Source organism: Glandiceps talaboti, unplaced genomic scaffold, assembly GCF_964340395.1.
Source record: "Glandiceps talaboti unplaced genomic scaffold, keGlaTala1.1 scaffold_46, whole genome shotgun sequence".
NCBI lineage: Eukaryota > Metazoa > Hemichordata > Enteropneusta > Spengelidae > Glandiceps > Glandiceps talaboti.
The window spans coordinates 1-67,000 of NW_027554299.1; the positions used below are offsets into that span (position 1 = coordinate 1).

General features: G+C 40.9%; 2 protein-coding genes across 2 annotated transcripts; both read right to left on the reverse strand.

Annotated features, from left to right (window-relative positions):
* Positions 1–19,447: 19,447 nt before the first annotated feature.
* On the reverse strand, positions 19,448–22,135 carry LOC144453294 (uncharacterized). The gene has a single exon (XM_078144552.1). It carries the CDS (start codon positions 22,133–22,135, stop codon positions 19,448–19,450), a length of 2,688 nt encoding a protein of 895 aa, XP_078000678.1.
* Positions 22,136–40,173: 18,038 nt separating this feature from the next.
* On the reverse strand, positions 40,174–42,861 carry LOC144453296 (uncharacterized). Its single transcript, XM_078144553.1, has one exon. The coding sequence runs from the start codon at positions 42,859–42,861 to the stop codon at positions 40,174–40,176; it is 2,688 nt and encodes an 895-aa protein (XP_078000679.1).
* Positions 42,862–67,000: the final 24,139 nt, after the last annotated feature.

The window sequence follows — 67,000 nt, forward strand, 5'->3', positions numbered from 1 at the left end:
ACCTGTCCAAACCGGTCCACAACCATTGCAAACAAGACAAAATAGGTCAAAACCTGTCCATACCGGTTTTAAACCAGTCAAATCCGATCATAATTAGTTAAAACATAAACAATACTGTCAAAACCCGACCAAACCGCAAACCGGTCGACACCTGTCCAAACCTGTTCTGTACAGGTTTAAATGAGTCAAAACCTGTGCAAACCTGTCCAAACGGTCCAAACCGGTCGAAAACCTATCCAAGGCGGACCAAAACTGGTGAAAATGAGTCAATACCGGTCAAAACCTTCCAAATTGGTTATAAACAGGTGAAAAAAAATCGAAACTGGTCAAAACCTGTCAAAACTGGTTCAAACCTGTCGAAATCTATCGAAACCAGTCCAAAACTGGTGAAAACAAGTCAAAACTGATCAAAACCAGTCAACACCGGTTTAAAACCGATCAAAACTGGTCAAAACCTGTCGCAAACCGGTTTAAAACCAGTGAAAACTGGTCAAAATCTGTGCAAAACCTGTCAAACCGGTCCAAACCGGTCAAAAATAGTTGCAAACAACTCAAAACCCGCCAAAACCGATCAAAACTTGTCAAAACCTGTCCAAACCTTTCAAAACCTGTCCAAACCGGTCGAAAACCCATCCAAACTGGTCCAAAACCAGTGCAAACAAGTCAAAACTGATCAAAACCAGTCAACACCGGTTTAAAACCGATCAAAACTGATCAAAACTGGTCAAAACCTGTCGCAAACCGGTTTAAACCTATCCAAACCTGTCCAAAATAGGTGCAAACAACTCAAAACCCGTCAAAACCTGTCCAAACCTGTCAAAAGCGGTCCAAACCGGTCCAAAACCTATCCAAACCAGTCCAAAACCAGTGCAAACAAGTCAAAACTGATCAAAACCAGTCAACACCGGTTTAAAACCGGTCAAAACTGATCAAAACTGGTCAAAACCTGTCAAAACCAGTTCAAACCTGTCGAAACCTATCGAAACCAGTCCAAAACTGGTGCAAACAAGTCAAAACCGATCAAAACCAGTCAACACAGGTTTAAAACCGGTCAAAACTGATCAAAACTGGTCAAAACCTGTCAAAACCTTTCAAAACCGGTCCAAACCGGTCGACAACCAAGTGAAAACTGGTCAAAACTGGTCCAAACCTGTCCAAAACCTGTCAAAACTGGTCTAAATGGGTCGTAAAACTGGTCTAAATGGGTCGTTAAACTGTCAAAACTGGTCAAAACTGGTCAAAACCAGTCAAAACCTGTCCAAGACCATTCAAAACCAGTCAAAACCTGTCCAAACCTATCCAAAACCATTTTTAAACCAGTTAAAACTGAGTCAAAACTGGTCAAATCCGGTCCAAAACCAATGCAAGCAAGTCAAAATCGATCAAAACCTGTGCAAACCTGTGCAAACCTGTCCAAAACAATTCCAAACCAATCAAAACCTTTCCGAACCAGTCCATACCCGATGTAAATGAGTCAAAACAAGTCAAAACCAGTCAACACTGGTTTTAAACCGGTCAAAACAGATCAAAACTGGTCAAAACCTGTGCAAACATATCAAAACCGGTCCAAAACCTGTCCAAACCGGTCCAAACCTGTCCAAAACCATTCCAAACCGGTCACAACCTGTCCAAACCTATGCAAACAAGACAAAAAAGGTCAAAACCTGTCCATACCGGTTTTAAACCAGTCAAATCCGATCATAATTAGTTAAAACATAAACAATACTGTCAAAACCCGACAAAAACCGCAAACCGGTCGACACCTGTCCAAACCTGTTCTGTACAGGTTTAAATGAGTCAAAACCTGTGCAAACCTGTCCAAACGGCCCAAACCGGTCGAAAACCTATCCAAGGCGGACCAAAACTGGTGAAAATGAGTCAATATCTGTCAAAACCTTCCAAATTGGTTATAAACAGGTGAAAACAGATCAAAACTGGTCAAAACCTGTCAAAACAGGTTCAAACCTGTCGAAACCTATCGAAACCATTCCAAAACTGGTGAAAACAAGTCAAAACCGATCAAAACCAGTCAACACCGGTTTAAAACCGGTCAAACCTGATCAAAACTGGTCAAAACCTGTCGCAAACCAGTTTAAAACCAGTGAAAACTGGTCAAAACCTGTGCAAACCTGTCAAACCGGTCCAAACCGGTCAAAAATAGGTGCAAACAACTCAAAACACGTCAGAACCGATCAAAACTTGTCAAAACCTGTCCAAACCTTTCAAAACCGGTCGAAAACCAATCCAAACTGGTCCAAAACCAGTGCAAACAAGTCAAAACTGATCAAAACCAGTCAACACCGGTTTAAAACCGATCAAAACTGATCAAAACTGGTCAAAACCTGTCGCAAACCGGTTTAAAACCAGTTAAAACTGGTCAAAACCTGTGCAAACAGGTCAAACCTCTCCAAACCGGTCAAAAACCTATCCAAACCTGTCAAAAATAGGTGCTAACAACTCAAAACCCGTCAGAACCGATCAAAACTTGTCAAAACCTGTCCAAACCTTTCAAAACCGGTCGAAAACCCATCCAAACTGGTCCAAAACCAGTGCAAACAAGTCAAAACTGATCAAAACCAGTCAACACCGGTTTAAAACCGATCAAAACTGATCAAAACTGGTCAAAACCTGTCGTAAACCGGTTTAAAACCAGTGAAAACTGGTCAAAACCTGTGCAAACAGGTCAAACCGCTCCAAACCGGTCAAAAACCTATCCAAACCTGTCCAAAATAGGTGCAAACAAATCAAAACCCGTCAAAACGAGTCAAAACTTGTCAAAACCTGTCCAAACCTGTCAAAACCGGTCCAAACCGGTCCAAAACCTATCCAAAACGGTCCAAAACCAGTGCAAAGAAGTCAAAACTGATCAAAACCAGTCAACACCGGTTTAAAACCGGTCAAAACTGATCAAAACTGGTCAAAACCGGTTTAAAACGGTTAAACCCTGTCGAAACCTATCGAAACCAGTCCAAAACTGGTGCAAACAAGTCAAAACCGATCAAAACCAGTCAACACAGGTTTAAAACCGGTCAAAACTGATCAAAACTGGTCAAAACCTGTCGCAAACCGGTTTAAAACCAGTGAAAACTGGTCAAAACCTGTGCAAACCTGTCAAACCGGTCCAAACCGGTCAAAAATAGGTGCAAACAACTCAAAACACGTCAGAACCGATCAAAACTTGTCAAAACCTGTCCAAACCTTTCAAAACCGGTCGAAAACCAATCCAAACTGGTCCAAAACCAGTGCAAACAAGTCAAAACTGATCAAAACCAGTCAACACCGGTTTAAAACCGATCAAAACTGATCAAAACTGGTCAAAACCTGTCGCAAACCGGTTTAAAACCAGTTAAAACTGGTCAAAACCTGTGCAAACAGGTCAAACCTCTCCAAACCGGTCAAAAACCTATCCAAACCTGTCAAAAATAGGTGCTAACAACTCAAAACCCGTCAGAACCGATCAAAACTTGTCAAAACCTGTCCAAACCTTTCAAAACCGGTCGAAAACCCATCCAAACTGGTCCAAAACCAGTGCAAACAAGTCAAAACTGATCAAAACCAGTCAACACCGGTTTAAAACCGATCAAAACTGATCAAAACTGGTCAAAACCTGTCGCAAACCGGTTTAAAACCAGTTAAAACTGGTCAAAACCTGTGCAAACAGGTCAAACCTCTCCAAACCGGTCAAAAACCTATCCAAACCTGTCAAAAATAGGTGCTAACAACTCAAAACCCGTCAGAACCGATCAAAACTTGTCAAAACCTGTCCAAACCTTTCAAAACCGGTCGAAAACCCATCCAAACTGGTCCAAAACCAGTGCAAACAAGTCAAAACTGATCAAAACCAGTCAACACCGGTTTAAAACCGATCAAAACTGATCAAAACTGGTCAAAACCTGTCGCAAACCGGTTTAAAACCAGTGAAAACTGGTCAAAACCTGTGCAAACAGGTCAAACCGCTCCAAACCGGTCAAAAACCTATCCAAACCTGTCCAAAATAGGTGCAAACAAATCAAAACCCGTCAAAACGAGTCAAAACTTGTCAAAACCTGTCCAAACCTGTCAAAACCGGTCCAAACCGGTCCAAAACCTATCCAAAACGGTCCAAAACCAGTGCAAAGAAGTCAAAACTGATCAAAACCATTGAACACCGGTTTAAAACCGGTCAAAACTGATCAAAACTGGTCAAAACCGGTTTAAAACGGTTAAACCCTGTCGAAACCTATCGAAACCAGTCCAAAACTGGTGCAAACAAGTCAAAACCGATCAAAACCAGTCAACACAGGTTTAAAACCGGTCAAAACTGATCAAAACTGGTCAAAACCTGTCGCAAACCGGTTTAAAACCAGTGAAAACTGGTCAAAACCTGTGCAAACCTGTCAAACCGGTCCAAACCGGTCAAAAATAGGTGCAAACAACTCAAAACCCGTCAAAACCCATCAAAACTTGTCAAAACCTGTCAAAACCTGTCAAAACTGGTCTAAATGGGTCGAAAAACTGTCAAAACTGGTCAAAACTGGTCAAAACCAGTCAAAACCTGTCCAAGACCATTCAAAACCAGTCAAAACCTGTCCAAACCTATCCAAAATCATTTTTAAACCAGTTAAAACTGAGTCAAAACTGGTCAAATCCGGTCCAAAACCAATGCAAGCAAGTCAAAACCGATCAAAACCTGTGCAAACCTGTGCAAACCTGTCCAAAACAATTCCAAACCAGTCAAGACCTTTCCGAACCAGTCCATAACCGATGTAAATGAGTCAAAACCAGTCAAAACCAGTCAACACTGGTTTTAAACCGGTCAAAACAGATCAAAACTGGTCAAAACCTGTGCAAACATATCAAAACCGGTCCAAAACCTGTCCAAACCGGTCCAAACCTGTCCAAAACCATTCCAAACCGGTCACAACCTGTCCAAACTGGTCCAAAACCATTGCAAACAAGACAACAAAGGTCAAAAGCTGTCCATACCGGTTTTAAACCAGTCAAATCCGATCATAATTAGTTAAAACATAAACAATACTGTCAAAACCCGACCAAACCGCAAACCGGTCGACACCTGTCCAAACCTGTTCTGTACAGGTTTAAATGAGTCAAAACCTGTGCAAACCTGTCCAAACGGTCCAAACCGGACCAAAACTGATGAAAATGAGTCAATACCGGTCAAAACCTTCCAAATTGGTTATAAACAGGTGAAAACAGATCAAAACTGGTCAAAACCTGTCAAAACTGGTTCAAACCTGTCAAAACCTATCGAAACCATTCCAAAACTGGTGAAAACAAGTCAAAACCGATCAAAACCAGTCAACACAGGTTTAAAACCGGTCAAACCTGAACAAAACTGGTCAAAACCTGTCGCAAACCAGTTTAAAACCAGTGAAAACTGGTCAAAACCTGTGCAAACCTGTCAAACCGGTCCAAACCGGTCAAAAATAGGTGCAAACAACTCAAAACTTGTCAAAACCTGTCCAAACCTTTCAAAACCGGTCGAAAACCCATCCAAACTGGTCCAAAACCAGTGCAAACAAGTCAAAACTGATCAAAACCAGTCAACACCGGTTTAAAACCGATCAAAACTGATCAAAACTGGTCAAAACCTGTCGCAAACCGGTTTAAAACCAGTGAAAACTGGTCAAAACCTGTGCAAACAGGTCAAACCTCTCCAAACCGGTCAAAAACCTATCCAAACCTGTCCAAAATAGGTGCAAACAACTCAAAACCCGTCAAAACCAGTCAAAACTTGTCAAAACCTGTCCAAACCTGTCCAAACCGGTCCAAAACCTATCCAAACCGGTCCAAAACCAGTGCAAACAAGTCAAAACTGATCAAAACCAGTCAACACCGGTTTAAAACTGGTCAAAACCTGTCAAAACCGGTTCAAACCTGTCGAAACCTATCGAAACCAGTCCAAAACTGGTGCAAAACAAGTCAAAACCGATCAGAACCAGTCAACACAGGTTTAAAACCGGTCAAAACTGATCAAAACTGGTCAAAACCTGTCGCAAACCGGTTTAAAACCAGTGAAAACTGGTCAAAACCTGTCCAAACCTGTCAAACCGGTCCAAACCGGTCAAAAATAGGTGCAAACAACTTAAAACCCGTCAAAACCCATCAAAACTTGTCTAAACCTGTCAAAACCTTTCAAAACCGGTCCAAACCGGTCGAAAACCAAGTGAAAACTGGTCAAAACTGGTCCAAACCTGTCCAAACCTGTCCAAACTGGTCTAAATGGGTCGGAAAACTGTCAAAACTGGTCAAAACTGGTCAAAACCAGTCAAAACCTGTCCAAGACCATTCAAAACCAGTCAAAACCTGTCCAAACCTATCCAAAATCATTTTTAAACCAGTTAAAACTGAGTCAAAACTGATCAAATCCGGTCCAAAACCAATGCAAGCAAGTCAAAACCGATCAAAACCTGTACAAACCTGTGCAAACCTGTCCAAAACAATTCCAAACCAGTCAAAACCTTTCCGAACCAGTCCATAACCGATGTAAATGAGTCAAAACCAGTCAAAACCAGTCAACACTGGTTTTAAACCGGTCAAAACAGATCAAAACTGGTCAAAACCTGTGCAAACATATCAAAACCTGTCCAAAACCTGTCCAAACCGGTCCAAACCTGTCCAAAACCATTCCAAACCGGTCACAACCTGTCCAAACCTATGCAAACAAGACAAAAAAGGTCAAAACCTGTCCATACCGGTTTTAAACCAGTCAAATCCGATCATTATTAGTTAAAACATAAACAATACAGTCAAAACCCGACCAAACCGCAAACCGGTCGACACCTGTCCAAACCTGTTCTGTACAGGTTTAAATAAGTCAAAACCTGTGCAAACCTGTTCAAACGGTCCAAACCGGTCGAAAACCTATCCAAGGCGGACCAAAACTGGTGAAAATGAGTCAATACCGGTCAAAACCTTCCAAATTGGTTATATACAGGTGAAAACAGATCAAAACTGGTCAAAACCTGTCAAACCGGTCCAAACCGGTCAAAAATAGGTGCAAACAACTCAAAACCGATCAAAACCGGTCGAAAACTTGTCAAAACCTGTCAAAACCTTTCAAAACCAGTCAACACTGGTTTTAAACCGGTCAAAACTGATCAAAACTGGTCAAAACCTGTGCAAACATATCAAAACCGGTCCAAAACCTGTCAAAACCTGTCCAAACCTGTCAAAACCGGTCCAAAACCCATCCAAACTGGTCCAAAACCAGTGCAAACAAGTCAAAACTTGTCAAAACCTGTCGCAAACCGGTTTAAAACCAGTGAAAACTGGTCAAAACCTGTGCAAACAGGTCAAACCTCTCCAAACCGGTCAAAAACCTATCCAAACCTGTCCAAAATAGGTGCAAACAACTCAAAACCCGTCAAAACCAGTCAAAACTTGTCAATACCTGTCCAAACCTGTCCAAACCGGTCCAAACCGGTCCAAAACCTATCCAAACCGGTCCAAAACCAGTGCAAACAAGTCAAAACTGATCAAAACCAGTCAACACCGGTTTTAAACCGGTCAAAACTGATCAAAACTGGTCAAAACCTGTGCAAACATATCAAAAACGGTCCAAAACCTGTCCAAACCGGTCAAAACCTGTCCAAAACCATTCCAAACCGGTCACAACCTGTCCAAACCGGTCCAAAACCATTGCAAACAAGACAAAAAAGGTCAAAACCTGTCCATACCGGTTTTAAACCAGTCAAATCCGATCATAATTAGTTAAAACATAAACAATACAGTCAAAACCCGACAAAAACCGCAAACCTGTCGACACCTGTCCAAACCTGTTCTGTACAGGTTTAAATGAGTCAAAACCTGTGCAAACCTGTCCAAACGGTCCAAACCGGTCGAAAACCTATCCAAGGCGGTCCAAAACTGGTGAAAATGAGTCAATACCGGTCAAAACCTTCCAAATTGGTTATAAACAGGTGAAAACAGATCAAAACTGGTCAAAACCTGTCAAAACTGGTTCAAACCTGTCGAAACCAATCGAAATCATTCCAAAACTGGTGAAAACAAGTCAAAACCGATCAAAACCAGTCAACACTGGTTTAAAACCGGTCAAACCTGATCAAAACTGGTCAAAACCTGTCGCAAACCAGTTTAAAACCAGTGAAAACTGGTCAAAACCTGTGCAAACCTGTCAAACCGGTCCAAACCGGTGAAAAATAGGTGCAAACAACTCAAAACCCGTCAGAACCGATCAAAACTTGTCAAAACCTGTCCAAACCTTTCAAAACCGGTCGAAAACCCATCCAAACTGGTCCAAAACCAGTGCAAACAAGTCAAAACTGATCAAAACCAGTCAACACCGGTTTAAAACCGGTCAAAACTGATCAAAACTGGTCAAAACCTGTCGCAAACCGGTTTAAAACAAGTGAAAACTGGTCAAAACCTGTGCAAACCTGTCAAACCGGTCCAAACCGGTCAAAAATAGGTGCAAACAACTCAAAACCCGTCAAAACAACTCAAAACCAGTCAAAACCCATCAAAACTTGTCAAAACCTGTCAAAACCTTTCAAAACCGGTCCAAACCGGTCGAAAACCAAGTGAAAACTGGTCAAAACTGGTCCAAACCTGTCCAAACCTGTCAAAACTGGTCTAAATGGGTCGAAAAACTGTCAAAACTGGTCAAAACCAGTCAAAACCTGTCCAAGACCATTCAAAACCAGTCAAAACCTGTCCAAACCTATCCAAAACCATTTTTAAACCAGTTAAAACTGAGTCAAAACTGGTCAAATCCGGTCCAAAACCAATGCAAGCAAGTCAAAACCGATCAAAACCTGTACAAACCTGTGCAAACCTGTCCAAAACAATTCCAAACCAGTCAAAACCTTTCCGAACCAGTCCAAAACCGATGTAAATGAGTCAAACCAGTCAAAACCAGTCAACACTGGTTTTAAACCGGTCAAAACAGATCAAAACTGGTCAAAACCTGTGCAAACATATCAAAACCGGTCCAAAACCTGTCCAAACCGATCCAAACCTGTCCAAAACCATTCCAAACCGGTCACAACCTGTCCAAACCTATGCAAACAAGACAAAAAAGGTCAAAACCTGTCCATACCGGTTTTAAACCAGTCAAAACCGATCATAATTAGTTAAAACATAAACAATACTGTCAAAACCCGACCAAACCGCAAACCGGTCGACACCTGTCCAAACCTGTTCTGTACAGGTTTAAATGAGTCAAAACCTGTGCAAACCTGTCCAAACGGTCCAAACGGGTCGAAAACCTATCCAAGGCGGACCAAAACTGGTGAAAATGAGTCAATACCGGTCAAAACCTTCCAAATTGGTTATATACAGGTGAAAACAGATCAAAACTGGTCAAAACCTGTCAAAACTGGTTCAAACCTGTCCAATTATCCAATACTGTACAAGTTTTGATATATTTTGTCTTCTTGAGACATGGCTTCCATGTAACAAGGACATGGGTGGGTATTTCCCAAATTACCATATTTATTCTTTTGAAAGAGAGAGAAAGGGTGGTTCAAAAGGTAGACCTAGTGGTGGGGTCATTGTTGGAATTTCGAATTGTATTTTGGCAGGTGTTGACTATGTAAATATTTCTATTAGCGATGCTTTATTTTTGCATCTAAAAGCAAACTACTTTGGATGGGATAAGGATATTTTGTTTGGGGCCTTGTACATTCCACCTGAAGGTTCTTCCGTATACAAGAATGAAAAGAACGGCATTAATGTTCTTGAAAACGAGTTAATTGATTTGAACTCTAAATATGAAAATGTTGATATTATACTTGTTGGGGATTTTAATGCTAGATGTGCAGAGTTATCTGATTACATTCTTGAGGATGATACGAGGTTTCTTCCTGTGGATGATTTTAGTTACGAATGTGATGCTTTTTGTGTTCCACGTCGATCTGAAGACAAAGTCATAAACAATTTTGGTAAAAGTTTGATGGCTTTATGCCGCACATTTTCTATACATTTACTTAATGGCAGATCGTGCCAAGATACCAAAGGTTCTTTTACATGTACAGCTAACCGTGGAAAAAGCGTGGTGGATTACATAATTGCATCATCATCACTTTTTGACTCTTTGTTTCACTTTAAAGTGGCAGATAGAGCCGAATCTGACCACTTCCCTTTGCAATGTGATCTGAAATGTAATTCATTTAAGAAGGATAAGAGTAGTTTAAAGGTTTGTGAATGGGGGAGATATTGCTGGAAAGATAACAAAAAAGAAAAATACATCAATAGTTTTGAGGCAGGTGTTGTGCAAGACCTTTTGAACGAATCACATACGTATGTAGGTTTGGATAACACGAAAGCTATAGATACGGTCATTGATGCGTTTCGCCTTGCTGGCGTTGATATGAAATGTAGGCAAGGTAATATGACGTCAAATTCCCATCGACAGCCTCCATGGTTTGATAATGTATGCCAGGAAATGAAAAAGTATATGTACACGAGTCTGAAAGAGTTTAGAAAAAATCGCTCAACGGAATCATTCGACACTTACAGAAAGAATCGCAATAAATTTAGATCTATTTGTAGAGAAAAGAAGAAAAATTACACGGACATACAGTTTAACAGATATCGCGACAACTGGAGATCTGTGGCTGGGACTGTCGGCATGTGGTCAGTAATAAAGCGGTATCGCAAAGGTGGTTTTGAAAGTGCGCCAATTTCAGGACAACAGTGGATAGATTACTTTTCCAGGTTGCATAATCCCCAAACTATGTCGTTTGGAGACACGTTTGAAGATGTAAATGAGTATAGGCATTTGAATTCCGAATCTGTACAAGTAAATGTAGATCTTTTGAATGCTAGAATTACTGATGAGGAAATTTTAACAGCTGTGAGTGAGCTGAAAAAGGGGAAAGCTCCGGGTCCAGATGGTATACCTTCAGAGTTTTATAAATGTACTGTCAACAGGCTATTGCCGTTAATGAGTGATTTATTCAACGACATTTTTGAAACTGGAGTCTTTCCTGAGGGGTGGTGTAGAGGGGTTATCATACCACTGTATAAAAAAGGTGTCAGGTCTGATCCGAATAATTACAGGGGTATAACTTTATTAGATGTGTTTGGGAAAGTGTTCTGTGCCATTTTGAATAAGAGATTGTACGTTTGGGCTGAAGACATCGGGTCTATCTCCAGTTGTCAGAGTGGTTTTAGAAAGGGTTTCTCTACTATGGATAATATTTTCACACTGTATGCCATAATTCAAAACTATCTGCGTAGACGTAGGGGTAAATTCTTCTGTTTATTTGTTGATTTCGCTAAGGCTTTCGATTCTGTTAATTACCATTATCTTTTCATTAAACTACAATCAATTGGTCTTTCGGGTAAAATGTTTAATATCATCAAGTCCATGTACGATGATGTGAAGTCATGTGTTAAATTGGATAGGGGGATTTCAGAGTATTTCAATTGTGGTATCGGAGTTAGACAAGGAAGCGTACTAAGCCCTGTACTTTTTTCTCTTTTCATCGATGAACTTTACCAAATAATTACAAAAGCAGGATTTAAGGGGGTGCAGCTTACACAAGACATGTTTGATTTATTTGTCCTGCTTTATGCAGATGATGTTGTGATATTTGCTGACACAGTTGTGGGTTTGCAGCGTTTGATTAACTGTCTGGGCCAATTCTGTGACAAGTGGAAACTTAAAGCAAACTTTAAGAAAACAAAGGTGGTAACATTTCGAAAGGGAGGTCATAGTTCAAGGAACGAAAAATGGCATTTAAATGGTACGAGTATCGAGGTGGTTAGCTACTATAACTATTTAGGACTGTTGTTATCATGTAGAAATAAGTGGTCTAAGGCAGTTAGTAATCTAGCTGATCAGGCCCGTAAAGCAATGTTTTCTATATTTAGTTTTGAGCGTAAAGTTGGCGTTATAACCCATGAGGTTTATTTTAAATTGTTTGATAGTCTAATCTTGCCTATTCTTTTGTATGGTTCTGAGCTTTGGGGATTTCAGCAGTTTATGCAAATTGAAATGGTACAACTTAAATATTGTAAACATTTTCTTGGAGTGCGACAAAACACTACAAATGAAGCGGTACTTGGGGATTGTGGCAGAACGCCAATTTTTGTAAAATCATTGACGAGATGTATAAAGTACTGGCTACGTCTTACTGAACTCCCCGATAACAGAGTTGCCAAACATGCTTATAAATTGATGCTGAAAATTGACGAAAGTGGTCACACGTCTTGGGCAACAGAAGTAAAAAATATTTTGCAATACTACGGTTTTGGTATAGTTTGGGTGTCACAGGGAGTGGGAGACACTATTTCTTTCGTAACGGAGTTCAGTCAGCGCGTATCCGATATTTATAAGCAAAATTGGTTTTCTGATGTTTGCTCCAAGGAGTCTTTAAATACATACTGTAATTTCAAGAGCGTATTAGAACCAGAAAAATATTTGTTGCAGCTTTCAGATGTAAGATACAGACATGCATTAGCGAGGATTCGATGTGGGAGTCATAAGTTACGTATACAGGAAGGTCGTCACAGCGGCTTAGATGTTACTGAGAGAATATGTGAAGTATGTTCAGAGGGTATAGAAGATGAATTTCATTTTCTATTAGTATGCCCTTTGTATCAAACAGTGAGGGAAGCTTTACTACCTCAGTATTACTGGATATTTCCTACACGTCAAAAGTTTTTCAATTTAATGAATGTGCAGTCTGCAATATTACTAAGAAACCTTGGTAAATTTATATACAAAGCAATGTACTTAAGAGAGGAATTCTATTCCAGCTAATGTCATTACACTCTTTCTGCTTGATGTATTATATTATTTTTTGGTCACGTAGGCCTGTGGCCTGTAGTGATAATAAACATATCAATGTAAAGGTTCAAACCTGTCGAAACCTATCGAAACCAGTCCAAAACTGGTGAAAACAAGTCAAAACCGATCAAAACCAGTCAACACCGGTTTAAAACCGATCAAAACTGGTCAAAACCTGTTCTGTACAGGTTTAAAACCAGTGAAAACTGGTCAAAACCTGTGCAAACCGGTTTAAAACCAGTGAAATCTGGTCAAAACCTGTGCAAACCTGTCAAACCGGTCCAAACCGGTCAAAAATTGGTGCAAACAACTCAAAACCCGTCAAAACCGATCAAAACTTGTCAAAACCTGTCCAAACCTTTCAAAACCGGTCCAAACCGGTCGAAAACCAGTGCAAACAAGTCAAAACTGATCAAAATCAGTCAACACTGGTTTTAAACCGGTCAAAACCTGTGCAAACATATCAAAACCGGTCCAAAACCTGTCCAAACCGGTCCAAACCTGTCCAAAACCATTCCAAACCGGTCACAACCTGTCCAAACCGGTCCAAAACCATTGCAAACAAGACAAAAAAGGTCAAAACCTGTCCATACCGGTTTTAAACCAGTCAAATCCGATCATAATTAGTTAAAATATAAACAATACTGTCAAAACCCGACCAAACCGCAAACCGGTCGACACCTGTCCAAACCTGTTCTGTACAGGTTTAAATGAGTCAAAACCTGTGCAAACCTGTCCAAACGGTCCAAACCGGTCGAAAACCTATCCAAGGCGGACCAAAACTGGTGAAAATGAGTCAATACCGGTCAAAACCTTCCAAATTGGTTATAAACAGGTGAAAACAGATCAAAACTGGTCAAAACCTGTCAAAACTGGTTCAAACCTGTCGAAACCTATCGAAACCATTCCAAAACTGGTGAAAACAAGTCAAAACCGATCAAAACCAGTCAACACCGGTTTAAAACCGGTCAAAACTGATCAAAACTGGTCAAAACCTGTCGCAAACCGGTTTAAAACAAGTGAAAACTTGTCAAAACCTGTGCAAACCTGTCAAACTGGTCCAAACCGGTCAAAAATAGGTGCAAACAACTCAAAACCCGTCAAAACCGATCAAAACTTGTCAAAACCTTTCAAAACCGGTCCAAACCGGTCGAAAACCAAGTGAAAACTGGTCAAAACTGGTCCAAACCTGTCCAAACCTGTCAAAACTGGTCTAAACGGGTCGTAAAACTGTCAAAACTGGTCAAAACCAGTCAAAACCTGTCCAAGACCATTCAAAACCAGTCAAAACCTGTCCAAACCTATCCAAAACCATTTTTAAACCAGTTAAAACTGAGTCAAAACTGGTCAAATCCGGTCCAAAACCAATGCAAGCAAGTCAAAACCGATCAAAACCTGTGCAAACCTGTGCAAACCTGTCCAAAACAATTCCAAACCAGTCAAAACCTTTCCGAACCAGTCCATAACCGATGTAAATGAGTCAAAACCAGTCAAAACCAGTCAACACTGGTTTTAAACCGGTCAAAACAGATCAAAACTGGTCAAAACCTGTGCAAACATATCAAAACCGGTCCAAAACCTGTCCAAACCGGTCCAAACCTGTCCAAAACCATTCCAAACCGGTCACAACCTGTCCAAACCTATGCAAACAAGACAAAAAAGGTCAAAACCTGTCCATACCGGTTTTAAACCAGTCAAATCCGATCATAATTAGTTAAAACATAAACAATACTGTCAAAACCCGACCAAACCGCAAACCGGTCGACACCTGTCCAAACCTGTTCTGTACAGGTTTAAATGAGTCAAAACCTGTGCAAACCTGTCCAAACGGCCCAAACCGGTCGAAAACCTATCCAAGGCGGACCAAAACTGGTGAAAATGAGTCAATACCGCTCAAAACCTTCCAAATTGGTTATAAACAGGTGAAAACAGATCAAAACTGGTCAAAACCTGTCAAACCGGTCCAAACCGGTCAAAAATTGGTGCAAACAACTCAAAACCCGTCAAAACCGATCAAAACTTGTCAAAACCTGTCCAAACCTTTCAAAACCGGTCCAAACCGGTCGAAAACCAGTGCAAACAAGTCAAAACTGATCAAAACCAGTCAACACTGGTTTTAAACCGGTCAAAACTGATCAAAACTGGTCAAAACCTGTGCAAACATATCAAAACCGGTCCAAAACCTGTCCAAACCGGTCCAAACCTGTCCAAAACCATTCCAAACAGGTCACAACCTGTCCAAACCGGTCCAAAACCATTGCAAACAAGACAACAAAGGTCAAAAGCTGTCCATACCGGTTTTAAACCAGTCAAATCCGATCATAATTAGTTAAAACATAAACAATACTGTCAAAACCCGACCAAACCGCAAACCGGTCGACACCTGTCCAAACCTGTTCTGTACAGGTTTAAATGAGTCAAAACCTGTGCAAACCTGTCCAAACGGTCCAAACCGGTCGAAAACCTATCCAAGGCGGACCAAAACTGATGAAAATGAGTCAATACCGGTCAAAACCTTCCAATTTGGTTATAAACAGGTGAAAACAGATCAAAACTGGTCAAAACCTGTCAAAACTGGTTCAAACCTGTCAAAACCTATCGAAACCATTCCAAAACTGGTGAAAACAAGTCAAAACCGATCAAAACCAGTCAACACAGGTTTAAAACCGGTCAAACCTGATCAAAACTGGTCAAAACCTGTCGCAAACCAGTTTAAAACCAGTGAAAACTGGTCAAAACCTGTGCAAACCTGTCAAACCGGTCCAAACCGGTCAAAAATAGGTGCAAACAACTCAAAACCCGTCAGAACCGATCAAAACTTGTCAAAACCTGTCCAAACCTTTCAAAACCGGTCGAAAACCCATCCAAACTGGTCCAAAACCAGTGCAAACAAGTCAAAACTGATCAAAACCAGTCAACACCGGTTTAAAACCGATCAAAACTGATCAAAACTGGTCAAAACCTGTCGCAAACCGGTTTAAAACCAGTGAAAACTGGTCAAAACCTGTGCAAACAGGTCAAACCTCTCCAAACCGGTCAAAAACCTATCCAAACCTGTCCAAAAAGGTGCAAACAACTCAAAACCCGTCAAAACCAGTCAAAACTTGTCAAAACCTGTCAAAACCTGTCCAAACCGGTCCAAACCGGTCCAAAACCTATCCAAACCGGTCCAAAACCAGTGCAAACAAGTCAAAACTGATCAAAACCAGTCAACACCTGTTTTAAACCGGTCAAAACTGATCAAAACTGGTCAAAACCTGTGCAAACATATCAAAAACGGTCCAAAACCTGTCCAAACCGGTCCAAACCTGTCCAAAACCATTCCAAACCGGTCACAACCTGTCCAAACCAGTCCAAAACCATTGCAAACAAGACAAAAAAGGTCAAAACCTGTCCATACCGGTTTTAAACCAGTCAAATCCGATCATAATTAGTTAAAACATAAACAATACAGTCAAAACCCGACAAAAACCGCAAACCTGTCGACACCTGTCCAAACCTGTTCTGTACAGGTTTAAATGAGTCAAAACCTGTGCAAACCTGTCCAAACGGTCCAAACCGGTCGAAAACCTATCCAAGGCGGTCCAAAACTGGTGAAAATGAGTCAATACCGGTCAAAACCTTCCAAATTGGTTATAAACAGGTGAAAACAGATCAAAACTGGTCAAAACCTGTCAAAACTGGTTCAAACCTGTCGAAACCTATCGAAATCATTCCAAAACTGGTGAAAACAAGTCAAAACCGATCAAAACCAGTCAACACTGGTTTAAAACCGGTCAAACCTGATCAAAACTGGTCAAAACCTGTCGCAAACCAGTTTAAAACCAGTGAAAACTGGTCAAAACCTGTGCAAACCTGTCAAACCGGTCCAAACCGGTCAAAACCGGTCGAAAACCCATCCAAACTGGTCCAAAACCAGTGCAAACAAGTCAAAACTGATCAAAACCAGTCAACACCGGTTTAAAACCGATCAAAACTGATCAAAACTGGTCAAAACCTGTCGCAAACCGGTTTAAAACCAGTGAAAACTGGTCAAAACCTGTGCAAACAGGTCAAACCTCTCCAAACCGGTCAAAAACCTATCCAAACCTGTCCAAAATAGGTGCAAACAACTCAAAACCCGTCAAAACCAGTCAAAACTTGTCAAAACCTGTCCAAACCTGTCCAAACCGGTCCAAACCGGTCCAAAACCTATCCAAACCGGTCCAAAACCAGTGCCAACAAGTCAAAACTGATCAAAACCAGTCAACACCGGTTCAAACCTATCGAAACCTATCGAAACCAGTCCAAAACTGGTGCAAACAAGTCAAAACCGATCAAAACCAGTCAACACAGGTTTAAAACCGGTCAAAACTGATCAAAACTGGTCAAAACCTGTCGCAAACCGGTTTAAAACCAGTGAAAACTGGTCAAAACCTGTGCAAACAGGTCAAACCTCTCCAAACCGGTCAAAAACCTATCCAAACCTGTCCAAAATAGGTGCAAACAACTCAAAACCCGTCAAAACCAGTCAAAACTTGTCAAAACCTGTCCAAACCTGTCCAAACCGGTCCAAACCGGTCCAAAACCTATCCAAACCGGTCCAAAACCAGTGCAAACAAGTCAAAACTGATCAAAACCATCAACACCGGTTTAAAACCGGTCAAAACTGATCAAAACTGGTTAAAACCTGTCAAAACCGGTTCAAACCTGTCGAAACCTATCGAAACCAGTCCAAAACTGGTGAAAACAAGTCAAAACCGATCAAAACCAGTCAACACAGGTTTAAAACCGGTCAAAACTGAACAAAACTGGTCAAAACCTGTCGCAAACCGGTTTAAAACAAGTGAAAACTGGTCAAAACCTGTGCAAACCTGTCAAACCGGTCCAAACCGGTCAAAAATAGGTGCAAACAACTCAAAACCCGTCAGAACCGATCAAAACTTGTCAAAACCTGTCCAAACCTTTCAAAACCGGTCGAAAACCCATCCAAACTGGTCCAAAACCAGTGCAAACAAGTCAAAACTGATCAAAACCAGTCAACACCGGTTTAAAACCGATCAAAACTGATCAAAACTGGTCAAAACCTGTTGCAAACCGGTTTAAAACAAGTGAAAACTGGTCTAAACCTGTGCAAACAGGTCAAACCTCTCCAAACCGGTCAAAAACCTATCCAAACCTGTCCAAAATAGGTGCAAACAACTCAAAACCCGTCAAAACCAGTCAAAACTTGTCAAAACCTATCCAAACCTGTCCAAACCGGTCCAAACCGGTCCAAAACCTATCCAAACTGGTCCAAAACCAGTGCAAACAAGTCAAAACTGATCAAAACCAGTCAACACCGGTTTAAAACCGGTCAAAACTGATCAAAACTGGTCAAAACCTGTCAAAACCGGTTCAAACCTGTCGAAACCTATCGAATCCAGTCCAAAACTGGTGCAAAAAAGTCAAAACCGATCAAAACCAGTCAACACAGGTTTAAAACCGGTCAAAACTGATCAAAACTGGTCAAAACCTGTCGCAAACCGGTTTAAAACAAGTGAAAACTGGTCAAAACCTGTGCAAACCTGTCAAACCGGTCCAAACCGGTCAAAAATAGGTGCAAACAACTCAAAACCCGTCAAAACCCATCAAAACTTGTCAAAACCTGTCAAAACCTTTCAAAACCGGTCCAAACCGGTCGAAAACCAAGTGAAAACTGGTCAAAACTGGTCCAAACCTGTCCAAACCTGTCAAAACTGGTCTAAATGGGTCGAAAAACTGTCAAAACTGGTCAAAACTGGTCAAAACCAGTCAAAACCTGTCCAAGACCATTCAAAACCAGTCAAAACCTGTCCAAACCTATCCAAAACCATTTTTAAACCAGTTAAAACTGAGTCAAAACTGGTCAAATCCGGTCCAAAACCAATGCAAGCAAGTCAAAACCGATCAAAACCTGTACAAACCTGTGCAAACCTGTCCAAAACAATTCCAAACCAGTCAAAACCTTTCCGAACCAGTCCAAAACCGATGTAAATGAGTCAAAACCAGTCAAAACCAGTCAACACTGGTTTTAAACCGGTCAAAACATATCAAAACTGGTCAAAACCTGTGCAAACATATCAAAACCGGTCCAAAACCTGTCCAAACCGGTCCAAACCTGTCCAAAACCATTCCAAACCGGTCACAACCTGTCCAAACCTATGCAAACAAGACAAAAAGGGTCAAAACCTGTCCATACCGGTTTTAAACCAGTCAAATCCGATCATAATTAGTTAAAACATAAACAATACTGTCAAAACCCGACCAAACCGCAAACCGGTCGACACCTGTCCAAACCTGTTCTGTACAGGTTTAAATGAGTCAAAACCTGTGCAAACCTGTCCAAACGGTCCAAACCGGTCGAAAACCTATCCAAGGCGGACCAAAACTGGTGAAAATGAGTCAATAAGTTTAAGTTTAAGTTTATTTATTTTCTAAAGCGCCTTTTCTATTTAAAATATTCAAAAGCGCTGCACATAAAATACAAAAACGTAAATAAGGTGAATGCTACAAAAACAAGTATACCGTTAACACCCTTAAAATGTCAAATGTTAAAAGGATAGTGAATGGTCATTAAAATTATAGACTGAGACTTGTTATAAAAGCCTTAAAAATGTCAAATATTAAAACGAACGTAAATGACCACTAAGATAATATAAATTTTGTACTCTGAGTCAAATAACCAAATCACAATTCATGATACATTTTAAAGAGGTGTGTTTTAAGTTTTCGTTTAAAATGTTCAAGTTCTGAAAGGTCTTTGAGATCATCAGGAATGGAATTCCATAGTCTAGGTCCTGCAATGGCCAGGGCACGATCATTAATCTTGTTATAAGAACGGGGAATTACAAGATTTCTAACGGAGTTTTTGCGTAAATTATAACGAGGCTTATCAGGGCGGACAAACATGTCACGAATATAAACAGGTGCTGCGTTATTTAGAGCTTTAAAAACTGTGAGGATAACTTTGAAATCAACTCTTGCCTTTACAGGAAGCCAGTGTAACTCAATGAGAGTTTTGGAGATACTGTCGTACTTTCTTAACCCTTTAACCACACGTGCCGCATTATTCTGAACTCGTTGCAACCTATCAAACAAGTATTGCGACATTCCAAACATTATGGTATTCGCATAATCTAGATGTGAAGTAATTAGAGAATGAACTAATGTTTCAGTTGCGCTTTGATTTAAATATTTCCGGATCTGATGAATATTGTGTAAGTTGTGGTTCACTTTCTTGCAGATTTGATTGACATGGCGATCCATTGATAGATTAGAGTCTAGCCATCCACCCAAATTACGTACATGGTCTACTACTTGTATTTGATCATTTCCGACTGCAATATGTTCAATTGTAGTCTTTGCTAATTGTTGAGGTGTTCCTAAGATCATGACTTCTGTTTTGCTATCGTTTAACTTGAGTCGATGTGTTGTCATCCAGGACTGAATATCCCGTATACACCTCTCTATACACATTGTGACCTCGGTTTGATCACTTATCCGGGGCTTGAACATCTTTACGAGTTGTGTGTCATCTGCGTAACCATGAGAAGTTATCATATGTTTGTTAATGACGTGAAATAGTGTACTGGAATAGGCTGTGAAAAGAACTGGACCGAGACAAGACCCTTGTGGGACTCCGAACTTCATTTGAACACTCTCAGATGTACTGCCAGATATCAAGACTCGTTGTGATCTGTTGACAAGATACGAAGATAGCCAATCGAGAGCGACATTTTGGATACCAAATTCTTTTTGCATAATGTCAATGAGTATATTATGGTCCACTGTGTCAAAGGCAGCACTCAAATCGAGGAGAACTAATAGTGCGACTTCTTTTCGACCCATGCACTCTAGTATGTCGGATACAACTTTACCAAGAACAGTCTCTGTACTGTGGTGTTGTCTGTATGCCGATTGGTGTATTGGTAACGGTGCATTAATCTGCATATGCTTGGTAAGTTGGTCGGCGACAACGCGTTCTACTAGTTTCGATATGAATGGGAGGTTGCTGACTGGTCTGTAATTGGATAGCTCAGTACCACCACCTGTTTTTTTAATCAGTGGTATTACTGTAGCTTCTTTCCACACAGCTGGAAAAGTGCCAATCTGAAGAGAACGGTTTGTCATACAGGTGATAATAGGTAGTAGAATGTTAACGTATTCTTTAAGTAACCAAGTGGGAATGGGATCACTTTGGCACTGCTTTGTCGGCGATTTAATTATGTATTTCTTTATTTCATCTGGCTTCAGAGGTGTGAATTTATTCAAGTGGGTGTCGACTATCCGTGATCTGAACCCATCCGTCAGGGCAGTATTTTCGCTGTTATTCAGCAAAGCATGATCGCATAGTGATGAATTAAGTATATCATTTCTGAATGCCTCTTTGTTTATTTTCTTGTATTGTCGGAAGGTAACAGTATTTTCTTCAATATGCCGGTTAATGTTGGACAGATGTGTGATTACAAAACAGTGATCTGAGATGTAGTGTCCGCTAACAGGTGGGGTGATGGATAGTCTGTTATCATCCCGTGTAATAATAAGGTCTAGGGTATTGCCTGATGTATGCGTTGGAACAGATACATGCTGTGTCAGGTTTCTTGACTGACATATGTCATTGAATTTATTTGCTGAGTGGTCGTTGACGTTGTTAACATGGATATTTAAATCGCCACATATTATGACAGGTTCACTGGAGTCTAGAATCTTGTCCAAATAATTTTCGAGTTCTTGTAGAAAGATATTCACACTGATCGGATGTACTGCAGAATATGGAGGTCGGTAGATTGACACCAAGTTGACTTTAATATCTTTATGCTTGGCCACCCATTGTGTGTATTCAAACGAACTTTCTTCTCCCGCTTTTACTCTTCTTACTTCGAACAAGTCTTCCCGATAAACCACTCCGACACCACCCCCGGTTCTATTTTGCCTGGGAAAATCGTTGATGTTATATGCAGGGGGGAGACAAGCTGACCGTGTTGCTGAATCTTTTACCCTCAACCAAGTCTCAGTGATAACGCAAATGTCAATACTGTTCTGGACAAGATAATCCTGAAAAATTTGACATTTATTTTTAATGGAACGGACATTTACTAGTCCAAGTGTTATGGACTTTGGCATCTTCTTATGGTGACACTTCGTAATTTTGGGGTACCGTAGGTTTGCAAATCGTAATCCATTGTTTATATCCCATGGTCTGCAACGTTGTTTCACCCCAGCGCGCTTTCCTCTGTAATGTTTCAAGATTCCAATCTCCTTTAATGTATGTGATAATTTTCTTGAAATTTCACCAGGTGATCTGAGTGCCAACAATGTCTCATTTGAATAACAAATTCTGACGTTCAAGTTCATTCTATTGTTCTCACTCTCCATATTGCCCACCATGTTCATGTCCAAAAATCGAGATCTTTCACAGCAAAAGTTCAACTTTTTAAAGACAGATTACTCACTGAATATAATACTAGAAGGATTAAAACTACAAACATCACACTCCTGGTATCTTCAATGGCACCAACCATGGTATCAAAAGGTCATTGTCAATGTAAAATCCTCATAAAATCCAATAAAATCAAGAGCTCAACAAATGCGTGGCTGCCAACACACGGCGCCTCATACATACCGGTCAAAACCTTCCAAATTGGTTATATACAGGTGAAAACAGATCAAAACTGGTCAAAACCTGTCAAAACTGGTTCAAACCTGTCGAAACCTATCGAAACCCGTCCAAAACTGGTGAAAACAAGTCAAAACCGATCAAAACCAGTCAACACCGGTTTAAAACCGATCAACACTGGTCAAAACCTGTCGCAAACCGGTTTAAAACCAGTGAAAACTGATCAAAACCTGTGCAAACCGGTTTAAAACCAGTGAAATCTGGTCAAAACCTGTGCAAACCTGTCAAACCGGTCCAAACCGGTCAAAAATAGGTGCAAACAACTCAAAACCCGTCAAAACCGATCAAAACTTGTCAAAACCTGTCCAAACCTTTCAAAACCGGTCCAAACCGGTCGAAAACCAGTGCAAACAAGTCAAAACTGATCAAAATCAGTCAACACTGGTTTTAAACCGGTCAAAACTGATCAAAACTGGTCAAAACCTGTGCAAACATATCAAAACCGGTCCAAAACCTGTCCAAACCGGTCCAAACCTGTCCAAAACCATTCCAAACCGGTCACAACCTGTCCAAACCGGTCCAAAACCATTGCAAACAAGACAAAAAAGGTCAAAACCTGTCCATACCTGTTTTAAACCAGTCAAATCCGATCATAATTAGTTAAAACATAAACAATACTGTCAAAACCCGACCAAACCGCAAACCGGTCGACACCTGTCCAAACCTGTTCTGTACAGGTTTAAATGAGTCAAAACCTGTGCAAACCTGTCCAAACGGTCCAAACCGGTCGAAAACCTATCCAAGGCGGACCAAAGATGGTGAAAATGAGTCAATACCGGTCAAAACCTTCCAAATTGGTGAAAACAGATCAAAACTGGTCAAAACCTGTCAAAACTGGTTCAAACCTGTCGAAACCTATCGAAACCATTCCAAAACTGGTGAAAACAAGTCAAAACCGATCAAAACCAGTCAACACTGGTTTAAAACCGGTCAAACCTGATCAAAACTGGTCAAAACCTGTCGCAAACCAGTTTAAAACAAGTGAAAACTGGTCAAAACCTGTGCAAACCTGTCAAATCGGTCCAAACCGGTCAAAAATAGGTGCAAACAACTCAAAACCCGTCAGAACCGATCAAAACTTGTCAAAACCTGTCCAAACCTTTCAAAACCGGTCGAAAACCCATCCACACTGGTCCAAAACCAGTGCAAACAAGTCAAAACTGATCAAAACCAGTCAACACCGGTTTAAAACCGATCAAAACTGATCAAAACTGGTCAAAACCTGTCGCAAACCGGTTTAAAACCAGTGAAAACTGGTCCAAACCTGTGCAAACAGGTCAAACCTCTCCAAACCGGTCAAAAACCTATCCAAACCTGTCCAAAATAGGTGCAAACAATTCAAAACCCGTCAAAACCAGTAAAAACTTGTCAAAACCTGTCCAAACCTGTCCAAACCGGTCCAAACCGGTCCAAAACCTATCCAAACCGGTCCAAAATCAGTGCAAACAAGTCAAAACTGATCAAAACCAGTCAACACCGGTTTAAAACTGGTCAAAACCTGTCAAAACCGGTTCAAACCTGTCGAAACCTATCGAAACCAGTCCAAAACTGGTGCAAACAAGTCAAAACCGATCAAAACCAGTCAACACAGGTTTAAAACCGGTCAAAACTGATCAAAACTGGTCAAAACCTGTCGCAAACCGGTTTAAAACAAGTGAAAACTGGTCAAAACCTGTGCAAACCTGTCAAACCGGTCCAAACCGGTCAAAAATAGGTGCAAACAACTCAAAACCCGTCAAAACCCATCAAAACTTGTCAAAACCTGTCAAAACCTTTCAAAACCGGTCGAAAACCCATCCAAACTGGTCCAAAACCAGTGCAAACAAGTCAAAACTGATCAAAACCAGTCAACACCGGTTTAAAACCGATCAAAACTGATCAAAACTGGTCAAAACCTGTCGCAAACCGGTCAAACCTCTCCAAACCGGTCAAAAACCTATCCAAACCTGTCCAAAATAGGTGCAAACAACTCAAAACCCGTCAAAACCAGTCAAAACTTGTCAAAACCTGTCCAAACCTGTCCAAACCGGTCCAAACCGGTCCAAAACCTATCCAAACCGGTCCAAAATCAGTGCAAACAAGTCAAAACTGATCAAAACCAGTCAACATCGGTTTAAAACTGGTCAAAACCTGTCAAAACCGGTTCAAACCTGTCGAAACCTATCGAAACCAGTCCAAAACTGGTGCAAACAAGTCAAAACCGATCAAAACCAGTCAACACAGGTTTAAAACCGGTCAAAACTGATCAAAACTGGTCAAAACCTGTCGCAAACCGGTTTAAAACAAGTGAAAACTGGTCAAAACTTGTGCAAACCTGTCAAACCGGTCCAAACCGGTCAAAAATAGGTGCAAACAACTCAAAACCCGTCAAAACCGATCAAAACTTGTCAAAACCTGTCAAAACCTTTCAAAACCGTTCCAAACCGGTCGAAAACCAAGTGAAAACTGGTCAAAACTGGTCCAAACCTGTCCAAACCTGTCAAAACCGGTCGAAAACCCATCCAAACTGGTCCAAAACCAGTGCAAACAAGTCAAAACTGATCAAAACCAGTCAACACCGGTTTAAAACCGATCAAAACTGATCAAAACTGGTCAAAACCTGTCGCAAACCGGTTTAAAACCAGTTAAAACTGGTCAAAACCTGTGCAAACAGGTCAAACCTCTCCAAACCGGTCAAATACCTATCCAAACCTGTCCAAAATAGGTGCAAACAACTAAAAACCCGTCAAAACCAGTCAAAACTTGTCAAAACCTGACCAAACCTGTCCAAACCGGTCCAAACCGGTCCAAAACCTATCCAAACCGGTCCAAAACCAGTGCAAACAAGTCAAAACTGATCAAAACCAGTCAACATCGGTTTAAAACTGGTCAAAACCTGTCAAAACCGGTTCAAACCTGTCGAAACCTATCGAAACCAGTCCAAAACTGGTGCAAACAAGTCAAAACCGATCAAAACCAGTCAACACAGGTTTAAAACCGGTCAAAACTGATCAAAACTGGTCAAAACCTGTCGCAAAACCGGTTTAAAACAAGTGAAAACTGGTCAAAACCTGTGCAAACCTGTCAAACCGGTCCAAACCGGTCAAAAATAGGTGCAAACAACTCAAAACCCGTCAAAACCGATCAAAACTTGTCAAAACCTTTCAAAACCGGTCAAAACCGGTCCAAACCGGTCGAATACCCATCCAAACTGATCCAAAACCAGTGCAAACAAGTCAAAACTGATCAAAACCAGTCAACACCGGTTTAAAACCGATCAAAACTGATCAAAACTGGTCAAAACCTGTTGCAAACCGGTTTAAAACCAGTTAAAACTGGTCAAAACCTGTGCAAACAGGTCAAACCTCTCCAAACCGGTCAAAAACCTATCCAAACCTGTCCAAAATAGGTGCAAACAACTCAAAACCCGTCAAAACCAGTCAAACCTTGTCAAAACCTGTCCAAACCTGTCCAAACCGGTCCAAACCGGTCCAAAACCTATCCAAACCGGTCCAAAACCAGTGCAAACAAGTCAAAACTGATCAAAACCAGTCAACACCGGTTTAAAACTGGTCAAAACCTGTCAAAACCGGTTCAAACCTGTCGAAACCGATCAAAACCAATCAACACAGGCTTAAAACCGGTCAAAACTGATCAAAACTGGTCAAAACCTGTCGCAAAACCGGTTTAAAACAAGTGAAAACTGGTCAAAACCTGTGCAAACCTGTCAAACCGGTCCAAACCGGTCAAAAATAGGTGCAAACAACTCAAAACCCGTCAAAACCGATCAAAACTTGTCAAAACCTTTCAAAACCGGTCAAAACCGATCGAAAACCAAGTGAAAACTGGTCAAAACTGGTCCAAACCTGTCCAAACCTGTCAAAACTGGTTCAAACCTGTCGAAACCTATCGAAACCATTCCAAAACTGGTGAAAACAAGTCAAAACCGATCAAAACCAGTCAACACCGGTTTAAAACCGGTCAAACCTGATCAAAACTGGTCAAAACCTGTCGCAAACCAGTTTAAAACCAGTGAAAACTGGTCAAAATCTGTGCAAACCTGTCAAACCGGTCCAAACCGGTCAAAGATAGGTGCAAACAACTCAAAACCCGTCAAAACCGATCAAAACTTGCCAAAACCTGTCCAAACCTTTCAAAACCGGTCCAAACCGGTCGAATACCCATCCAAACTGATCCAAAACCAGTGCAAACAAGTCAAAACTGATCAAAACCAGTCAACACCGGTTTAAAACCGATCAAAACTGATCAAAACTGGTCAAAACCTGTCGCAAACCGGTTTAAAACCAGTTAAAACTGGTCAAAACCTGTGCAAACAGGTCAAACCTCTCCAAACCGGTCAAAAACCTATCCAAACCTGTCCAAAATAGGTGCAAACAACTCAAAACCCGTCAAAACCAGTCAAAACTTGTCAAAACCTGTCCAAACCTGTCCAAACCGGTCCAAACCGGTCCAAAACCTATCCAAACCGGTCCAAAACCAGTGCAAACAAGTCAAAACTGATCAAAACCAGTCAACACCTGTTTAAAACTGGTCAAAACCTGTCAAAACCGGTTCAAACCTGTCGAAACCTATCGAAACCAGTTCAAAACTGGTGCAAACAAGTCAAAACCGATCAAAACCAGTCAACACAGGTTTAAAACCGGTCAAAACTGATCAAAACTGGTCAAAACCTATCGCAAAACCGGTTTAAAACAAGTGAAAACTGGTCAAAACCTGTGCAAACCTGTCACACCGGTCCAAACCGGTCAAAAATAGGTGCAAACAACTCAAAACCCGTCAAAACCGATCAAAACTTGTCAAAACCTTTCAAAACCGGTCAAAACCGATCGAAAACCAAGTGAAAACTGGTCAAAACTGGTCCAAACCTGTCCAAACCTGTCAAAACTGGTTCAAACCTGTCGAAACCTATCGAAACCATTCCAAAACTGGTGAAAACAAGTCAAAACCGATCAAAACCAGTCAACACCGGTTTAAAACCGGTCAAACCTGATCAAAACTGGTCAAAACCTGTCGCAAACCAGTTTAAAACCAGTGAAAACTGGTCAAAATCTGTGCAAACCTGTCAAACCGGTCCAAACCGGTCAAAAATAGGTGCAAACAACTCAAAACCCGTCAAAACCGATCAAAACTTGCCAAAACCTGTCCAAACCTTTCAAAACCGGTCCAAACCGGTCGAATACCCATCCAAACTGATCCAAAACCAGTGCAAACAAGTCAAAACTGATCAAAACCAGTCAACACCGGTTTAAAACCGATCAAAACTGATCAAAACTGGTCAAAACCTGTCGCAAACCGGTTTAAAACCAGTTAAAACTGGTCAAAACCTGTGCAAACAGGTCAAACCTCTCCAAACCGGTCAAAAACCTATCCAAACCTGTCCAAAATAGGTGCAAACAACTCAAAACCCGTCAAAACCGATCAAAACTTGTCAAAACCTGTCCAAACCTTTCAAAACCGGTCCAAACCGGTCGAAAACCAGTGCAAACAAGTCAAAACTGATCAAAATCAGTCAACACTGGTTTTAAACCGTTCAAAACTGATCAAAACTGGTCAAAACCTGTGCAAACATATCAAAACCGGTCCAAAACCTGTCCAAACCGGTCCAAACCTGTCCAAAACCATTCCAAACCGGTCACAACCTGTCCAAACCGGTCCAAAACCATTGCAAACAAGACAAAAAAGGTCAAAACCTGTCCATACCTGTTTTAAACCAGTCAAATCCGATCATAATTAGTTAAAACATAAACAATACTGTCAAAACCCGACCAAACCGCAAACCGGTCGACACCTGTCCAAACCTGTTCTGTACAGGTTTAAATGAGTCAAAACCTGTGCAAACCTGTCCAAACGGTCCAAACCGGTCGAAAACCTATCCAAGGCGGACCAAAACTGGTGAAAATGAGTCAATACCGGTCAAAACCTTCCAAATTGGTGAAAACAGATCAAAACTGGTCAAAACCTGTCAAAACTGGTTCAAACCTGTCGAAACCTATCGAAACCATTCCAAAACTGGTGAAAACAAGTCAAAACCGATCAAAACCAGTCAACACTGGTTTAAAACCGGTCAAACCTGATCAAAACTGGTCAAAACCTGTCGCAAACCAGTTTAAAACAAGTGAAAACTGGTCAAAACCTGTGCAAACCTGTCAAATCGGTCCAAACCGGTCAAAAATAGGTGCAAACAACTCAAAACCCGTCAGAACCTATCAAAACTTGTCAAAACCTGTCCAAACCTTTCAAAACCGGTCGAAAACCCATCCACACTGGTCCAAAACCAGTGCAAACAAGTCAAAACTGATCAAAACCAGTCAACACCGGTTTAAAACCGATCAAAACTGATCAAAACTGGTCAAAACCTGTCGCAAACCGGTTTAAAACCAGTGAAAACTGGTCAAAACCTGTGCAAACAGGTCAAACCTCTCCAAACCGGTCAAAAACCTATCCAAACCTGTCCAAAATAGGTGCAAACAATTCAAAACCCGTCAAAACCAGTAAAAACTTGTCAAAACCTGTCAAAACCTGTCCAAACCGGTCCAAACCGGTCCAAAACCTATCCAAACCGGTCCAAAATCAGTGCAAACAAGTCAAAACTGATCAAAACCAGTCAACACCGGTTTAAAACTGGTCAAAACCTGTCAAAACCGGTTCAAACCTGTCGAAACCTATCGAAACCAGTCCAAAACTGGTGCAAACAAGTCAAAACCGATCAAAACCAGTCAACACAGGTTTAAAACCGGTCAAAACTGATCAAAACTGGTCAAAACCTGTCGCAAACCGGTTTAAAACAAGTGAAAACTGGTCAAAACCTGTGCAAACCTGTCAAACCGGTCCAAACCGGTCAAAAATAGGTGCAAACAACTCAAAACCCGTCAAAACCCATCAAAACTTGTCAAAACCTGTCAAAACCTTTCAAAACCGGTCGAAAACCCATCCAAACTGGTCCAAAACCAGTGCAAACAAGTCAAAACTGATCAAAACCAGTCAACACCGGTTTAAAACCGATCAAAACTGATCAAAACTGGTCAAAACCTGTCGCAAACCGGTCAAACCTCTCCAAACCGGTCAAAAACCTATCCAAACCTGTCCAAAATAGGTGCAAACAACTCAAAACCCGTCAAAACCAGTCAAAACTTGTCAAAACCTGTCCAAACCTGTCCAAACCGGTCCAAACCGGTCCAAAACCTATCCAAACCGGTCCAAAATCAGTGCAAACAAGTCAAAACTGATCAAAACCAGTCAACATCGGTTTAAAACTGGTCAAAACCTGTCAAAACCGGTTCAAACCTGTCAAAACCTATAGAAACCAGTCCAAAACTGGTGCAAACAAGTCAAAACCGATCAAAACCAGTCAACACAGGTTTAAAACCGGTCAAAACTGATCAAAACTGGTCAAAACCTGTCGCAAACCGGTTTAAAACAAGTGAAAACTGGTCAAAACCTGTGCAAACCTGTCAAACCGGTCCAAACCGGTCAAAAATAGGTGCAAACAACTCAAAACCCGTCAAAACCGATCAAAACTTGTCAAAACCTGTCAAAACCTTTCAAAACCGTTCCAAACCGGTCGAAAACCAAGTGAAAACTGGTCAAAACTGGTCCAAACCTGTCCAAACCTGTCAAAACCGGTCGAAAACCCATCCAAACTGGTCCAAAACCAGTGCAAACAAGTCAAAACTGATCAAAACCAGTCAACACCGGTTTAAAACCGATCAAAACTGATCAAAACTGGTCAAAACCTGTCGCAAACCGGTTTAAAACCAGTTAAAACTGGTCAAAACCTGTGCAAACAGGTCAAACCTCTCCAAACTGGTCAAATACCTATCCAAACCTGTCCAAAATAGGTGCAAACAACTCAAAACCCGTCAAAACCAGTCAAAACTTGTCAAAACCTGACCAAACCTGTCCAAACCGGTCCAAACCGGTCCAAAACCTATCCAAACCGGTCCAAAACCAGTGCAAACAAGTCAAAACTGATCAAAACCAGTCAACATCGGTTTAAAACTGGTCAAAACCTGTCAAAACCGGTTCAAACCTGTCGAAACCTATCGAAACCAGTCCAAAACTGGTGCAAACAAGTCAAAACCGATCAAAACCAGTCAACACAGGTTTAAAACCGGTCAAAACTGATCAAAACTGGTCAAAACCTGTCGCAAAACCGGTTTAAAACAAGTGAAAACTGGTCAAAACCTGTGCAAACCTGTCAAACCGGTCCAAACCGGTCAAAAATAGGTGCAAACAACTCAAAACCCGTCAAAACCGATCAAAACTTGTCAAAACCTTTCAAAACCGGTCAAAACCGATCGAAAACCAAGTGAAAACTGGTCAAAACTGGTCCAAACCTGTCCAAACCTGTCAAAACTGGTTCAAACCTGTCGAAACCTATCGAAACCATTCCAAAACTGGTGAAAACAAGTCAAAACCGATCAAAACCAGTCAACACCGGTTTAAAACCGGTCAAACCTGATCAAAACTGGTCAAAACCTGTCGCAAACCAGTTTAAAACCAGTGAAAACTGGTCAAAATCTGTGCAAACCTGTCAAACCGGTCCAAACCGGTCAAAAATAGGTGCAAACAACTCAAAACCCGTCAAAACCGATCAAAACTTGCCAAAACCTGTCCAAACCTTTCAAAACCGGTCCAAACCGGTCGAATACCCATCCAAACTGATCCAAAACCAGTGCAAACAAGTCAAAACTGATCAAAACCAGTCAACACCGGTTTAAAACCGATCAAAACTGATCAAAACTGGTCAAAACCTGTCGCAAACCGGTTTAAAACCAGTTAAAACTGGTCAAAACCTGTGCAAACAGGTCAAACCTCTCCAAACCGGTCAAAAACCTATCCAAACCTGTCCAAAATAGGTGCAAACAACTCAAAACCCGTCAAAACCAGTCAAAACTTGTCAAAACCTGTCCAAACCTGTCCAAACCGGTCCAAACCGGTCCAAAACCTATCCAAACCGGTCCAAAACCAGTGCAAACAAGTCAAAACTGATCAAAACCAGTCAACACCGGTTTAAAACTGGTCAAAACCTGTCAAAACCGGTTCAAACCTGTCGAAACCGATCAAAACTTGTCAAAACCTTTCAAAACCGGTCAAAACCGATCGAAAACCAAGTGAAAACTGGTCAAAACTGGTCCAAACCTGTCCAAACCTGTCAAAACTGGTTCAAACCTGTCGAAACCTATCGAAACCATTCCAAAACTGGTGAAAACAAGTCAAAACCGATCAAAACCAGTCAACACCGGTTTAAAACCGGTCAAACCTGATCAAAACTGGTCAAAACCTGTCGCAAACCAGTTTAAAACCAGTGAAAACTGGTCAAAACCTGTGCAAACCTGTCAAACCGGTCCAAACCGGTCAAAAATAGGTGCAAACAACTCAAAACCCGTCAAAACCGATCAAAACTTGTCAAAACCTTTCAAAACCGGTCAAAACCGATCGAAAACCAAGTGAAAACTGGTCAAAACTGGTCAAAACCTGTCCAAACCTGTCAAAACTGGTTCAAACCTGTCGAAACCTATCGAAACCATTCCAAAACTGGTGAAAACAAGTCAAAACCGATCAAAACCAGTCAACACCGGTTTAAAACCGGTCAAACCTGATCAAAAATGGTTAAAACCTGTCGCAAACCAGTTTAAAACCAGTGAAAACTGGTCAAAACCTGTGCAAACCTGACAAACCGGTCCAAACTGGTCAAAAATAGGTGCAAACAACTCAAAACCCGTCAGAACCGATCTAAACTTGTCAAAACCTGTCCAAACCTTTCAAAACCGGTCGAAAACCCATCCAAACTGGTCCAAAACCAGTGCAAACAAGTCAAAACTGATCAAAACTGGTCAAAACCAGTCGCAAACAGGTTTAAAACCAGTTAAAACTGGTCAAAACCTGTGCAAACAGGTCAAACCTCTCCAAACCGGTCAAAAACCTATCCAAACCTGTCCAAAATAGGTGCAAACAACTCAAAACCCGTCAAAACCAGTCAAAACTTGTCAAAACCTGTCAAAACCTGTCCAAACCGGTCCAAACCGGTCCAAAACCTATCCAAACCGGTCCAAAACCAGTGCAAACAAGTCAAAACTGATCAAAACCAGTCAACACCGGTTTAAAACCGGTCAAAACTGATCAAAACTGGTCAAAACCTGTCAAAACCGGTTCAAACCTGTCGAAACCTATCGAAACTAGTCCAAAACTGGTGCAAACAAGTCAAAACCGATCAAAACCAGTCAACACAGGTTTAAAACCGGTCAAAACTGATCAAAACTGGTCAAAACCTGTCGCAAACCGGTTTAAAACAAGTGAAAATTTGTCAAAACCTGTGCAAACCTGTCAAACTGGTCCAAACCGGTCAAAAATAGGTGCAAACAACTCAAAACCCGTCAAAACCGATCAAAACTTGTCAAAACCTTTCAAAACCGGTCCAAACCGGTCGAAAACCAAGTGAAAACTGGTCAAAACTGATCCAAACCTGTCCAAACCTGTCAAAACTGGTGTAAATGGGTCGTAAAACTGTCAAAACTGGTCAAAACTGGTCAAAACCAGTCAACACCGGTTTAAAACCGGTCAAAACTGATCAAAACTGGTCAAAACCTGTCAAAACCGGTTCAAACCTGTTGAAACCTATCGAAACCAGTCCAAAACTGGTGCAAACAAGTCAAAACCGATCAAAACCAGTCAACACTGGTTTTAAACCGGTCAAAACAGATCAAAACTGGTCAAAACCTGTGCAAACATATCAAAACCGGTCCAAAACCTGTCCAAACCGGTCCAAACCTGTCCAAAACCATTCCAAACCGGTCACAACCTGTCCAAACCTATGCAAACAAGACAAAAAAGGTCAAAACCTGTCCATACCGGTTTTAAACCAGTCAAATCCGATCATAATTAGTTAAAACAATACTGTCAAAACCCGACCAAACCGCAAACCGGTCGACACCTGTCCAAACCTGTTCTGTACAGGTTTAAATGAGTCAAAACCTGTGCAAACCTGTCCAAACGGTCCAAACCGGTCGAAAACCTATCCAAGGCGGACCAAAACTGGTGAAAATGAGTCAATACCGGTCAAAACCTTCCAAATTGGTTATATACAGGTGAAAACAGATCAAAACTGGTCAAAACCTGTCAAAACTGGTTCAAACCTGTCGGAACCTATCGAAACCAGTCCAAAACTGGTGAAAACAAGTCAAAACCGATCAAAACTGGTCAAAACCTGTCGCAAACTAGTTTAAAACCAGTGAAAACTGGTCAAAACCTGTGCAAACCGGTTTAAAACCAGTGAAATCTGGTCAAAACCTGTGCAACCTGTCAAACCTGTCCAAACCGGTCAAAAATAGGTGCAAACAACTCAAAACCCGTCAAAACCGATCAAAACTTGTCAAAACCTGTCCAAACCTTTCCAAACCGGTCCAAACAGGTCGAAAACCAGTGCAAACAAGTCAAAACTGATCAAAATCAGTCAACACTGGTTTTAAACCGGTCAAAACTGATCAAAACTGGTCAAAACCTGTGCAAACATATCAAAACCGGTCCAAAACCTGTCCAAACCGGTCCAAACCTGTCCAAAACCATTCCAAACCGGTCACAACCTGTCCAAACCGGTCCAAAACCATTGCAAACAAGACAAAAAAGGTCAAAACCTGTCCATACCGGTTTTAAACCAGTCAAATCCGATCATAATTAGTTAAAATATAAACAATACTGTCAAAACCCGACCAAACCGCAAACCGGTCGACACCTGTCCAAACCTGTTCTGTACAGGTTTAAATGAGTCAAAACCTGTGCAAACCTGTCCAAACGGTCCAAACCGGTCGAAAACCTATCCAAGGCGGACCAAAACTGGTGAAAATGAGTCAATACCGGTCAAAACCTTCCAAATTGGTTATAAACAGGTGAAAACAGATCAAAACTGGTCAAAACCTGTCAAAACTGGTTCAAACCTGTCGAAACCTATCGAAACCATTCCAAAACTGGTGAAAACAAGTCAAAACCGATCAAAACCAGTCAACACCGGTTTAAAACCGGTCAAAACTGATCAAAACTGGTCAAAACCTGTCGCAAACCGGTTTAAAACAAGTGAAAACTTGTCAAAACCTGTGCAAACCTGTCAAACTGGTCCAAACCGGTCAAAAATAGGTGCAAACAACTCAAAACCCGTCAAAACCGATCAAAACTTGTCAAAACCTTTCAAAACCGGTCCAAACCGGTCGAAAACCAAGTGAAAACTGGTCAAAACTGGTCCAAACCTGTCCAAACCTGTCAAAACTGGTCTAAACGGGTCGTAAAACTGTCAAAACTGGTCAAAACCAGTCAAAACCTGTCCAAGACCATTCAAAACCAGTCAAAACCTGTCCAAACCTATCCAAAACCATTTTTAAACCAGTTAAAACTGAGTCAAAACTGGTCAAATCCGGTCCAAAACCAATGCAAGCAAGTCAAAACCGATCAAAACCTGTGCAAACCTGTGCAAACCTGTCCAAAACAATTCCAAACCAGTCAAAACCTTTCCGAACCAGTCCATAACCGATGTAAATGAGTCAAAACCAGTCAAAACCAGTCAACACTGGTTTTAAACCGGTCAAAACAGATCAAAACTGGTCAAAACCTGTGCAAACATATCAAAACCGGTCCAAAACCTGTCCAAACCGGTCCAAACCTGTCCAAAACCATTCCAAACCGGTCACAACCTGTCCAAACCTATGCAAACAAGACAAAAAAGGTCAAAACCTGTCCATACCGGTTTTAAACCAGTCAAATCCGATCATAATTAGTTAAAACATAAACAATACTGTCAAAACCCGACCAAACCGCAAACCGGTCGACACCTGTCCAAACCTGTTCTGTACAGGTTTAAATGAGTCAAAACCTGTGCAAACCTGTCCAAACGGCCCAAACCGGTCGAAAACCTATCCAAGGCGGACCAAAACTGGTGAAAATGAGTCAATACCGCTCAAAACCTTCCAAATTGGTTATAAACAGGTGAAAACAGATCAAAACTGGTCAAAACCTGTCAAACCGGTCCAAACCGGTCAAAAATTGGTGCAAACAACTCAAAACCCGTCAAAACCGATCAAAACTTGTCAAAACCTGTCCAAACCTTTCAAAACCGGTCCAAACCGGTCGAAAACCAGTGCAAACAAGTCAAAACTGATCAAAACCAGTCAACACTGGTTTTAAACCGGTCAAAACTGATCAAAACTGGTCAAAACCTGTGCAAACATATCAAAACCGGTCCAAAACCTGTCCAAACCGGTCCAAACCTGTCCAAAACCATTCCAAACAGGTCACAACCTGTCCAAACCGGTCCAAAACCATTGCAAACAAGACAACAAAGGTCAAAAGCTGTCCATACCGGTTTTAAACCAGTCAAATCCGATCATAATTAGTTAAAACATAAACAATACTGTCAAAACCCGACCAAACCGCAAACCGGTCGACACCTGTCCAAACCTGTTCTGTACAGGTTTAAATGAGTCAAAACCTGTGCAAACCTGTCCAAACGGTCCAAACCGGTCGAAAACCTATCCAAGGCGGACCAAAACTGATGAAAATGAGTCAATACCGGTCAAAACCTTCCAATTTGGTTATAAACAGGTGAAAACAGATCAAAACTGGTCAAAACCTGTCAAAACTGGTTCAAACCTGTCAAAACCTATCGAAACCATTCCAAAACTGGTGAAAACAAGTCAAAACCGATCAAAACCAGTCAACACAGGTTTAAAACCGGTCAAACCTGATCAAAACTGGTCAAAACCTGTCGCAAACCAGTTTAAAACCAGTGAAAACTGGTCAAAACCTGTGCAAACCTGTCAAACCGGTCCAAACCGGTCAAAAATAGGTGCAAACAACTCAAAACCCGTCAGAACCGATCAAAACTTGTCAAAACCTGTCCAAACCTTTCAAAACCGGTCGAAAACCCATCCAAACTGGTCCAAAACCAGTGCAAACAAGTCAAAACTGATCAAAACCAGTCAACACCGGTTTAAAACCGATCAAAACTGATCAAAACTGGTCAAAACCTGTCGCAAACCGGTTTAAAACCAGTGAAAACTGGTCAAAACCTGTGCAAACAGGTCAAACCTCTCCAAACCGGTCAAAAACCTATCCAAACCTGTCCAAAAAGGTGCAAACAACTCAAAACCCGTCAAAACCAGTCAAAACTTGTCAAAACCTGTCAAAACCTGTCCAAACCGGTCCAAACCGGTCCAAAACCTATCCAAACCGGTCCAAAACCAGTGCAAACAAGTCAAAACTGATCAAAACCAGTCAACACCTGTTTTAAACCGGTCAAAACTGATCAAAACTGGTCAAAACCTGTGCAAACATATCAAAAACGGTCCAAAACCTGTCCAAACCGGTCCAAACCTGTCCAAAACCATTCCAAACCGGTCACAACCTGTCCAAACCAGTCCAAAACCATTGCAAACAAGACAAAAAAGGTCAAAACCTGTCCATACCGGTTTTAAACCAGTCAAATCCGATCATAATTAGTTAAAACATAAACAATACAGTCAAAACCCGACAAAAACCGCAAACCTGTCGACACCTGTCCAAACCTGTTCTGTACAGGTTTAAATGAGTCAAAACCTGTGCAAACCTGTCCAAACGGTCCAAACCGGTCGAAAACCTATCCAAGGCGGTCCAAAACTGGTGAAAATGAGTCAATACCGGTCAAAACCTTCCAAATTGGTTATAAACAGGTGAAAACAGATCAAAACTGGTCAAAACCTGTCAAAACTGGTTCAAACCTGTCGAAACCTATCGAAATCATTCCAAAACTGGTGAAAACAAGTCAAAACCGATCAAAACCAGTCAACACTGGTTTAAAACCGGTCAAACCTGATCAAAACTGGTCAAAACCTGTCGCAAACCAGTTTAAAACCAGTGAAAACTGGTCAAAACCTGTGCAAACCTGTCAAACCGGTCCAAACCGGTCAAAACCGGTCGAAAACCCATCCAAACTGGTCCAAAACCAGTGCAAACAAGTCAAAACTGATCAAAACCAGTCAACACCGGTTTAAAACCGATCAAAACTGATCAAAACTGGTCAAAACCTGTCGCAAACCGGTTTAAAACCAGTGAAAACTGGTCAAAACCTGTGCAAACAGGTCAAACCTCTCCAAACCGGTCAAAAACCTATCCAAACCTGTCCAAAATAGGTGCAAACAACTCAAAACCCGTCAAAACCAGTCAAAACTTGTCAAAACCTGTCCAAACCTGTCCAAACCGGTCCAAACCGGTCCAAAACCTATCCAAACCGGTCCAAAACCAGTGCCAACAAGTCAAAACTGATCAAAACCAGTCAACACCGGTTCAAACCTATCGAAACCTATCGAAACCAGTCCAAAACTGGTGCAAACAAGTCAAAACCGATCAAAACCAGTCAACACAGGTTTAAAACCGGTCAAAACTGATCAAAACTGGTCAAAACCTGTCGCAAACCGGTTTAAAACCAGTGAAAACTGGTCAAAACCTGTGCAAACAGGTCAAACCTCTCCAAACCGGTCAAAAACCTATCCAAACCTGTCCAAAATAGGTGCAAACAACTCAAAACCCGTCAAAACCAGTCAAAACTTGTCAAAACCTGTCCAAACCTGTCCAAACCGGTCCAAACCGGTCCAAAACCTATCCAAACCGGTCCAAAACCAGTGCAAACAAGTCAAAACTGATCAAAACCATCAACACCGGTTTAAAACCGGTCAAAACTGATCAAAACTGGTTAAAACCTGTCAAAACCGGTTCAAACCTGTCGAAACCTATCGAAACCAGTCCAAAACTGGTGAAAACAAGTCAAAACCGATCAAAACCAGTCAACACAGGTTTAAAACCGGTCAAAACTGAACAAAACTGGTCAAAACCTGTCGCAAACCGGTTTAAAACAAGTGAAAACTGGTCAAAACCTGTGCAAACCTGTCAAACCGGTCCAAACCGGTCAAAAATAGGTGCAAACAACTCAAAACCCGTCAGAACCGATCAAAACTTGTCAAAACCTGTCCAAACCTTTCAAAACCGGTCGAAAACCCATCCAAACTGGTCCAAAACCAGTGCAAACAAGTCAAAACTGATCAAAACCAGTCAACACCGGTTTAAAACCGATCAAAACTGATCAAAACTGGTCAAAACCTGTTGCAAACCGGTTTAAAACAAGTGAAAACTGGTCTAAACCTGTGCAAACAGGTCAAACCTCTCCAAACCGGTCAAAAACCTATCCAAACCTGTCCAAAATAGGTGCAAACAACTCAAAACCCGTCAAAACCAGTCAAAACTTGTCAAAACCTATCCAAACCTGTCCAAACCGGTCCAAACCGGTCCAAAACCTATCCAAACTGGTCCAAAACCAGTGCAAACAAGTCAAAACTGATCAAAACCAGTCAACACCGGTTTAAAACCGGTCAAAACTGATCAAAACTGGTCAAAACCTGTCAAAACCGGTTCAAACCTGTCGAAACCTATCGAATCCAGTCCAAAACTGGTGCAAAAAAGTCAAAACCGATCAAAACCAGTCAACACAGGTTTAAAACCGGTCAAAACTGATCAAAACTGGTCAAAACCTGTCGCAAACCGGTTTAAAACAAGTGAAAACTGGTCAAAACCTGTGCAAACCTGTCAAACCGGTCCAAACCGGTCAAAAATAGGTGCAAACAACTCAAAACCCGTCAAAACCCATCAAAACTTGTCAAAACCTGTCAAAACCTTTCAAAACCGGTCCAAACCGGTCGAAAACCAAGTGAAAACTGGTCAAAACTGGTCCAAACCTGTCCAAACCTGTCAAAACTGGTCTAAATGGGTCGAAAAACTGTCAAAACTGGTCAAAACTGGTCAAAACCAGTCAAAACCTGTCCAAGACCATTCAAAACCAGTCAAAACCTGTCCAAACCTATCCAAAACCATTTTTAAACCAGTTAAAACTGAGTCAAAACTGGTCAAATCCGGTCCAAAACCAATGCAAGCAAGTCAAAACCGATCAAAACCTGTACAAACCTGTGCAAACCTGTCCAAAACAATTCCAAACCAGTCAAAACCTTTCCGAACCAGTCCAAAACCGATGTAAATGAGTCAAAACCAGTCAAAACCAGTCAACACTGGTTTTAAACCGGTCAAAACATATCAAAACTGGTCAAAACCTGTGCAAACATATCAAAACCGGTCCAAAACCTGTCCAAACCGGTCCAAACCTGTCCAAAACCATTCCAAACCGGTCACAACCTGTCCAAACCTATGCAAACAAGACAAAAAGGGTCAAAACCTGTCCATACCGGTTTTAAACCAGTCAAATCCGATCATAATTAGTTAAAACATAAACAATACTGTCAAAACCCGACCAAACCGCAAACCGGTCGACACCTGTCCAAACCTGTTCTGTACAGGTTTAAATGAGTCAAAACCTGTGCAAACCTGTCCAAACGGTCCAAACCGGTCGAAAACCTATCCAAGGCGGACCAAAACTGGTGAAAATGAGTCAATAAGTTTAAGTTTAAGTTTATTTATTTTCTAAAGCGCCTTTTCTATTTAAAATATTCAAAAGCGCTGCACATAAAATACAAAAACGTAAATAAGGTGAATGCTACAAAAACAAGTATACCGTTAACACCCTTAAAATGTCAAATGTTAAAAGGATAGTGAATGGTCATTAAAATTATAGACTGAGACTTGTTATAAAAGCCTTAAAAATGTCAAATATTAAAACGAACGTAAATGACCACTAAGATAATATAAATTTTGTACTCTGAGTCAAATAACCAAATCACAATTCATGATACATTTTAAAGAGGTGTGTTTTAAGTTTTCGTTTAAAATGTTCAAGTTCTGAAAGGTCTTTGAGATCATCAGGAATGGAATTCCATAGTCTAGGTCCTGCAATGGCCAGGGCACGATCATTAATCTTGTTATAAGAACGGGGAATTACAAGATTTCTAACGGAGTTTTTGCGTAAATTATAACGAGGCTTATCAGGGCGGACAAACATGTCACGAATATAAACAGGTGCTGCGTTATTTAGAGCTTTAAAAACTGTGAGGATAACTTTGAAATCAACTCTTGCCTTTACAGGAAGCCAGTGTAACTCAATGAGAGTTTTGGAGATACTGTCGTACTTTCTTAACCCTTTAACCACACGTGCCGCATTATTCTGAACTCGTTGCAACCTATCAAACAAGTATTGCGACATTCCAAACATTATGGTATTCGCATAATCTAGATGTGAAGTAATTAGAGAATGAACTAATGTTTCAGTTGCGCTTTGATTTAAATATTTCCGGATCTGATGAATATTGTGTAAGTTGTGGTTCACTTTCTTGCAGATTTGATTGACATGGCGATCCATTGATAGATTAGAGTCTAGCCATCCACCCAAATTACGTACATGGTCTACTACTTGTATTTGATCATTTCCGACTGCAATATGTTCAATTGTAGTCTTTGCTAATTGTTGAGGTGTTCCTAAGATCATGACTTCTGTTTTGCTATCGTTTAACTTGAGTCGATGTGTTGTCATCCAGGACTGAATATCCCGTATACACCTCTCTATACACATTGTGACCTCGGTTTGATCACTTATCCGGGGCTTGAACATCTTTACGAGTTGTGTGTCATCTGCGTAACCATGAGAAGTTATCATATGTTTGTTAATGACGTGAAATAGTGTACTGGAATAGGCTGTGAAAAGAACTGGACCGAGACAAGACCCTTGTGGGACTCCGAACTTCATTTGAACACTCTCAGATGTACTGCCAGATATCAAGACTCGTTGTGATCTGTTGACAAGATACGAAGATAGCCAATCGAGAGCGACATTTTGGATACCAAATTCTTTTTGCATAATGTCAATGAGTATATTATGGTCCACTGTGTCAAAGGCAGCACTCAAATCGAGGAGAACTAATAGTGCGACTTCTTTTCGACCCATGCACTCTAGTATGTCGGATACAACTTTACCAAGAACAGTCTCTGTACTGTGGTGTTGTCTGTATGCCGATTGGTGTATTGGTAACGGTGCATTAATCTGCATATGCTTGGTAAGTTGGTCGGCGACAACGCGTTCTACTAGTTTCGATATGAATGGGAGGTTGCTGACTGGTCTGTAATTGGATAGCTCAGTACCACCACCTGTTTTTTTAATCAGTGGTATTACTGTAGCTTCTTTCCACACAGCTGGAAAAGTGCCAATCTGAAGAGAACGGTTTGTCATACAGGTGATAATAGGTAGTAGAATGTTAACGTATTCTTTAAGTAACCAAGTGGGAATGGGATCACTTTGGCACTGCTTTGTCGGCGATTTAATTATGTATTTCTTTATTTCATCTGGCTTCAGAGGTGTGAATTTATTCAAGTGGGTGTCGACTATCCGTGATCTGAACCCATCCGTCAGGGCAGTATTTTCGCTGTTATTCAGCAAAGCATGATCGCATAGTGATGAATTAAGTATATCATTTCTGAATGCCTCTTTGTTTATTTTCTTGTATTGTCGGAAGGTAACAGTATTTTCTTCAATATGCCGGTTAATGTTGGACAGATGTGTGATTACAAAACAGTGATCTGAGATGTAGTGTCCGCTAACAGGTGGGGTGATGGATAGTCTGTTATCATCCCGTGTAATAATAAGGTCTAGGGTATTGCCTGATGTATGCGTTGGAACAGATACATGCTGTGTCAGGTTTCTTGACTGACATATGTCATTGAATTTATTTGCTGAGTGGTCGTTGACGTTGTTAACATGGATATTTAAATCGCCACATATTATGACAGGTTCACTGGAGTCTAGAATCTTGTCCAAATAATTTTCGAGTTCTTGTAGAAAGATATTCACACTGATCGGATGTACTGCAGAATATGGAGGTCGGTAGATTGACACCAAGTTGACTTTAATATCTTTATGCTTGGCCACCCATTGTGTGTATTCAAACGAACTTTCTTCTCCCGCTTTTACTCTTCTTACTTCGAACAAGTCTTCCCGATAAACCACTCCGACACCACCCCCGGTTCTATTTTGCCTGGGAAAATCGTTGATGTTATATGCAGGGGGGAGACAAGCTGACCGTGTTGCTGAATCTTTTACCCTCAACCAAGTCTCAGTGATAACGCAAATGTCAATACTGTTCTGGACAAGATAATCCTGAAAAATTTGACATTTATTTTTAATGGAACGGACATTTACTAGTCCAAGTGTTATGGACTTTGGCATCTTCTTATGGTGACACTTCGTAATTTTGGGGTACCGTAGGTTTGCAAATCGTAATCCATTGTTTATATCCCATGGTCTGCAACGTTGTTTCACCCCAGCGCGCTTTCCTCTGTAATGTTTCAAGATTCCAATCTCCTTTAATGTATGTGATAATTTTCTTGAAATTTCACCAGGTGATCTGAGTGCCAACAATGTCTCATTTGAATAACAAATTCTGACGTTCAAGTTCATTCTATTGTTCTCACTCTCCATATTGCCCACCATGTTCATGTCCAAAAATCGAGATCTTTCACAGCAAAAGTTCAACTTTTTAAAGACAGATTACTCACTGAATATAATACTAGAAGGATTAAAACTACAAACATCACACTCCTGGTATCTTCAATGGCACCAACCATGGTATCAAAAGGTCATTGTCAATGTAAAATCCTCATAAAATCCAATAAAATCAAGAGCTCAACAAATGCGTGGCTGCCAACACACGGCGCCTCATACATACCGGTCAAAACCTTCCAAATTGGTTATATACAGGTGAAAACAGATCAAAACTGGTCAAAACCTGTCAAAACTGGTTCAAACCTGTCGAAACCTATCGAAACCCGTCCAAAACTGGTGAAAACAAGTCAAAACCGATCAAAACCAGTCAACACCGGTTTAAAACCGATCAACACTGGTCAAAACCTGTCGCAAACCGGTTTAAAACCAGTGAAAACTGATCAAAACCTGTGCAAACCGGTTTAAAACCAGTGAAATCTGGTCAAAACCTGTGCAAACCTGTCAAACCGGTCCAAACCGGTCAAAAATAGGTGCAAACAACTCAAAACCCGTCAAAACCGATCAAAACTTGTCAAAACCTGTCCAAACCTTTCAAAACCGGTCCAAACCGGTCGAAAACCAGTGCAAACAAGTCAAAACTGATCAAAATCAGTCAACACTGGTTTTAAACCGGTCAAAACTGATCAAAACTGGTCAAAACCTGTGCAAACATATCAAAACCGGTCCAAAACCTGTCCAAACCGGTCCAAACCTGTCCAAAACCATTCCAAACCGGTCACAACCTGTCCAAACCGGTCCAAAACCATTGCAAACAAGACAAAAAAGGTCAAAACCTGTCCATACCTGTTTTAAACCAGTCAAATCCGATCATAATTAGTTAAAACATAAACAATACTGTCAAAACCCGACCAAACCGCAAACCGGTCGACACCTGTCCAAACCTGTTCTGTACAGGTTTAAATGAGTCAAAACCTGTGCAAACCTGTCCAAACGGTCCAAACCGGTCGAAAACCTATCCAAGGCGGACCAAAGATGGTGAAAATGAGTCAATACCGGTCAAAACCTTCCAAATTGGTGAAAACAGATCAAAACTGGTCAAAACCTGTCAAAACTGGTTCAAACCTGTCGAAACCTATCGAAACCATTCCAAAACTGGTGAAAACAAGTCAAAACCGATCAAAACCAGTCAACACTGGTTTAAAACCGGTCAAACCTGATCAAAACTGGTCAAAACCTGTCGCAAACCAGTTTAAAACAAGTGAAAACTGGTCAAAACCTGTGCAAACCTGTCAAATCGGTCCAAACCGGTCAAAAATAGGTGCAAACAACTCAAAACCCGTCAGAACCGATCAAAACTTGTCAAAACCTGTCCAAACCTTTCAAAACCGGTCGAAAACCCATCCACACTGGTCCAAAACCAGTGCAAACAAGTCAAAACTGATCAAAACCAGTCAACACCGGTTTAAAACCGATCAAAACTGATCAAAACTGGTCAAAACCTGTCGCAAACCGGTTTAAAACCAGTGAAAACTGGTCCAAACCTGTGCAAACAGGTCAAACCTCTCCAAACCGGTCAAAAACCTATCCAAACCTGTCCAAAATAGGTGCAAACAATTCAAAACCCGTCAAAACCAGTAAAAACTTGTCAAAACCTGTCCAAACCTGTCCAAACCGGTCCAAACCGGTCCAAAACCTATCCAAACCGGTCCAAAATCAGTGCAAACAAGTCAAAACTGATCAAAACCAGTCAACACCGGTTTAAAACTGGTCAAAACCTGTCAAAACCGGTTCAAACCTGTCGAAACCTATCGAAACCAGTCCAAAACTGGTGCAAACAAGTCAAAACCGATCAAAACCAGTCAACACAGGTTTAAAACCGGTCAAAACTGATCAAAACTGGTCAAAACCTGTCGCAAACCGGTTTAAAACAAGTGAAAACTGGTCAAAACCTGTGCAAACCTGTCAAACCGGTCCAAACCGGTCAAAAATAGGTGCAAACAACTCAAAACCCGTCAAAACCCATCAAAACTTGTCAAAACCTGTCAAAACCTTTCAAAACCGGTCGAAAACCCATCCAAACTGGTCCAAAACCAGTGCAAACAAGTCAAAACTGATCAAAACCAGTCAACACCGGTTTAAAACCGATCAAAACTGATCAAAACTGGTCAAAACCTGTCGCAAACCGGTCAAACCTCTCCAAACCGGTCAAAAACCTATCCAAACCTGTCCAAAATAGGTGCAAACAACTCAAAACCCGTCAAAACCAGTCAAAACTTGTCAAAACCTGTCCAAACCTGTCCAAACCGGTCCAAACCGGTCCAAAACCTATCCAAACCGGTCCAAAATCAGTGCAAACAAGTCAAAACTGATCAAAACCAGTCAACATCGGTTTAAAACTGGTCAAAACCTGTCAAAACCGGTTCAAACCTGTCGAAACCTATCGAAACCAGTCCAAAACTGGTGCAAACAAGTCAAAACCGATCAAAACCAGTCAACACAGGTTTAAAACCGGTCAAAACTGATCAAAACTGGTCAAAACCTGTCGCAAACCGGTTTAAAACAAGTGAAAACTGGTCAAAACTTGTGCAAACCTGTCAAACCGGTCCAAACCGGTCAAAAATAGGTGCAAACAACTCAAAACCCGTCAAAACCGATCAAAACTTGTCAAAACCTGTCAAAACCTTTCAAAACCGTTCCAAACCGGTCGAAAACCAAGTGAAAACTGGTCAAAACTGGTCCAAACCTGTCCAAACCTGTCAAAACCGGTCGAAAACCCATCCAAACTGGTCCAAAACCAGTGCAAACAAGTCAAAACTGATCAAAACCAGTCAACACCGGTTTAAAACCGATCAAAACTGATCAAAACTGGTCAAAACCTGTCGCAAACCGGTTTAAAACCAGTTAAAACTGGTCAAAACCTGTGCAAACAGGTCAAACCTCTCCAAACCGGTCAAATACCTATCCAAACCTGTCCAAAATAGGTGCAAACAACTAAAAACCCGTCAAAACCAGTCAAAACTTGTCAAAACCTGACCAAACCTGTCCAAACCGGTCCAAACCGGTCCAAAACCTATCCAAACCGGTCCAAAACCAGTGCAAACAAGTCAAAACTGATCAAAACCAGTCAACATCGGTTTAAAACTGGTCAAAACCTGTCAAAACCGGTTCAAACCTGTCGAAACCTATCGAAACCAGTCCAAAACTGGTGCAAACAAGTCAAAACCGATCAAAACCAGTCAACACAGGTTTAAAACCGGTCAAAACTGATCAAAACTGGTCAAAACCTGTCGCAAAACCGGTTTAAAACAAGTGAAAACTGGTCAAAACCTGTGCAAACCTGTCAAACCGGTCCAAACCGGTCAAAAATAGGTGCAAACAACTCAAAACCCGTCAAAACCGATCAAAACTTGTCAAAACCTTTCAAAACCGGTCAAAACCGGTCCAAACCGGTCGAATACCCATCCAAACTGATCCAAAACCAGTGCAAACAAGTCAAAACTGATCAAAACCAGTCAACACCGGTTTAAAACCGATCAAAACTGATCAAAACTGGTCAAAACCTGTTGCAAACCGGTTTAAAACCAGTTAAAACTGGTCAAAACCTGTGCAAACAGGTCAAACCTCTCCAAACCGGTCAAAAACCTATCCAAACCTGTCCAAAATAGGTGCAAACAACTCAAAACCCGTCAAAACCAGTCAAACCTTGTCAAAACCTGTCCAAACCTGTCCAAACCGGTCCAAACCGGTCCAAAACCTATCCAAACCGGTCCAAAACCAGTGCAAACAAGTCAAAACTGATCAAAACCAGTCAACACCGGTTTAAAACTGGTCAAAACCTGTCAAAACCGGTTCAAACCTGTCGAAACCGATCAAAACCAATCAACACAGGCTTAAAACCGGTCAAAACTGATCAAAACTGGTCAAAACCTGTCGCAAAACCGGTTTAAAACAAGTGAAAACTGGTCAAAACCTGTGCAAACCTGTCAAACCGGTCCAAACCGGTCAAAAATAGGTGCAAACAACTCAAAACCCGTCAAAACCGATCAAAACTTGTCAAAACCTTTCAAAACCGGTCAAAACCGATCGAAAACCAAGTGAAAACTGGTCAAAACTGGTCCAAACCTGTCCAAACCTGTCAAAACTGGTTCAAACCTGTCGAAACCTATCGAAACCATTCCAAAACTGGTGAAAACAAGTCAAAACCGATCAAAACCAGTCAACACCGGTTTAAAACCGGTCAAACCTGATCAAAACTGGTCAAAACCTGTCGCAAACCAGTTTAAAACCAGTGAAAACTGGTCAAAATCTGTGCAAACCTGTCAAACCGGTCCAAACCGGTCAAAGATAGGTGCAAACAACTCAAAACCCGTCAAAACCGATCAAAACTTGCCAAAACCTGTCCAAACCTTTCAAAACCGGTCCAAACCGGTCGAATACCCATCCAAACTGATCCAAAACCAGTGCAAACAAGTCAAAACTGATCAAAACCAGTCAACACCGGTTTAAAACCGATCAAAACTGATCAAAACTGGTCAAAACCTGTCGCAAACCGGTTTAAAACCAGTTAAAACTGGTCAAAACCTGTGCAAACAGGTCAAACCTCTCCAAACCGGTCAAAAACCTATCCAAACCTGTCCAAAATAGGTGCAAACAACTCAAAACCCGTCAAAACCAGTCAAAACTTGTCAAAACCTGTCCAAACCTGTCCAAACCGGTCCAAACCGGTCCAAAACCTATCCAAACCGGTCCAAAACCAGTGCAAACAAGTCAAAACTGATCAAAACCAGTCAACACCTGTTTAAAACTGGTCAAAACCTGTCAAAACCGGTTCAAACCTGTCGAAACCTATCGAAACCAGTTCAAAACTGGTGCAAACAAGTCAAAACCGATCAAAACCAGTCAACACAGGTTTAAAACCGGTCAAAACTGATCAAAACTGGTCAAAACCTGTCGCAAAACCGGTTTAAAACAAGTGAAAACTGGTCAAAACCTGTGCAAACCTGTCACACCGGTCCAAACCGGTCAAAAATAGGTGCAAACAACTCAAAACCCGTCAAAACCGATCAAAACTTGTCAAAACCTTTCAAAACCGGTCAAAACCGATCGAAAACCAAGTGAAAACTGGTCAAAACTGGTCCAAACCTGTCCAAACCTGTCAAAACTGGTTCAAACCTGTCGAAACCTATCGAAACCATTCCAAAACTGGTGAAAACAAGTCAAAACCGATCAAAACCAGTCAACACCGGTTTAAAACCGGTCAAACCTGATCAAAACTGGTCAAAACCTGTCGCAAACCAGTTTAAAACCAGTGAAAACTGGTCAAAATCTGTGCAAACCTGTCAAACCGGTCCAAACCGGTCAAAAATAGGTGCAAACAACTCAAAACCCGTCAAAACCGATCAAAACTTGCCAAAACCTGTCCAAACCTTTCAAAACCGGTCCAAACCGGTCGAATACCCATCCAAACTGATCCAAAACCAGTGCAAACAAGTCAAAACTGATCAAAACCAGTCAACACCGGTTTAAAACCGATCAAAACTGATCAAAACTGGTCAAAACCTGTCGCAAACCGGTTTAAAACCAGTTAAAACTGGTCAAAACCTGTGCAAACAGGTCAAACCTCTCCAAACCGGTCAAAAACCTATCCAAACCTGTCCAAAATAGGTGCAAACAACTCAAAACCCGTCAAAACCGATCAAAACTTGTCAAAACCTGTCCAAACCTTTCAAAACCGGTCCAAACCGGTCGAAAACCAGTGCAAACAAGTCAAAACTGATCAAAATCAGTCAACACTGGTTTTAAACCGTTCAAAACTGATCAAAACTGGTCAAAACCTGTGCAAACATATCAAAACCGGTCCAAAACCTGTCCAAACCGGTCCAAACCTGTCCAAAACCATTCCAAACCGGTCACAACCTGTCCAAACCGGTCCAAAACCATTGCAAACAAGACAAAAAAGGTCAAAACCTGTCCATACCTGTTTTAAACCAGTCAAATCCGATCATAATTAGTTAAAACATAAACAATACTGTCAAAACCCGACCAAACCGCAAACCGGTCGACACCTGTCCAAACCTGTTCTGTACAGGTTTAAATGAGTCAAAACCTGTGCAAACCTGTCCAAACGGTCCAAACCGGTCGAAAACCTATCCAAGGCGGACCAAAACTGGTGAAAATGAGTCAATACCGGTCAAAACCTTCCAAATTGGTGAAAACAGATCAAAACTGGTCAAAACCTGTCAAAACTGGTTCAAACCTGTCGAAACCTATCGAAACCATTCCAAAACTGGTGAAAACAAGTCAAAACCGATCAAAACCAGTCAACACTGGTTTAAAACCGGTCAAACCTGATCAAAACTGGTCAAAACCTGTCGCAAACCAGTTTAAAACAAGTGAAAACTGGTCAAAACCTGTGCAAACCTGTCAAATCGGTCCAAACCGGTCAAAAATAGGTGCAAACAACTCAAAACCCGTCAGAACCTATCAAAACTTGTCAAAACCTGTCCAAACCTTTCAAAACCGGTCGAAAACCCATCCACACTGGTCCAAAACCAGTGCAAACAAGTCAAAACTGATCAAAACCAGTCAACACCGGTTTAAAACCGATCAAAACTGATCAAAACTGGTCAAAACCTGTCGCAAACCGGTTTAAAACCAGTGAAAACTGGTCAAAACCTGTGCAAACAGGTCAAACCTCTCCAAACCGGTCAAAAACCTATCCAAACCTGTCCAAAATAGGTGCAAACAATTCAAAACCCGTCAAAACCAGTAAAAACTTGTCAAAACCTGTCAAAACCTGTCCAAACCGGTCCAAACCGGTCCAAAACCTATCCAAACCGGTCCAAAATCAGTGCAAACAAGTCAAAACTGATCAAAACCAGTCAACACCGGTTTAAAACTGGTCAAAACCTGTCAAAACCGGTTCAAACCTGTCGAAACCTATCGAAACCAGTCCAAAACTGGTGCAAACAAGTCAAAACCGATCAAAACCAGTCAACACAGGTTTAAAACCGGTCAAAACTGATCAAAACTGGTCAAAACCTGTCGCAAACCGGTTTAAAACAAGTGAAAACTGGTCAAAACCTGTGCAAACCTGTCAAACCGGTCCAAACCGGTCAAAAATAGGTGCAAACAACTCAAAACCCGTCAAAACCCATCAAAACTTGTCAAAACCTGTCAAAACCTTTCAAAACCGGTCGAAAACCCATCCAAACTGGTCCAAAACCAGTGCAAACAAGTCAAAACTGATCAAAACCAGTCAACACCGGTTTAAAACCGATCAAAACTGATCAAAACTGGTCAAAACCTGTCGCAAACCGGTCAAACCTCTCCAAACCGGTCAAAAACCTATCCAAACCTGTCCAAAATAGGTGCAAACAACTCAAAACCCGTCAAAACCAGTCAAAACTTGTCAAAACCTGTCCAAACCTGTCCAAACCGGTCCAAACCGGTCCAAAACCTATCCAAACCGGTCCAAAATCAGTGCAAACAAGTCAAAACTGATCAAAACCAGTCAACATCGGTTTAAAACTGGTCAAAACCTGTCAAAACCGGTTCAAACCTGTCAAAACCTATAGAAACCAGTCCAAAACTGGTGCAAACAAGTCAAAACCGATCAAAACCAGTCAACACAGGTTTAAAACCGGTCAAAACTGATCAAAACTGGTCAAAACCTGTCGCAAACCGGTTTAAAACAAGTGAAAACTGGTCAAAACCTGTGCAAACCTGTCAAACCGGTCCAAACCGGTCAAAAATAGGTGCAAACAACTCAAAACCCGTCAAAACCGATCAAAACTTGTCAAAACCTGTCAAAACCTTTCAAAACCGTTCCAAACCGGTCGAAAACCAAGTGAAAACTGGTCAAAACTGGTCCAAACCTGTCCAAACCTGTCAAAACCGGTCGAAAACCCATCCAAACTGGTCCAAAACCAGTGCAAACAAGTCAAAACTGATCAAAACCAGTCAACACCGGTTTAAAACCGATCAAAACTGATCAAAACTGGTCAAAACCTGTCGCAAACCGGTTTAAAACCAGTTAAAACTGGTCAAAACCTGTGCAAACAGGTCAAACCTCTCCAAACTGGTCAAATACCTATCCAAACCTGTCCAAAATAGGTGCAAACAACTCAAAACCCGTCAAAACCAGTCAAAACTTGTCAAAACCTGACCAAACCTGTCCAAACCGGTCCAAACCGGTCCAAAACCTATCCAAACCGGTCCAAAACCAGTGCAAACAAGTCAAAACTGATCAAAACCAGTCAACATCGGTTTAAAACTGGTCAAAACCTGTCAAAACCGGTTCAAACCTGTCGAAACCTATCGAAACCAGTCCAAAACTGGTGCAAACAAGTCAAAACCGATCAAAACCAGTCAACACAGGTTTAAAACCGGTCAAAACTGATCAAAACTGGTCAAAACCTGTCGCAAAACCGGTTTAAAACAAGTGAAAACTGGTCAAAACCTGTGCAAACCTGTCAAACCGGTCCAAACCGGTCAAAAATAGGTGCAAACAACTCAAAACCCGTCAAAACCGATCAAAACTTGTCAAAACCTTTCAAAACCGGTCAAAACCGATCGAAAACCAAGTGAAAACTGGTCAAAACTGGTCCAAACCTGTCCAAACCTGTCAAAACTGGTTCAAACCTGTCGAAACCTATCGAAACCATTCCAAAACTGGTGAAAACAAGTCAAAACCGATCAAAACCAGTCAACACCGGTTTAAAACCGGTCAAACCTGATCAAAACTGGTCAAAACCTGTCGCAAACCAGTTTAAAACCAGTGAAAACTGGTCAAAATCTGTGCAAACCTGTCAAACCGGTCCAAACCGGTCAAAAATAGGTGCAAACAACTCAAAACCCGTCAAAACCGATCAAAACTTGCCAAAACCTGTCCAAACCTTTCAAAACCGGTCCAAACCGGTCGAATACCCATCCAAACTGATCCAAAACCAGTGCAAACAAGTCAAAACTGATCAAAACCAGTCAACACCGGTTTAAAACCGATCAAAACTGATCAAAACTGGTCAAAACCTGTCGCAAACCGGTTTAAAACCAGTTAAAACTGGTCAAAACCTGTGCAAACAGGTCAAACCTCTCCAAACCGGTCAAAAACCTATCCAAACCTGTCCAAAATAGGTGCAAACAACTCAAAACCCGTCAAAACCAGTCAAAACTTGTCAAAACCTGTCCAAACCTGTCCAAACCGGTCCAAACCGGTCCAAAACCTATCCAAACCGGTCCAAAACCAGTGCAAACAAGTCAAAACTGATCAAAACCAGTCAACACCGGTTTAAAACTGGTCAAAACCTGTCAAAACCGGTTCAAACCTGTCGAAACCGATCAAAACTTGTCAAAACCTTTCAAAACCGGTCAAAACCGATCGAAAACCAAGTGAAAACTGGTCAAAACTGGTCCAAACCTGTCCAAACCTGTCAAAACTGGTTCAAACCTGTCGAAACCTATCGAAACCATTCCAAAACTGGTGAAAACAAGTCAAAACCGATCAAAACCAGTCAACACCGGTTTAAAACCGGTCAAACCTGATCAAAACTGGTCAAAACCTGTCGCAAACCAGTTTAAAACCAGTGAAAACTGGTCAAAACCTGTGCAAACCTGTCAAACCGGTCCAAACCGGTCAAAAATAGGTGCAAACAACTCAAAACCCGTCAAAACCCATCAAAACTTGTCAAAACCTGTCAAAACCTTTCAAAACCGGTCCAAACCCGTCGAAAACCAAGTGAAAACTGGTCAAAACTGGTCCAAACCTGTCCAAACCTGTCAAAACCGGTCGAAAACCCATCCAAACTGGTCCAAAACCAGTGCAAACAAGTCAAAACTGATCAAAACCAGTCAACACCGGTTTAAAACCGATCAAAACTGATCAAAACTGGTCAAAACCTGTCGCAAACCGGTTTAAAACCAGTTAAAACTGGTCAAAACCTGTGCAAACAGGTCAAACCTCTCCAAACCGGTCAAAAACCTATCCAAACCTGTCCAAAATAGGTGCAAACAACTAAAAACCCGTCAAAACCAGTCAAAACTTGTCAAAACCTGACCAAACCTGTCCAAACCGGTCCAAAACCTATCCAAACCGGTCCAAAACCAGTGCAAACAAGTCAAAACTGATCAAAACCAGTCAACACCTGTTTAAAACTGGTCAAAACCTGTCAAAACCGGTTCAAACCTGTCGAAACCTATCGAAACCAGTCCAAAACTGGTGCAAACAAGTCAAAACCGATCAAAACCAGTCAACACAGGTTTAAAACCGGTCAAAACTGATCAAAACTGGTCAAAACCTGTCGCAAAACCGGTTTAAAACAAGTGAAAACTGGTCAAAACCTGTGCAAACCTGTCACACCGGTCCAAACCGGTCAAAAATAGGTGCAAACAACTCAAAACCCGTCAAAACCGATCAAAACTTGTCAAAACCTTTCAAAACCGGTCAAAACCGATCGAAAACCAAGTGAAAACTGGTCAAAACTGGTCCAAACCTGTCCAAACCTGTCAAAACTGGTTCAAACCTGTCGAAACCTATCGAAACCATTCCAAAACTGGTGAAAACAAGTCAAAACCGATCAAAACCAGTCAACACCGGTTTAAAACCGGTCAAACCTGATCAAAAATGGTTAAAACCTGTCGCAAACCAGTTTAAAACCAGTGAAAACTGGTCAAAACCTGTGCAAACCTGACAAACCGGTCCAAACTGGTCAAAAATAGGTGCAAACAACTCAAAACCCGTCAGAACCGATCTAAACTTGTCAAAACCTGTCCAAACCTTTCAAAACCGGTCGAAAACCCATCCAAACTGGTCCAAAACCAGTGCAAACAAGTCAAAACTGATCAAAACTGGTCAAAACCAGTCGCAAACAGGTTTAAAACCAGTTAAAACTGGTCAAAACCTGTGCAAACAGGTCAAACCTCTCCAAACCGGTCAAAAACCTATCCAAACCTGTCCAAAATAGGTGCAAACAACTCAAAACCCGTCAAAACCAGTCAAAACTTGTCAAAACCTGTCCAAACCTGTCCAAACCGGTCCAAACCGGTCCAAAACCTATCCAAACCGGTCCAAAACCAGTGCAAACAAGTCAAAACTGATCAAAACCAGTCAACACCGGTTTAAAACCGGTCAAAACTGATCAAAACTGGTCAAAACCTGTCAAAACCGGTTCAAACCTGTCGAAACCTATCGAAACTAGTCCAAAACTGGTGCAAACAAGTCAAAACCGATCAAAACCAGTCAACACAGGTTTAAAACCGGTCAAAACTGATCAAAACTGGTCAAAACCTGTCGCAAACCGGTTTAAAACAAGTGAAAATTTGTCAAAACCTGTGCAAACCTGTCAAACTGGTCCAAACCGGTCAAAAATAGGTGCAAACAACTCAAAACCCGTCAAAACCGATCAAAACTTGTCAAAACCTTTCAAAACCGGTCCAAACCGGTCGAAAACCAAGTGAAAACTGGTCAAAACTGATCCAAACCTGTCCAAACCTGTCAAAACTGGTGTAAATGGGTCGTAAAACTGTCAAAACTGGTCAAAACTGGTCAAAACCAGTCAACACCGGTTTAAAACCGGTCAAAACTGATCAAAACTGGTCAAAACCTGTCAAAACCGGTTCAAACCTGTTGAAACCTATCGAAACCAGTCCAAAACTGGTGCAAACAAGTCAAAACCGATCAAAACCAGTCAACACTGGTTTTAAACCGGTCAAAACAGATCAAAACTGGTCAAAACCTGTGCAAACATATCAAAACCGGTCCAAAACCTGTCCAAACCGGTCCAAACCTGTCCAAAACCATTCCAAACCGGTCACAACCTGTCCAAACCTATGCAAACAAGACAAAAAAGGTCAAAACCTGTCCATACCGGTTTTAAACCAGTCAAATCCGATCATAATTAGTTAAAACAATACTGTCAAAACCCGACCAAACCGCAAACCGGTCGACACCTGTCCAAACCTGTTCTGTACAGGTTTAAATGAGTCAAAACCTGTGCAAACCTGTCCAAACGGTCCAAACCGGTCGAAAACCTATCCAAGGCGGACCAAAACTGGTGAAAATGAGTCAATACCGGTCAAAACCTTCCAAATTGGTTATATACAGGTGAAAACAGATCAAAACTGGTCAAAACCTGTCAAAACTGGTTCAAACCTGTCGGAACCTATCGAAACCAGTCCAAAACTGGTGAAAACAAGTCAAAACCGATCAAAACTGGTCAAAACCTGTCGCAAACTAGTTTAAAACCAGTGAAAACTGGTCAAAACCTGTGCAAACCGGTTTAAAACCAGTGAAATCTGGTCAAAACCTGTGCAACCTGTCAAACCTGTCCAAACCGGTCAAAAATAGGTGCAAACAACTCAAAACCCGTCAAAACCGATCAAAACTTGTCAAAACCTGTCCAAACCTTTCCAAACCGGTCCAAACAGGTCGAAAACCAGTGCAAACAAGTCAAAACTGATCAAAATCAGTCAACACTGGTTTTAAACCGGTCAAAACTGATCAAAACTGGTCAAAACCTGTGCAAACATATCAAAACCGGTCCAAAACCTGTCCAAACCGGTCCAAACCTGTCCAAAACCATTCCAAACCGGTCACAACCTGTCCAAACCGGTCCAAAACCATTGCAAACAAGACAAAAAAGGTCAAAACCTGTCCATACCGGTTTTAAACCAGTCAAATCCGATCATAATTAGTTAAAACATAAACAATACTGTCAAAACCCGACCAAACCGCAAACCGGTCGACACCTGTCCAAACCTGTTCTGTACAGGTTTAAATGAGTCAAAACCTGTGCAAACCTGTCCAAACGGTCCAAACCGGTCGAAAACCTATCCAAGGCGGACCAAAACTGGTGAAAATGAGTCAATACCGGTCAAAACCTTCCAAATTGGTTATATACAGGTGAAAACAGATCAAAACTGGTCAAAACCTGTCAAAACTGGTTCAAACCTGTCGAAACCTATCGAAACCAGTCCAAAACTGGTGAAAACAAGTCAAAACCGATCAAAACCAGTCAACACCGGTTCAAAACCGATCAAAACTGGTCAAAACCTGTCGCAAACTGGTTTAAAACCAGTGAAAACTGGTCAAAACCTGTGCAAACCGGTTTAAAACCAGTGAAATCTGGTCAAAACCTGTGCAAACCTGTCAAACCTGTCCAAACCGGTCAAAAATAGGTGCAAACAACTCAAAACCCGTCAAAACCGATCAAAACTTGTCGAAACCTGTCGAAACCTTTCAAAACCGGTCCAAACAGGTCGAAAACCACTGCAAACAAGTCAAAACTGATCAAAATCAGGCAACACTGGTTTTAAACCGGTCAAAACTGATCAAAACTGGTCAAAACCTGTGCAAACATATCAAAACCGGTCCAAAACCTGTCCAAACCGGTCCAAACCTGTCCAAAACCATTCCAAACCGGTCACAACCTGTCCAAACCGGTCCAAAACCATTGCAAACAAGACAAAAAAGGTCAAAACCTGTCCATACCGGTTTTAAACCAGTCAAATCCGATCATAATTAGTTAAAACATAAACAATACTGTCAAAACCCGACCAAACCGCAAACCGGTCGACACCTGTCCAAACCTGTTCTGTACAGGTTTAAATGAGTCAAAACCTGTGCAAACCTTTCCAAACGGTCCAAACCGGTCGACACCTGTCCAAACCTGTTCTGTACAGGTTTAAATGAGTCAAAACCTGTGCAAACCTGTCCAAACGGTCCAAACCGGTCGAAAACCTATCCAAGGCGGACCAAAACTGGTGAAAATGAGTCAATACCGGTCAAAACCTTCCAAATTGGTTATAAACAGGTGAAAACAGATCAAAACTTGTCAAAACCTGTCAAAACTGGTTCAAACCTGTCGAAACCTATCGAAACCATTCCAAAACTGGTGAAAACAAGTCAAAACCGATCAAAACCAGTCAACACCGGTTTAAAACCGGTCAAACCTGATCAAAACTGGTCAAAACCTGTCGCAAACCAGTTTAAAACCAGTGAAAACTGGTCAAAACCTGTGCAAACCTGTCAAACCGGTCCAAACTGGTCAAAAATAGGTGCAAACAACTCAAAACCCGTCAGAACCGATCTAAACTTGTCAAAACCTGTCCAAACCTTTCAAAACCGGTCGAAAACCCATCCAAACTGGTCCAAAACCAGTGCAAACAAGTCAAAACTGATCAAAACTGGTCAAAACCTGTCGCAAACCGGTTTAAAACCAGTTAAAACTGGTCAAAACCTGTGCAAACAGGTCAAACCTCTCCAAACCGGTCAAAAACCTATCCAAACCTGCCAAAATAGGTGCAAACAACTCAAAACCCGTCAAAACCAGTCAAATCCGATCATAATTAGTTAAAACATAAACAATACTGTCAAAACCCGACCAAACCGCAAACCGGTCGACACCTGTCCAAACCTGTTCTGTACAGGTTTAAATGAGTCAAAACCTGTGCAAACCTGTCCAAACGGTCCAAACCGGTCGAAAACCTATCCAAGGCGGACCAAAACTGGTGAAAATGAGTCAATACCGGTCAAAACCTTCCAAATTGGTTATATACAGGTGAAAACAGATCAAAACTGGTCAAAACCTGTCAAAACTGGTTCAAACCTGTCGAAACCTATCGAAACCAGTCTAAAACTAGTGAAAACAAGTCAAAACCGATCAAAACCAGTCAACACCGGTTCAAAACCGATCAAAACTGGAATGATTTACAACAGGTTTAGACTCGTTAGGACAGGTTTTGACTGTTTTGCACAGGTTTAAACAAGTGTTGATCTTTTTACAGTTTTAAAACCTGTATTAACAGAAAACCTGTATTAACAGAGTTTTACTAGTTTTGAATATATTGTACAGGTTTTTGACCTCTATCGAACGGTTTTTAAAACAAGTTTAAAAGCGGTTTATACTGATTTGTACCAGCTTTGGACACGTATAAACAAGTTTTGGACTAATGTCTACAGGTTTTGACCGGTTTTGTTTGTTTTGAATTGTTTAAAACGAGTTCGGACATGTTTTGGCAATTTTTGACTAGTTTACACCGGTTTTGACCAATTTCGATCGGTTTTTACCGGTTTGGACAATGTTTGGACCAGATTGCCCGGTATTCATTGGTTTTGACCTGTTTAAAAATTGTTTTAAGAGTTTTTTTATCAGTTTTTTGTCGTTTGCACAGATTATGGACTGGTTTTGACCAGATTTGCACCTATAATTCTATAGAATTTGAATCAATTGCACCTATTTTAGACCTGGTAGGAACAGATGTGGATTCGTTTGCCCGAGTTTTGGACTGCTTTGGACAGGTTGTGTCCCGTTTTCATTTGTTTTTAATAGTTTTGACTGGTTTTAACCTGTTTTAAGTCGTTTGCATAGAATTTCAACTGTTTTGAATAGATTTTGATCAGTTTTGATTCGTTTGCAAAAGGTTTGGACCAAATTGCACCAATAATCACCGCTTTTTATCTGTTTTGATTGGTATAACAGGTTTAGAATAAGGTTTTTAGTTTTGAATAGGTTTGCACCGGTTTTTTACTGATTTTGACTGGTTTTGAGTTTGTTTCAACAGATTTTGAACGGTTTTGAGTTTTTGCACTGGTTTCGGACCAGTTTGTTCCTATAATAACTTAAACTCTGTCAAAACATGTTTCAAAATAGTCAAAACTAGGTAAAACTTGCTCACACTGGTTTCAAACCGAACAAAATTGACCAAAACCGTGCAAAAGTTTCAAAACCGGTCGAAAACCTTTTATAAACTTGTCCAAAATTGTCCAGAAGTAATCAAAACACGTGAAACCCCAACCAGACTAAGTCTATCTAAACCTGGTTTTGAATCTTTTGCACAATTTTTGACAAATGTATAGACAGGTTTTGACCAGTTTTGACTCGTTTGCAACAGGTTTTGACCTCTTCTAATGGTTTCGGTCTGGTTTGAAAAAGTTATGACAAGTTTCCACAGATTTTGAACAGGTTTGAACCAGTTTCTATCGTTTTTGACAAGTTTGAAACTGCTGTGGACAGGTTCCGATCAGTTTTAACTCGTTTGCATCAGTTTCACACTAGTTTGGACCAGTTTGGACAGGTTTTAAATCAATTAAACCTATTTTACGACAGGTTTGGACCGCTTTGGACAGATTTCGAACTGGTTCTGTGAGGATTTGACAGGTGTGCACAGGTTTTGACAATTTTATATAGGTTTTGACTCCTTTGAACCTGTTTTGGACAAGGTTGGACAGGTTTCGACCTGTTTCGAATAATTTCTAACAGGTTTTGACTTGTTTGGACAGGTTTTAAATGTTTTGCAAAAGTTTTGACGAATGTTGATCGATTTTGAAAGATTTAAAACAGTATACACAGGTTTTGACCAGTTTTAACTCGTTTGGAAAGGTTTTAGACTGGTTCGGAAAAGTTTTGACAGGTTTCCACAGATTTTGCACAGGTTTGGACAGGTTTTGATCGGTATCAACTCGTTTGCATCGGTTTTACACTGGTGTGGACCAGTTTGGACAGGTTTTGAATAAATTGCACCTATTGTGGACCTCAAGGACAGGTCTGGTCGAGTTTCGACTTGTTTGGAATGGTTACGACAGGTTTTGACCGCTTTGGACAGTTTCCAACTGGATTTTTGAGGTTTTAACATATTTGCACAGGTTTTGACATTTTTTTGATTGGTGTTGACCTGTTTGAAACCGGTTTGGAGTTATTTTTACCAGTTTTGACTCATTTGCGTAGGTTTTGGACTGATTTCGACAGGTTTTGACTGGTTTAAAATGGTTTTAATAGGTTTTAACCGGTTTTAACAAGTTTGCACAGATTTTATTCCTGTGTGGAGAGGTTTTGACCGGTATTAACTCACTTGCCCGTTTTTTTTTTTAGCTGTTTTGACAGGTTTTTACAGGTTAGCAACTGTTTTTAATCGGTTTTACACATGTTTCGTTCGGTTTCAATTGGTTTTAACTCGTTTTCACAGACTTTAGATAGTTTTGACTGGTTTTAGCATGTTTTTAGTCGTTTGCACAGAATTTTAACTGGTTTGAATAGGTTTTGACCAGTTTTGATTCGTTTGGAAAAGGTTTGCACCGGTTTTTATCTGTTTTGATATGTTTAGAATGGTTGTGGACAGATATAGACAGGTGTGATAAGGTTTAGACAAGTTTTAACATGTTTTCGACAGGATTGAACAGGTTTACACAGATTTTAAGTACTTTTGATCGGTTTTGGTCATTCAAAAACTTGTTTTAATAAGTTTTAACAGGTTTTTACTAGTATGCTCATATTTTGACCTAGATTGGACATGTTTTGAGCGGCTTGCCTAAATTGCACAGGTTTTGGACCTCTTTGGATAGGTTTCGACCGATTACTTTCGGTTTTGACCGATTTATAATTGTTTTGTCGAATTTTGACTCATTTATACCGGTTTTGTAAAAGTTTGACAGGTTTATACATGTTTTAGTTTTGACATGTATGGATTGGTTTTTATTAGGTTTGCACCGGTTTTCAACCGATTTTGATGTTTCGACAGATTTTGAACCATCAAAACCAGTCAACAACGGTTTTAAACTCGTGAAAACCAATCGAAAACGGGTAAAAACCGAAGCAACAATTAAAACCTATGTAAACCAAAAAATCTAAAGGTCAAAACAGGTACATAAACCAGCGCAAATGAGTTTAAATTCTGCTTAAACTAATCCACACCGGTTTAAAACCAGTGAAAACCAATCAACCAATTTGTCAAACCCTGTCGACATCTATCCGAAACCCAAGTCAAAACTGGTTCAAATCTGTGAAAAACCGTTTTTAAACCTGTCCAATCGGGTAAACAAATCAAACCTCTCGAAATCTGTCGTAGTAAATTACATTGAGAAGTCACTTGGTGTCATTCAAGAAGGCCAAATCAAAAGGAATTACATAGAGGTCAGTTTGAGGTAAAGTATGGGTAAGGTCATGACCTCAAATGATTTGCTGTGTCAGACGAGGTCACCTGGTGTCAGGTCAAAGGTCATTAAATTTGGCAAAATCAGACTAAATTACAAAAAGGTCAGTTGGAGGTCAAGTATGGGTCAGGTCGTGACCTTCATGATCTGTTGAGTCAAGTGAGGTCACTTCAAAGATCATTCAAGTAGTCAAAATCAGAATAAATTATAGAGAGGTCAGTTGGAGGTCAAATATGGGTCAGGTCGTGACCTTCATGATCTATTGGGTCAAGTGAGGTCATTTGGTGTCAGGTCAGATGTCATTCAAGTATTAAGAATAAGAATTAATTATATAGAGGTCAGTTGGAGGTCAAGTATGGGTCAGGTCATGACCTTAATGATCTGAAGGGTCAAGTGAGGTCACTTGGTGTCAGGTCAAAGGTCATTCAACTAATCAAAATGAGAAGGAATTAAATAGAGGTCAGTTGGAGGTCAAGTAAGGGTTAGGTCATGACCTTCAGGATCTGAAGGGTCAAGTGAGGTCACTTGGTGTCAGGTCAAAGGTCATTCAAGTAGACCAAACAAGAAAAAAATTACATAGAGGTCAGTTGGAGGTCAAATAAGGGTCATGTCATGACCTTCATAATCTGATAGGTCAGGTGAGGTCACTTGGTGTCAGGTCAAAGGTCATTCAAGTAGGGAAAACCAGAAAATATGCATAGAGGTCAGTTGGAGGTCAAGTAAGGCTCAGGTCATGACCTTCATGATTTGATGGGTCAAGAGAGGTCACTTGTTGTCAGGTCAAATGTCATTCAAGTACGCCAAATCAGAAGAAATTACAGAGAGGTCACTTGGACGTCAGGTATAGGTCAGGTCATGACCTACATGATCTGCTGGGTGAAACGAGGAACTTGGTGTCAGGTCAAAGGTCATTCAAGTAAGCCAAATCAGAAGGAATTACATAGAGGTCAGTTTGAGGTCAAGTATTGGTCAGGTCATGACCTTCATGATCTGCTTGGTCAAGTTAGGTCACTTGGTGTCAGGTCAAAGGTCATTCAAGTACGCCAAATCAGAAGAAATTACATAGAGGTCACTTGGACGTCAGGTATAGGTCAGGTCATGACCTACATGATCTGCTGGGTGAAACGAGGAACTTGGTGTCAGGTCAAAGGTCATTCAAGTAGGCCAAATAAGAATAAATTACATAGAGGTCAGTTGGAGGTCAAGTATGGGTTAAGTCGTGACCTTCATGATTGGATGGGTCTAGAGAGGTCACTTTGTGTAAGGTCAAAGGTCATTCAATTTGGCAAAATCAGAATAAATTACAAAGAGGTCAGTTGGAGGTCAAGTATAGGTCAGGGCATGACCTCAATGATATGCTGGGTCAAACGACGTTACTTGGTGTCAGGTCAAAGGTCATTTAAGCAGGAAAAATCAGAATAAAATACATAGAGGTCAGTTGTAGGTCAAGTATGGGTCAAGTCGTTACCTTCATGATCTGTTGGGTCATAGGAGGTCACTTGGTGTCAGGTGAAAGGTCATTCAAGTAGGCCAAATCAGAGAAATTACAAATAAGTCAGTTGGAGGTCAAGAAAGGGTGAGGTATGACCTTCATGATCTGAAGGGTCAAGTAAGGTCACTTGGTGTCTGGTCAAGGAACATTCAAGTAGGCCAAATTAGAAAAAAATACATAGACGTCAGTTTGAGGTCAAGTAAGGGTCAGGTCATGAAGTTCATGATCTGAAGGGTCAAGTGAGGTCACTTGGTGTCAGGTAAAAGGTCATTCATGTAGGCAAAATTAGAAGGAATTACATAGAGGATAGTTTGAGGTCAAATATGGGTCAGGTCATGACCTCCATGATCTGCTGGGACAGACGAGGTCACTTGGTGTCATTTCAAAGGTCATTGAAGTAATCAAAATGAGAATGAATTACATAGAGGTCAGTTGGAGGTGAAGTAAGGGTCAGGTCATGACATTCATGATCTGCTGGGTCAAGTGAGGTCACTTTGTGTAAGGTCAAAGGTCATTCAAGTAGGAAAAATCAGAAGTAATTACATAGAGGTCAGTTGGAGGTCAATTATGGGTCAGGTCACGACCTCCATGATCTGCTGAGTCAGACGACGTCACTTGGTGTCGGGTCAAAGGTCATTCAAGTAGGCCAAATCAGAAGGAATTACATAGAGGTCAGTTTGAGGTCAAGTATAGGTCAGGTCATGACTTTCATTATCAGATGGGTCAAGTGAGGTCACTTGGTGTCAGGTCAAAGGTCATTCAAGTCGGCAAAATTATAATTATTTACATAGAGTTCAGTTAGAGGTCAAGTAAGGGTCAGGTCATGACCTTCAGGAACTGAAGGGTCAAGTGAGGTCACTTGGTGTCAGGTCAAAGGTCATTCAAGTAGGCCAAACCAGAAAAATACATAGAGGTCAGTTGGAGGTCAAGTAAGTGTCAGGTCATGACCTTCATGATCTGACGGGTCAAGAGAGTTCACTTTGTGTCAGGTCAAAGGTCATTAAAGTGCGCCAAATCAGAAGAAATTACATAGAGGTCACTTGGAGGTCAAGTATAGGTCAGGTCATGACCTTCATGATCTGCTGGGTCAGACGACATCACTTGGTGTAAGGTCAATGGTCATTCAAGTAGGCAAATTCAGAAGGAATTACATAGAGGTCAGTTAGGAGGTCAATTATGGGTCAGGTCACGACCTTCATGATCTGCTGAGTCAGACGAGGTCACTTGGTGTCATGTCAAAGGTCATTCAAGTAGGCCAAATCAGAAGGAATTACATAGAGGTCAGTTTGAGGTCAAGTATAGGTCAGGTCATGACTTTCATTATCAGATGGGTCAAGTGAGGTCACTTAGTGTCAGGTCAAATGTCATTCAAGTAGGGAAAATTAAAATTATTACATAGAGGTCAGTTGGAGGTCAAGTATGGGTCTGGTCGTGACCTTCATGATCTGAAGGGTCAAGTGAGGTTACTAGGTGTCAGGTCAAAGGTCATTCAACTAATCGAAATGAGAAGGAATTAAATAGAGTTCAGTTGGAGGTCAAGTAAGGGTCAGGTCATGACCTTCAGGATCTGAAGGGTCAAATGAGGTCACTTGGTGTCAGGTCAAAGGTCATTCAAGTAGGCCAAATCAGAAAAATACATAGAGGTCAATTGGAGGTCAAGTAAGTGTCAGGTCATGACCTTCATGATCTGACGGGTCAAGAGAGTTCACTTTGTGTCAGGTCAAAGGCCATTAAAGTACGCCAAATCAGAAGAAATTACATAGAGGTCACTTGGAGGTCAAGTATAGGTCAAGTATGCTCCCGGGAAACACACACCACCGCCCGTGGTCAATGTTTCCCTTCTAATAGTTTGGACTAGTTTGGTTAGGTGAGTTTGACATATGTGCACGGTTTTGACCGGTTTTGACCAGTTTCAACCGGTTTGGTATAGTTTTCACCTATTTGTAATGGTTTTGGGTAGGTTTCCATTGTTTTGGACAAATGCTGATCGGTATTGACTCGTTTGCACCTGTTTTGACATGGTTTGGACAGGTTTTGACCGGCTTTGAATAAATTACACTGGTATTTGACCTAGTTGGACAGGTTTCGACCAGTTTGGAATGATTTTTAACAGGTTTAGACTCGTTAGGACAGGTTTTGACTATTTTGCACAGGTTTAAACAAGTGTTGATCTTTTTACAGGTTTAAAACCTGTATTAACAGGGTTTTTCTAGTTTTTAATCGATTGCACAGGTTTTTGACCTCTATCGAACGGTTTTTAAAACAGGTTTAAAAGCGGTTTTGTACTGATTTGTACCAGCTTTGGACACGTTTAAACAGGTTTTGGACTGATGTCGACAGGTTTTGACCGGTTTTGTTTGTTTTGAATTGTTTAAAACGAGTTTGGACATGTTTTGGCCAATTTTGACTCGTTTGCACCGGTTTTGACCAATTTCGATCGGACCAGATTGTCGGGTATTCATTGGTTTTGACCTGTTTATAAATAGTTTTGATTGATGCACCTATAATTCTATAGGTTTTGAATCAATTGCACCTATTTTTGACCTTGTTGGAACAGATGTAGACTCGTTTGCCCAAGTTTTTGACTGCTTTGGACAGGTTTTGTCCCCTTTTTCATTTGTTTTGAATAGTTTTGACTGGTTTTAACCTGTTTTAAGTCGTTTACACAGAATTTCGACTGTTTTGAATAGATTTTGACCAGTTTTGATTCGTTTGCAAAAGTTTTGGACCGATTTCCACAAATAATCACCGCTTTTTATCCGTTTTGATTGGTATAACAGGTTTTGAATGGTTGTGGACAGATATGGACAGGTGTGATAAGGTTTTTGGTTTTGAATAGGTTTGCACTGGTTTTTAACTGATTTTGACTGGTTTTGAGTTTGTTTCAACAGATTTTGAACGGTTTTGAGTTTTTGCACTGGTTTCGGACCAGTTTGTTCCTATAATAACTTAAACTCTGTCAAAACATGTTGCAAAATTGTCAAAACTAGATAAAACTAGCTCACACTGGTTTCAAACCGAACAAAATTGACCAAAACCGTGCAAAACATTCAAAACCGGTCGAAAACCTTTCCAAACTTGGTCATGAAATGACCTATACTTGACCACAAACCGACCTTTTTGTTATTTATTCTGATTTGACCTACTTGAATGACCTTTGACCTGACACCAAGTTACCTCACTTGATCCAGCAGATCATGAAGGTCATGACCTCACCTATACTTGACCTCAAACTGACCACTATGTTATTTCTTCGGATTTAGCCTATTTGAATGACCTTTAACCTGACACCAAGTGACCTCACTTTACCCAGCAGATCATGAAGGTCATGACCTGACCCTTACTTGACCTCCAACTGACCTCTATATAGTTTTTTCTGTTTTCGCCCACTTGAATGACCTTTGACCTGACATCAAGTGACCTCACTTGACCTATCAGATCATGAAGGTCATGACCTGACCTTTACTTGACCTCCATCTGACCTCTGTAATTTTATCTGATAGGTATAGACAGGTTTTGACCAGTTTTGACTCTTTTGCATAGGTTTTTTCACTGGTTTGGACAGGTTATAACCTTTTTGGAATGGTTTTGTACATGTTTTGCAAAGTTTTAAGAGGTTCGCACACATTTTGCACAGCTTTGGACCAGTTTTTATCGGGTTTGAACAGTTTAAATTTGGTGTAGACGGTTTTCGATCGGTTTGGACATGTTTGGAAAGGTTCTGCGTCAAATGCACCTATTTTGGACCTGGATTAATAGATTTCGAAAGGTTTGGTCGTGTTTTTACCTGTTTGGACTAGTTTGGTGAGGTTTTGACATATGTGCACAAGTTTTAACAAGTTTTGCACGGTTTTAACCGGTTTTGACCAGTTTTAAACCGGTTTTGACTGATTTGTACTATTTTGACTCGTTTGCATTGCTTTTGGCCTGATTATGACAGCTTGCTCTGGTTTGGAATGGTTTTCAGCAAGTTTTAATCGGTTTCGACAGGTTTTGATCGTATGCATCTGTTTTGACCTAGATTGGAAAGGTTTTGACATGCTTTACCCAAATTGCATCGGTTTTGGACCTGGTTGTACAAGTTTGAACCGGTTTGGTATATTTTTCACCTATTTGTAATGGTTTTGGACAGGTTTTCATTGTTTTAGACATATTCTGATCGGTTTTGACTCGTTTGGTCGTATGGACAGGTTTTAACATATTTGCACAGGTTTTGATATTTTTTTATTGGTGTTGACCTGTTTAAAACCCGTTTGGAGTGATGTGTACCTGTTTTTACTCATTTGCGTATGTTTTGGACTGATTCCGACAGGTTTTGACTGGTTGAAAATGGTTTTAATAGGTTTTAACCGGTTTTAACAAATTTGCACATATTTTATTCCTGTGTGGAGAGGTTTTGACCGGTATTCACTCAGTTGCCCAAGTTTTATACCTGTTATGACAGGTTTTTACAGGTTAGCAACTGTTTCTAATCGGTTTATACATGTTTCGATCGGTTTCAATTGGTTTTGAATCGTTTTCACAGATTTTAGATTGTTTTCACTGGTTTTGAACCGATGTGGCCATATCTTACCCAGTTTTAACTCGTTTGCCAAAGTTTTGGACTACTTTGGACAGATTTTGTCCCGTTTTCATCCGTTTTGAATAGTTTTGACTGGTTTTAACATGTTTTTAGTCGTTTGCACAGAATTTTAATTGGT

Coding starts and splice junctions, on each gene's coding strand:
- LOC144453296 (XM_078144553.1), bottom strand. CDS start 42,861: ATGGAGAGTGAGAACAATAGAATGAACTTGAACGTCAGAATTTGTTAT.
- LOC144453294 (XM_078144552.1), bottom strand. CDS start 22,135: ATGGAGAGTGAGAACAATAGAATGAACTTGAACGTCAGAATTTGTTAT.